Source organism: Ambystoma mexicanum, chromosome 5q (assembly GCF_040938575.1).
Source record: "Ambystoma mexicanum isolate Mex_15411 chromosome 5q, UKY_AmexF1_1, whole genome shotgun sequence".
Classification (NCBI taxonomy): domain Eukaryota; kingdom Metazoa; phylum Chordata; class Amphibia; order Caudata; family Ambystomatidae; genus Ambystoma; species Ambystoma mexicanum.
Genome location: NC_090933.1, coordinates 1384207898 through 1384279986, shown reverse-complemented (window position 1 = coordinate 1384279986; position 72089 = coordinate 1384207898). Strand labels below are relative to the sequence as shown.

General features: G+C 47.0%; 1 protein-coding gene and 1 long non-coding RNA gene across 2 annotated transcripts; both read right to left on the bottom strand.

The window, feature by feature from the left end:
- Positions 1–15374: 15374 nt before the first annotated feature.
- LOC138498194 (uncharacterized) lies at positions 15375–20601 on the bottom strand. The gene is made up of 2 exons (XR_011278714.1): positions 20513–20601; positions 15375–15794 (listed from the first exon to the last, which is right to left on the bottom strand). It is a non-coding gene; the product is annotated as an uncharacterized lncRNA (long non-coding RNA).
- An 8081-nt stretch (positions 20602–28682) lies between these two features.
- On the bottom strand, positions 28683–71310 carry LOC138498445 (zinc finger protein 268-like). Its single transcript, XM_069622198.1, has 2 exons — positions 70288–71310; positions 28683–31614 (listed from the first exon to the last, which is right to left on the bottom strand). Exon 2 carries the CDS (start codon positions 30972–30974, stop codon positions 28683–28685), a length of 2292 nt encoding a protein of 763 aa, XP_069478299.1. The 5' UTR covers positions 30975–31614; positions 70288–71310.
- Positions 71311–72089: the final 779 nt, after the last annotated feature.

Here is a 72089-nt window from a genome sequence, read left to right as displayed (position 1 = left end):
AGTCGGAGTGACTGACTACGTGATAGGTCTCCGGAGGAGAATGTCGTACCTGATGACAGAAGCAAGCGATAACTTGAAAGCTGGACAAGCATTGGTCAAGCACTGGCACAATCAAAAGGCTAACATGGTTGAGTTCGCTCAAGACCAGCTCGTTCTCGTTATGATCCCAACAAGGCAGAGGGCCTTGCAAGATAAATGGATGGGACCCTACCGAGAAGTGGGTAAACTCGGCGAGGTTAACTATCTGGTGGACTTGGGCAATCCCAAGGAGGCTCCGACATTCTTTCACACCAACCGACTTAAAGCGTATGTCTCACGACCTGATGTAGGAGCGTTGCTTCTAGCATCATCCGAGGAAGAAGAAGAGACTGAAGCTCTTCCGGATCTCCTCAGGGGCTTACCTTTAGATGAAAAAATTGAAGGAGTAAATCTCTCCTCCAATCTGACACCCGAGCAACAAGAGGAGTGCAAGTCTATGTTAAATCAGTTTGCCTCTCTGTTCTCGCTCTCACCAGGCTTGAGCCCTTGGGGCCAGCACGACATACTCACTGGTGACTGTCTGCCGGTCAAAAGCAGAGGATACCGCATGTCAGAAAACGTACAAACCCACATCAAAGGTGAGGTCAGCAAGATGCTTGATCTCGGGGTAATAGAGCCCTCTACTAGTCCATGGTCTAGCCCAGTTGTGTTAGTACCAAAGGCCGGATCTAAAGAACTTAGATTCTGCGTGGATTATAGAGCTCTTAACGCAGTCACCACGACTGATGCCCACCCTTTACCAAGAACAGATGAGTTGGTGGATAAACTTGGCGCCGCCAAGTTCCTCAGCACATTTGACTTGACGTCAGGCTATTGGCAAATAGCCTTGACCGACCATGCCAAGGAGAAAACTGCATTTTCTACCCCCGTCGGCTTATACCAGTTTAAGGTAATGCCGTTCGGACTGAAGAATGCACCTGCTACGTTTCAACGGATGGTAAACCAGGTTCTGAATGGGATGGAGGACTTCTGCATGGCATACTTGGATGACATCGCAGTGTTCAGCAATTCCTGGGAAGAACATGTAACCCACCTGAGAGATGTTTTTCAGGCTCTTGGACGAGCCAATCTGACCATAAAGGCGAGTAAATGCCAAATTGGACAGGGTAAGGTAGTCTATCTTGGGCATGAGGTAGGCGGTGGAGAAATAAGGCCTTTGCTCAGCAAGATTGAAGCTGTGCAAAATTGGACAACACCGACTACTCAAACCCAGGTGAGAGCCTTCCTAGGCCTCACCGGGTATTACAGGAATTTCATAGAGAACTATGGGACCATAGCTTCTCCACTGAATGTCATCTCCTCGCCCAAATTTCCTAAAAAGGTTAAATGGAACGAGGAGTGCAATCAGGCTTTTGAAAACCTGAAAAAGGCTCTTTCCCAAGCCCCAGTACTCAGAGCTCCTGATTACCGCCAACACTTCATTGTGCAGACAGACGCTTCCAATGTAGGGATAGGTGCCGTACTCAGTCAACTGGATGGGAAAGGTAGGGAGCACCCCGTTTGCTTCATCAGCCGCAAGCTGAAGGATCCTGAAACAAGGTGGGCAACAATCGAAAGAGACTGCTTTGCTATCGTGTGGGCTCTGAAGAAGTTTAGGCCGTACTTGTATGGGTCTACTTTTGTTATTCAGACTGACCACCAACCCTTGAGATGGTTAATGCAAATGAAAGGGGAAAACCCAAAACTATTGAGATGGTCGATCTGCCTGCAAGGGTTTGATTTCACCATTGAGCACAGGTCAGGGTGTCACCACCAAAATGCTGATGGTCTCTCTAGGATGTATGTCATCGACTAGAGGTATGAGATTCATCCAGGAGTGGATTAAATCCTCCTGTCCCTTAGTCTGGGGGGGGCGAGTGTTAGGGAGAATTCTCTGTTTAGGCTGAATTTCCTAACCTAGTGAGTCCCCCAGCAGCTTTGCTGGATTTCTGGAGTTTGTTTTTTCCATCCTGCCAAGAGTGAGACTCTTTTTCTCTCACTCTTGGACATGTATGTGCGTGATTCCTTTGAAATGTCAATGTGTTCGATGAGCTATGGGGTCTTTTACTCCATAGGGTCTCATATGTTTTTCTATGTGTGTCACACTGCACCCTACGTGTCGTGACACGGGGGCGCCCTAGCGGGTCCCCCCACCATAGACTCCATACCCGGGGACTGACTACTGTCTCCCCGGGCATGTAAAGTCACCATTGGCTTTACTAGACCTAAATTTGCTAACAGAACTAGTACCAACCATTTTATTATGGACCTGCTAGTAGGGGTAATTCGATTACTCCTGGATCTGTTACTCGAGGGGGCACTGTCCCGTCCCCCCTCGTCGAGTTTTGGCTGGTGGCAGTGGAAACTACTTGTTATGTTCGACCCCGAGCATAACCCTATGGGATTCGTCCCATTGTTGGAGGTTGATACTTTTTCTCATTAATCTCTTACGTACCACCGATCTACTTTTTGTAAATAAGTTTATCGAGTGGTATCTTCTGCCAGAACTCGGTTTGTAAAATGGCGTCTGTGTTCGTCTCTGTGACTCAGAAACCAAAGGTTGAGCCCTTTGTTCCACTTTTGGCGGGCCTCTGGACAGAGACCCTCCAGAGTGGTGCCATTCTGTCTGGGTTACCTCAGAGGTGTGGGAGGGGGTTTAGACACCCTGGACCGAGTTGCCTTGCCAACTCAGGTCGCACTCTGGAGTGATTGGCCCAGGAGGTGAGCCTTCCCGCTCACCACTTAGCATGTGTTGATTGACAGCTAGGCTGAATGAATGGGGGTCGTCTGCATAAAAGCAGGGCTTTTGGGACTGGATCTTCAGAAGTCGCCACAGGACCTAAAGAATCCGACGAGGGTAACACTGAGCCGACCTGCACGACGACACCTCCGGTGGAGCCCTGCAGAACCGTCTCACAATCTCCCGACGACAGAGGAGATCTCCCTGCCGGAGAGTCTCTTCCCCTGGCTGGTGGGAACAACCAGTCTCTCTTTGTGCTTTTTATTCGCCCCAGGACGCAGTGGTCGAATTGCCCGTGCAGAGCACCCGGCAACCGGATAGCCACTACCCCTGTACCGCGACCGAAAGGTGGTGCCTTGTGAAGGAGCACTCCGCGGCTGGTTTCTTCCCTGGTGGTGCACCGGACTACCTTTTCTTCGACGACGAGAGCATCTCTTCTCTTAGCCAAGACCCATCGTGCATCCACCACCAGGAACAACTGCCCCCGCCGGAGCTGCCTCCACAACAAGGTACCGTAACCGCCTGGCTTCCCTTTTCGACCGGTTCGAGTGAGGTATCTGAATCCTCTCCGTTCCGTTGGGTTGCCTCCGAGCTTTTCTCATTCTGTGTTCTGAACTGGTTCGATCTGTTGCTAAACAACTTGCTAACAAAGACTTGAATGCATCGTCAGTAGAGACTTTCTGGGACATCGTGCCTTGCCTCTCACCGAGTGGGCCTGGCCGCTGAACTTTATGACCTATCGTGATTATTGCCTTCCTGCCTTGCATTTTATCCGCTTCAGTGTGAACCGTGTTGACTTCATTATCTGCCTATCTTTTCTCTCCCAACCTCACTAATATTGAGTGTCATCTAGGTTGAGGTATACACCTCTGTCTGAAAATAAGTGGTACCGTTAGAACCTAGAGTTGTCAATAGTGTGTTCAGGGGGATTGAGCGTTTTTCATTCCGCAGAGTAATTGTGTTTTGATTTGTTTGCCGTGGTTTGCTTTAGTGTTTTTCATAGACGTTCTGTTATAAATAAATAACTTACTATCTTTACACTGAGCCTCGTTGCGTGTTTGCTTGTCTTGCTGTGAAGAATTGCCCTATCTTGTATACTCCCTATACTGACCAACTTTTCTTGAGAGAAGTCTGACTGCTCAGCCACAGCTACCAATTGAATCTGTGTGGTACAGACTGCTACCAAGTGGGTTCATCGCAACACCTGTAGTCCTAAATCTTTTGCAGTGGTCCCAGAGGGAACTGCACAGGTTTCCGCCTAACACCCGACTTAGAACCAACACACGATAATGCCTTGGCCCAACACTGGGGAACGCTGGGGTACCAAGCACTGTCCGACTTCTACCCAGATGGCAAGTTCATTGTCCCCCAAACATGGAAACAAGGCCACACCAGATCCGCCTTGGAGACCCTCCAATACTATAGGCTACGGGCAGCGTTCCGTGCTGCGTGGCCCTCATTTCCTGATGAACCCCCGGATAACCCAGCGATCGCATACATTGCCAACTCAGGCGGCGCCCGCGGTGTCGTCTCTTCACTATATAGGATCCTTCAGGAGTCCAGCACAGTCCCAGTGCTCAAGGCGCGCAGCGATTGGGCGAATGAGTTGGGCCTGGAGTTGTCTGATGGCGATTGGGGCGCAATGTGCTTGCACACCAAAAAAGTCTCCTTCAATTTCCGTTACCACGCCATGCAGTACAAACTCCTCAATAGGCTCTACTATACTCCTCACAGGACTTCGACATTCACACGCACCGCGGCGGCCCTGTGCCCACGCTGTGGAGCCGAGGAGGCTGATCACTTGCATATGTTTTTGTCCTGCAGGGAGCTATCTGGGTTCTGGGAATGCATCTTGAAGACACTCTCTGACATAACTGAAACTGTGGTTGACCCTGACCCCCTGTCGATTCTGTTCGGGGTCTGGAAAACCGATGAAACCAGATGCCTAGCTAAGTTCCTAAATATAAGCTGTATGATTGCCAAAAAGTGTATACTCCAGAGCTGGAAAAGCCCCGCTCCCCCGGTCTCTCAGAAATGGTTGCGCTTACTCACCTGGTCACACAATTGCGAAGAAGAATACTTGTCTATGCTCCCCGCCCAGTCTCGCCCCAGGAACATCTGGGCTGAATTTAATGCTTACCTTAGCACTCCCGAATCTGGTCTGTCCTCCGCCCCGTCGTGCCCTGATCCCACTGCGTGAGGCCCTAATTTGTTCCTTTGTTTTTCTGTTGGTGTACTCCTTCTCAGATGCCGCCCGGCTGACCATGTTGCGATTGCTGTACCCCTTTATGATGTGCTGCTTCATGATGCAACTGCAATGTATCTGTTGCCTTGTGTGTGCCTTGTGTACTTATGCCGTCCAAAAATAAAAGTTTTAATAAAAAAAATAAAAAATAAAAACTGCTATGGCAACAATTAGGTCTACACTCGAGCACAAAACATGGCTGCCGCAGTCGAGAGGGGCATAGGACAACGTTGCCAGGCAACCTAACTTGTTGATAGTAAGAACCCGGCAGAGACGCCGAGCGGACGAGCACATTTTCGCACAAGACCTAACATTGGAGGTAAGTGTGCAAGAGGGGCTCCCCAGGGGGGTCTTTTCTGTGAACTAAGCTACACGCAGCTTCACGTGGAGACCTGTCCGGTAACCAAGACTGACTTGTAAGAGTTACCTAAGCACGGTTGCAATTTTGCCACATTTTATACAAATCAAAGCTTGTCTGCATCTAACACAGACTCGTACAAGATATCTGAGCACGTTTGTAATTTTGCTATGTTTTATATGTAGACCGGTCCGTAATCCAACATCGACTCGAATGAGATATCCAAGCAAGTTTATAATTTTGTTACGGTTTACACAAAACAAAGGGAAAACTGCCGCGTTTAAGAGAGGCAAGCGCCTGGCAAGATTTATTTTGTCTGTCACCAAACAAAAGAGGGACTACATGCGGAATATCTGATTGTAGAATCAAAGTGGTCCTGACCCATTTCCATTCACATTTTAGATAAGTCTGGGATTTAACCCGTGAATTGAAAGCAAAGACCTAACGAGTACATTTTCAAACAAGCACCATTGGGTAAGCAGAATCAGATTGAACCAAATACCATACATACCGAGTCTTTTTGAAGAACTTGCGCAATGTGTAACTACTACTGTTTATTCATTTTGTGAAGTTTAACAGAAATTCAAACTATCTAACTTTCTGTTACCATTTTATTTCATTTATTATTTTCATGTAAGTGACTCCTCCCCTACGATTTTTGAAGCGATAAAAAATGGAAATTAGCTGCAATCTTAGTAGCGGTGCTGGGAATATTTATAACATGTTGTTGTTTTATACACTGTTTGCCAATAATTTGCACTGAAGTGAGGAATGCGTACACATAGTAACAAAAGAAAACTCCCAGAGTGGATGGAAAAATGAATCATGAGATGAAGACAGTGTATGGGAGGATTGGTCCCCTGCATCCTCTCCCCTGGCGAAGTCCATGGCTCGTCAGGGGTCCCCCCTGCCACCAAGGACCAGGTGGTGGGTGGGGCCGCTGGCTGAAAACATTGACCAAACCTGCTCAATTTAGCTAGGCCCTGAAAACCATTTTGTAAAATAAAGATGGTTTTGAGCCCTGTGCACCGCAGCGCGGCCTTCACCCTTGGAGAGTTTAAATTATCCCTGTGGCCGCAGCTCTCTGGCAGATCCGCTGAGAGCCCGTTCCCACGAACAGACGGACATGAGCTAGTGTTAGATACCAACACTAACATTTCACCTTCCTCAGTGTATCGCTGTTTCCAGCATGACCCGGCCAGCAGGGCCTGGGTGGAAAAGAACTGTAAAATGGTCCCCTGACAAAAGCAGAGTCCCCAAATACTAATGAGCAAACCACCTGTGATGAAACTTTCCTCTTCACGACCTCTCTGATTAAAAACCTGTAACCTCTATACAAATGGCAGAATGTGTGCTTATATGACATTAGGGATGAAGCACCCACATCCCTGTAGCTACACGCAAATAGTAAAAGTGTCCCGGGGGTTTTTGTGTTATGTGCTCCATCGCGAAGACTGCACCCCACGGTCCCGCGCCATAACTGAACTAATGCTGCTAGAGTGCAAAGGAAGACAAATGCAACCATATTGAGAGCTCATGTAAGGGGTGCAAGAAAAGGCACCATATGTAGGTCCAAGCTCACTATGTGTCACTGCCGTCAGCCTTGTTGACGGTTTTGTTCCTGCGTGCTCCACCAACCTTACTACTACCTCACTTACCGCACATGTACAGAAATGTAACAGAATGTTGTGGGTGCTAAATACTTAGTGTATAGACAACATGTGTTAAATGGCCATGTGAAAGGCACTAATAATGTCCAAACATAAGCTTTGAAAAGACTCAATGAGTATTGTTTATTATGTGAATGTTTATGTCTCTTCCACCTAAATCTGCAACACACGAGGAAAATACCTTTGTGAGCACATGCAAGGCCATTCCCCCTTCCTCCCAGTGAAGATTGGCAGACAAAAAAGCAGAGGCCTGTGCTGCTCTGCTCCACATCCCCCAATTCGGCTGGAGCCGCTTCAAACATTCACATTCCCCCGCAGCACCCGAGGCCACGGCCTGCCACCTGAATTATTTGCAACCCAGCAGTAAACCCCGGCCTAAAAACACAGATCCAAAGGCGCCCTTTCTTAGGCTCCACGACCCACCAGCTCACCTTAGGTTAATGGCCCCTGTAAAATTAGGACACCCAATATTATGGCAACACCACAGGAACACATCCATAATGACTTCTAACGAGACATGATAACGCGGATCGCCTGTCCCGCGCCCTGAGACCCAACCTCGCGACCTATGATGCCCGGTCAACAGGACGATGGTAACTATGTATTGATGCATCGCCAACAGACCCCACTCTAGGTGCATTCCTCCTGTGTTGCATTAACCTGTAGAATAACCTATTGGAAGATTTACCAGGGAAGATAATATTGCAATGTTGAATGACTGCGGTGTGCGTGGCCCTAGGGCAAAAAAGCCAGGAAAGACATTCATCACTGACACTGGCCACGGCTGGCACAACAACACCGTCCGGATGAGCCCAGCTGACCTGTCAGGCCCTGCCCAACCCACGAGGGTAACCAGTGACGTCCTCCAACCACGGCAAACCACATCGCAGCAGTACCTATAGCTAGTCGTCACCACCCAATCCCCACGAACTTGTGCCCCCTATAGCATGTAGGTTCTTATGACGCTTTTTGTAAATATATACGCCTGTCTTTGCTATTGTCAGACAGAGCGCTCTCGGAGTTTGCAGAGTTCTTTGCATGCCCTATTCTGATTGATAAACTCCCATTTAAGCTCACTCGCACTTTGTCCTGGCCTTATTCCCATCCTGGGAGAGTCCATTATCGTCTCTCATTGTGGGGAGGATTGTGCAATCTGGGGGACGCTCGCCTTCAGTGGTGACCCCGAAAGCGTTATTATTATTTTTCTGCTAACATATATATATCCCCACCGTCCCCTTTGGCACGAAAATCTCCGGTCGAAAAGGGATATGCACGGTGCGCCGGCTCCGGATGGCTGCCCGCCAACGGCGACCGGTACGCTCAGAAGTGCGCACTCAGAGAGAGGATATGGGATCCCGGTTGAAAAATGCCCTTTGAGTACCGCTCGCCAGAGCCGGGGCTGACCGTTGAGCGTACGGACCTGGACGGACCCAGTTTCGGAGACTCTCGGTTCAAGACGGGCACGTGAGTATTGAGTGCGAGCGACCATAAAGGGAGAAGGGGAGGAAATATAGGACAGGGAACGAGGCTGAAAGGGGACACTTTGGGTCTACTAAGGACCACTCTAAACTTTCTTTGCTTTTTCTTCGCATATGGCCATTAGGATCAAGAGGTGAACAGAGATAAAGAGACAGGAACCTAGCTCCGCGAGGGGGTGGAAGGCGGCGCCGCATAGTGCTATCTTGACTAGTACTGGGAATATATATGAAGAAGTGGAAAATGAGATAAAGGTGTCTGGCAAAGGAAGACACAGAGAATACATTAGTGACTGCTATTTTTTCTATTCTTCTCTCTGGGTTTACGGGAAAATAAACAGGGTTAGTACGAACAAAGATATAATCTAAGTAGAAAGACAAGTTTATATCAAAACTAGGAGACGAATACATATCAGAGTAAGACGGAAAGTGACAGTTGGCAAGAGAGGAAAGGGAGGACAAACTGGGCTATGAATAGAGTGTTGCCTATGGGTGTGTAAGCATTGTATGTGTCAGAACATATTTGTTATAATGAATGTGTAAAGGTGGTCAGAAATGCATAATTATGGTATGGTTATGGTAAGTGTGACCAGAAGAGATATCATAAAGAAGGGTGTAATGTGGTAAAGCAAGTGTTTATGTCTTTGATTTGTCGGGTAAAATTGTTGAAGTTATTGATGGTTTGCTCTTGTATGTGCCCCCTAAAGTGTATAGAATAGAGGCTGTGCGCAGCCATTCTCATACTGTACAGGTGGCGGGAAAACACGCAGGTCCCCACGCTCAGTAAGACACAAATACGTGGACTCATACGGTGATACATTTATATTAAGATATAGACATATATAGAGATACATCAGTATCGAGCCACTACGAAGTATGGGGGCAGAAACACCCGTATCACATATTTGTAAGAGTCTACCTGGGTACGCAGAATGTATTAAGAAATATCATGACCAGTGGATCACAGAGTTGAAGGGAGAAGGATTACCCCAGATATGGCCCGAGGGGGGATCGTTTGACAAGAGTGTCCTAGATATGGTAACCACATGCATTTGTTTGAAATACAAGGGGAAGCAGCTACATAATAGGAGAGAAATATTAGACCTATGGAGATTGTTTGAAGAAATACCCCCGCTGAAGAAAAGGGAATTAGATACTGATCTGCCATCTACCACTGACAATCCATTACTGATACCAAAAGATGACAAGGTGTTGCCAGAAGGGGAGCCACCGATAGAGTTAACTAGGTTGTACCCAATATTAAATAAGCCAGTGCCCGCAGAAGGATACAGTGACCCAACATATGTACCGCCCACGACAACCACTACCACTCAAGGGCCAACAGCACCCCCACCATATGAGAGTCATAGAGAGCGAGACCAGGTAAGTACATCAATGGTGAACATAGAGAAACTAACAGGAGACTTAGAGTACAGGCTCTCTATAGCCAAAGACGAGCTCTCGAGAATAAAAAGCATATGTGAACGGACTGCAGTCAATACTGCTAGGTCAGAGCCTGCATCAAGAGCGCAGAGTGAGAATAGAACAATTGAAGAAGGGTGGAAAAAAGGAGAGATACTGTTTAGGATACAAGAAGAACCGACCCGAATAGTTGAACTAGAGGGAAGAGAGGGGTGCACTGATGATGAGATACGGACTACAGGAGGTAGAGAAGAGCTACTGTGTGATATAGGAGAAGATTTAGAGGAAAGTGAAAGGCTAAGCATGGCAATGGGAGGGGGAAGCAAGGGGTTGGATGGCGCATGTTCAGGGAGAACCATGGACGAAGAGTGGACAGGATGACTAAGGAATAGGTTGGGGAAAATGGCACCATTAGGAAAAACGGGAACGAAGGTGAGTGCAGATACAACGACAAAGGGGAGTTTACAACTCCCACTAATACACAGGGGAGGAGGGAGGCCGATTTACATACGCTGGGCTCAGATGGATAAGGCCAATTTGTTAAAGTTATTGCCCCCGCTATCAGGAGGGGCAAGCAAGTGGATATATGCTTTCGAAAAACACACAGCCGGGGTACCTCTAGCAATAGGCGATGTGAAGAGTTTACTAGTATCAGCAGTAGGGGATCAAGCTGACAGAGTATGGGTAAAAGCTGGCTTCCCGGGAGTAACGTTAGACTGCGATTGCCATGATGGTGCCTCTTTTAACACAGTACGTGCCAGGGTGTGGGACGCCTTACGAGAGACGTTTCCAGACACCCCAGATTTGCAGTCAGTAATGCAGTGTACAATGAATGACGGGGAAGATGCTATGGATTACATCTTACGGATACAGGAGATGGGGAGAGCGGAAACGGGCACGCCCTGGTATCAGTCAACATCATTATTCTACTTCATAATAAAGAGGGGGCTCCCAAAAGAGGTGCAAAAAGCACTTGAAGCAAAAGGATGGCCCGAAATACAGAGCATAATAGTCCACCACTGTAAACGAATAAAAGAGAGGGAAAAGGAGATAGCGCAGAGAAGGTTGGCAGACGAGGCAAAACTAGTACAAACAAAGCTGGTGAGGGTCGCTGCAGCAGTAGCCGCGCTCCCACACAGCAGGGAGGGAGACAAAGAGGAGGAGGGGCTGGTAGCAATACAGGGGATGATGGCAGCGAGTTGGGCAGGAGCAGGGCAACGGCAGTGGAACGAGCAGGAGCAGAGTGGAGGTCCGCAGTGGCAAGAGTGGGTCCCTCGAGGGGGACGAGGTGGGTACAGGGTTCGAAGAAGGGGTGGACAAGGGTACGGGGGAATGGGAGGAAAGAGATGGCAAGGTCCCAGAGGTGCGCAAGGAAGCTGTTGGAACTGCGGGAGATGGTGGCACTTTTCCAGAGAGTGCAGGAGTAGAACAAACAACGGGTTTCCAGAGGTAGAACACTATGGCCATCCTCACCCGGGGAGCCCATATTGTCTCCCAATGGGACAACAACAAAGGGAACCAGGGCAGGGGTACCATGAGCAAAGGCAGGGACACCACTACAGAACACAGAATCACCCACAGAACAACGACACTATGCACTACACCCAAGGCAACCCTTTCGCAACGACAGCAAATGGAGCCCCAGCACCAGCCCCCTATAGTGGTGTATAAGTAGTTTCGGGAAGTGTGTTCAACCATGGGGGGGGGCAATGAGACACCCCGCATAGGACAGCCCACAGAGAACACTTGTGTGTCCTGTTCTATCTACAACCTACGATGCAGCAGAGGAACCATTGGTAGGGGCGCAGATAGGAGACAAGGAGTTCATATTCATGGTGGATTAGGGAGCGGAGAAATCATGTATTAGGGAGGGCCAGTTTCCGTTATCTAACCGGACGTTAGAGACGCAGGGGTTCTCTGGGGCTGTAATTGAAGTTCCTTACACAGAAGCTTTGGATGTGACAGTGGGGGGTAAAACGGTAAAAACACTGTTACTGTATTATGAACAATCGCCAATAAACTTGCTTGGAAGGGACCTTCTTAGCAAACTTAACATGACAATATAATTCACAGAAAGAGGAATAGTGTGTTCGACACCAGGAATATGCCCATTACGTGTAATGCTGGTAGTACAGGCTCAAACAACTGCTCAGGAAATACGTGGCCTGCCAGTGGACAAAAAAAAAATGTTCATTGAAGGTTTAAAAACACTGGCCCAAGTAGTTGCTGAGCTAAAAAAGCTAGAGTGGAGAATACCCGCAGAATGCGTCTTCCGCCCAATAGTGCGCCCAGACATAGCACCAGGGTCAGTGGTATCCCTAGACTTGCATGCTGTACAGGTATCAGCAAAAAGGATTGCAGTGATTGGGATGGACATAGATGGATGTGAATGGTGCACTGTACTGTGCATCAATGCCAATATTGCCCTACGGGACTTGTCTGATGAGGATCTCTTTTCTGATGCGGAAAATGATGGCGAAATAATAATGGAAATAGCAGTGCCCTGTGAAACTTTGATTCAGGCTAGACAAATTCCCGTCCAGTTGATGGCAGTGGTGGGAATGCCACAGTCCTTTTTTGACAATGACATGCAACTGGTGCCAAACTATTTGTGGACAACAGGCCCCCATGATGTGGGGTTGTTGCATGGAGTGACACCAGTGGTAATAAAGCTCAAACAAGGGGCAATTCTGCCCCGAGTGAAACAATATCCATTGTCCCGTGAAGCTGAGGAAGGGATAAAAGAGACAATAAATGCATTGCTAGCACAGGGGATAATAGCGCCTTCAAACTCCCCATGTAACACCTGTATCTACCCGATCAAAAAAGCAAAAGGAGGGGCATGGAGGATGATCCAGGATTTACGCCCCCTAAATGACGCCATACAGAAAGATTTCCCTTTGGTCCCGAACCCTGTTTCAATATTGTGCAGTATCCCAAAAACGGCATCACATTTCACAGTGGTCGATTTGAAAAACGCTTTCTTCTCCATCCCCTTGGCAGAAGAAAGCAGATACCTGACAGCATTCACATTAGGGGGAAAGAGATACAAACATTGCAGATTACCACAGGGATACTGTGAAAGCCCAAGCATATTCAACCGCATACTACACGAAGACCTGGTTAATTTATCAGTTGAAAGCACAATCATTCAGTACGTAGACGATTTGCTCGTCTGCGCGCAGAGTGAAGAAACATGCAGAAAAGACTCAGTAACACTCCTGACGCTGCTGGCAAATAAGGGGTACAAGGTGGACAAGGAAAAAGCTACAATACTGTCAGAAAGAGGTACTATACATGGGGCAGCTGATATCAAGAGACGGAAAAAGAATAATCCCTGACAGGGTAGAAGCAATAAGGTCAGTGAGAGAACCCACAACAGTGAAGGAAATGCAGAAATTCTTGGGAATGTGTAACTACTGTAGAGCATGGATATTAGACTATGCAGCCTACACCAGACCATTACTGTAAGCACTCAAAGAGGCCCAACAAGAGAACAGGAAAATAGAATGGTCAGAAGAGATGGCCGACTCATTTAAGTCACTAAAGGAGTTGATTTTGAGTGCTCCAGTACTCGCCAATCCTGATTATGAACGCAAATTTTACCTGTTCTCACACTGTAAGGGAACCCTTATGACAGCTGTACTGACACAAAAGACTTCCCTAGGACACAAACCATTGGCTTACTATAGTGGCACATTGGATGCAGTAATGCAAGGACATTTCGCGTGCAAGCAATCTCTCGCCGCTGCCGCGTTCACCATTGAGAAAAGTGCCACTCATTATTTGCGATACTTGAGAGATCACAAAGTACACTGACTACACAGCGAGCGACTGCCTATGAAATAATACTGTCAAGCGCCAATATCCATGTGGTACGATGCAGGACAGTAAATCCGGCAACATTCATCATAGAACCATGCACACCGGAGGACATGCAGGAACACAATTGTGCGACTTACACAGGGGAAACAGGGGAGGACACCGTGGTGTGCGAGAATGCTCTGAGTGAGGGGGAGGTGTACTTTGTGGATGGGTCAGCATCGATTGACATGGACACGGGAGAGAAACATGTGGGATTGGCAGTGGTGAGGTTAGAAGAAGGTGAGTATGAGACACTAGTGCAGTATCGCCTTCCATCACATTTCTCAGCACAAGCAGCAGAACGTATTGCCCTAATAGAAGCATTACATGCAGCTAAAGGTTGTGCAGTAACAATATATACAGATTCAGTTTACATGACGACAACAGTACATGGAGATCTAGCAAGATGGGGGTGGAGAGGGTTTCGAAGAGCAGATGGGACCCCAGTGCAACATGCAGAACTACTGAAGGAATTGATCGAGGCCCTGAAAGATCCAACAGTGGTAGCAATAGTGAAGTGCCAAGCACATACGTCCAACACAGACGTTGTGTCTTTGGGGAACGCAGCAGCGGACGCTGCTGCCAAGAAAGCCTCGTACTTTGAAAAACATGAAACAGATGAGTACATGTTACAGCACAAGACAAGTGAAGAGCTCCCAGAAGGATACAATGCCATGCCCATATCACAAATATTAGAGCTGCACGAAGGAGCAAGTGGTGATGAAAAGATGATGTGGGAAAAACGAGGGTGCAGCCAATCGGCAACAGACTTACTATGGCGACAAAATAACTCAGGGAAAGCAGTAATGCCGGTCAAACTATTAGAGATAGCATTTCAGCAATTACACTTTCCAGCACACAACACCAAACAACACATTGCAGCAGAGATACAAGAAGACTGGTTCGTGCCCTGTCTCCAGGAGCACATATCAAGATTGACAATGGAGTGCACCACGTGCCAGATATATAACTCTGGAATGACGTTACGTACACTCAGGGGAACAATTCCAAAACCAATAGGGCCCTTCAGAGAACTGCACATAGACTACGCGGATATGGGGGAGAGGTGTAATGGGGCACGCTACATGATTGTGGTTGTGTGTCCATTTTCGAGGTGGGTGGAAGCAGGCCCATGTGCACGACCTGACGCTAAAAGCGCTGCAAAGTTCCTAGTAAGGGAAGTGTTCCCGCGTTGGGGAATTTGCGACGTAATTCGCTCAGACAACGGCACTCACTTTGTGAACGAGCTCTTCAAAGAAGTGACAACATTATTGGGAATAAAACATAAATTGTGCTCGATTTATCATCCTCAAAGTAATGGCGTGGTAGAAAAGATGAACGGACTGTTAAAAGGGAGATTGTCCAAATTGTGTTTTTCCTTAAAGAAAAACTGGATCTACTGTCTGCCCCTTGCGCTGTTTGAGCTGAGGACTCAGCCAAGCAAGGACCACCATTTGTCCCTGCACGAAATCGTGACAGGGAGACGGATGCACACTGCACATTCCCCACTTCGCCAACAATGACTAATCCCCCACACTAACGTGAGATGGGGGTTTAGATTCTATTAAAGACAAGGAGGCGATTATTATGCATTACAATCTTTACTCTGAAACCACAGCAGCAAAGAAAAAACTTTTACAAACAAAAAAGTTTCAACAACAGAACTAGATAAAGTTCAATGTCAATGCATGGGGAACTCCCCAAACCATCATGGAGGATAGGTCATACCCTGCAGGGGACCAATGAGCAGGGACCCTCCTTTATATATGTCCATTACTCTAACGCCAACCCCTCTTTCTGCAGCTGACTTGCACCAGACGCCCAATGGAACGGTTGAACTGCGTAGCGCAGAGAAAAAGGATCCAGCGAAACCGGAGATCTCAACCTTTCCGCAGCCTGAAGCAATGAAGAAGTTCTTCTTGATAGGACTTCTCACCCGAAATCACGCACTCCAGAACTTGTAACTGCGATCCACACTCCTGAGCAGAACCTCAACTCGTACCTGTAAGAACAACAAGCAAGAAGGGTGGGTGGTTGGGAAGAACAACAAACCAAAGAATGTTCTCACTTGAACCACCTGTGTACATGCGTATCACAATTGTCATATCAGATCATATCATATCCAGGGTGGGTGGGAGGGATAATAATCGCCTCCTTGTCTTTAATAGAATCTAAACCCCCATCTCACGTTAGTGTGGGGGATTAGTCATTCTATGACAAGACAGGAGGCTCATATTATGCAAGTTCAAAGCCCTTGCATCTCATTAGTACGTACAAAATGATCCAATATAATAGATAATATAATAAAATAATAGGAAAGGAAACATTTTTTAAATGCTTTCATTAAATCAATCTGTTGACCAATCAGAGAATTGCCCAAGACTAGGTTGCCCGAAAAGCAGTCTTATAAGGCAAAGTCAAATCCACTGCAAGAAAAACAGGAATGTGCCAAATCCAGCGTTCCTTACAGGCCACCAAAACCAACTGGTTAAAAGAGGGGAAAATATTGAACAAAGTTTTCCTATACTAATAGGTTAGGACAAAACCATCTGAAATAAACACCTATGTTGTTCAATCAAATATTCAAAACACTTAAATTCGTACCATTTTTGGGGACCTAGAAAGCAAACCAATGAAAACCAACACCTAGCTCTCCTGGAGATAAAGAAAAGTACCCCATAGGGGTGAAAGTCTTATAGGTTCCATCCCATGCATTAAAGGAAGATATCGCATTAGAAACAGGGCATGTCACAGAACTACACTGGGGAACCAAGAGGGAAAGACAAATCTTCAAAAGGGTAAAATGGGAGTAAAAAATCATTTTTATAAATTTTGTAATAGGACAATCATCCTGAGCGGAGCTGAAAAGCAATAGAATTAATCTACAATTGTCTTCAGACATATGTGTATACTAAGGAGGGAAGTCTTCTGGAGGCAGAAGCAGAATGGAAGAGAGGGCCCCACCTGAGAAGCTAAACCCGTCAAACCGCCAACACGGAGACCCTCAGACCTCCCGAACTCTTGAAGAAGGACTCTGCTACCATGACAAAAGGCAGATATTATAAACCTGATCCTTAAGAGGCCAAACTTGGCAAGAAGAAAAAAATGTATCCGACATCCAATCACTACCATTATAGTGATATCTAAACTCCTTTGTAGGTATGCCCGGTGCTTGAACCTTGATCCCTCCTCCCTGGTGATAAATCCCCTAGCGGATCAAAAGTAACCGAAGGAGGACACCAAATTTCCAAAATCTTAGCAAGACTCTAAACTGCAAAGAACTGATCACTTAATGGTTAAACTGAAGGTGTACACCAGAAGAGGTCCAACCTATATTTCAGCCAATTTGCAGATCTTTGAAGCTCACAGCACCCTGAGCTGGCACCTTACTGCAAACAAACTCTTGTGAAAACCCCAAAGGTCCACCTGCCATGCAGGTGACTATGATAATCAAGTCATCAACCAAATATATATCCCAGCACTCTGGTAATAGTAGCGGCAGACACCGTCTGAAAGTTAATGTATAGACTCTGGAACGCATCGTGATAGAGGGTCATAACGTGGATGGGGGATAGTATCACTCCCAGACCCCTCTATCCCACCAAGGGATATTGAGCCTTCCCAAAAGAGGAGAAACCTCCCCCACTTATCCAAAGGAAAAACCTTGCAATCCAGAAAGAAAACTACCCTGAGGACCACATTAAAGCCCCGCTTTACACCGTTAAGAGAAATAAATACCCACTAGCGCCTCTAACCAATCCCCTGACTGGACAGACTCCAGTTAACTTATTGAAATACCAGAGATTAGCACAAAGGAAAGTAACAGACGGGAGGGAAATGCTCAGTGCGAGTCTGCACTGGTCACCCGCCAGAACTCCTGTAAAAAGGAAAAAACTGAAACCATTGGATACTCCCAGAGGTGTAATATTATGATGCAATCTCCCCCAAGGATGGCAGGAAGGGGAATGAGGGGGAAAGAACTCTGGATAATTACCAATGCCCTGTAAATGCAAGGTTGAGAAGAAATCTGGGACCACTGTTCCCTCCAACCCTGAGGTCTGAGTCACTGTATTCATGCGAGGCTGACTGGCCACTAAGGGAATCAGGGGAAGGAAAAACTAAGCACATAGTCCATAGCAAAATAGTACTTATACAGTACTACGAACCCTCAGGTATATGAGTGGTGCTTAACACTACTACGAGCGTTGTGTGGTGTGAGGTGTTCACTTATCGATCTCAGCAGGATAAAAGACTGATGTAGACCTTTCCAAAATTAGGAACCTGTATCAGAACGGTCAGCACGGATATGAAAACAGCACTCTAAAGAGGTTAAGCAACGCTCATGAGGGTACAGAAGCCTGCGTGTACTCCTCGAGCAGAGGAGAAGTTGCAACACACTGTTAGACGGTTAGCTGAACCATAGGCCAAGCTTTGGGAGGAAAAACATGAGGCAAGCGCCAGCAAGTTATTATTTGGCAACTCGTCTAACTGATACCATCAAGTGTTTCCAAACACTCCATCCAAGTAAAACATGGTTGCTCAACTTGTCATGTAAAAAACTGAATGGTTACCCTCGAGCTGACCCTGTCTCCACCAGAAACCAAAAGAATAAGGAATGTCCAATGGGACAAAAGTAGGGGAGAACAAACGTCCCCACTAAAGAGAGCCTTAAGCCCTACAGACCTCAATAGAGGCATAACGCATCATCTTTATTCTTCCTCATGTTGAGAGAAAATACTGTAGCTTAATCAGCACGGGTATTGGGTGGAGCAATTGAGGTCGGGAATCAAAACCTAAGGAAAGGACTGAGTTGTCCTGAAACTAACTAAGGTAAAGGGTGACAGAATTTTTAACTAAAAGATGAATGATAACACCAGAGAGATGGTTAGAGAGGAAAGTACAACCCCATATGGGTCTGTTTACAGCCACTTCCACACTCTTTTCTTTAAAGCACTTAATAAATAAAGAATATATAATATATGAAATATATATAAAATATCCAAAGAAGAGGGGTTACGCCCTCACAGGGGACCGAATCCCCGGCCCTTATATAAGCTGATACTCACTGAGCTTTCTGGGCCACTGACAATTCTGAAAAAAAACGCAAATGTGTTCCAGTCAACACTTAAACATATTGTTTATCAAAATCGTACACTGAGCAAGTGCACCTCAACTGCTCACCCCAGCAGGGTGAGGCAACCAATAGTACACGAGGGAGCACCTCGCAGTAGGAACAAGGCGAAGCCTGAAACCGAGCAGGTTACTGCACGCCTACAAGACCAAACAATGGCGTCAGCCATATGCAGCACCTAAACAAAGCTGCCGACCTTAAGGAAGGAATACACTGAGCAAGTGCACCTCCAACTGCTCGCCCGAGCAGGGCATGATAATCAGCAGTACACGAGGGGGTAACCTCGCATTAGAACTCAGGCAGAGCCTGAAACCGAGCAGGTTATGGTGCATGCCAGTTAAGGTAATTACCCAAGTTGCCGACTTTAAGGGAGGAAACACTGAGCAAGTGTACCTCAACTGCTCACCCTAGCAGGGTGTGGACACAGCCGTACACAAGGGGACCCCTCGCAGAAACCCCAGGCAACCTTGCCACCGAGCAGGTGACTGCACCTTTCCAGGGAAGATAACCCAAACAAAAGAAAACTGTCAAGTTGAAGGTAGGATACACTGAGCAAGTGCACCTCCAACTGCTCGCCCGAGCAGGGTGTGATAATCAGCAGTACACGAGGGGGTAACCTCGCAATAGAATCAGGCTGAACCTGAAACCGAACTTATGGCACCTACAGTGAAGGCAAAGCACATAACTTAAGAAATAAGTAAATGAATAAATAAAGAAAATAAAATAAAACTGCAGACTGGCAGTGCATCGGGCTCTTGCGCTGGATGGTCAGACTTTGACCTAACAAACCCACAGTCTATCAGTATACATTCTTTCTTTCCAGCACTAAAGGTAAGGAAATGTGTTGTGTCACCAGGGATACGAAATTACAAACATTTAACAAAACCACATTTTTACTATTAAAATGTTTGTGCTATAATCTTTCTGAAGAAGTCATGAACCAACCAAATGCCCATTAGGAAATCCCTGCTCAACTGAGCAAAAAAGGTGACAATCAAATACCTCCACTGTAAAATACAATTATTTAAAATATAACAATTAAAATATCTAATCTTAAAATCTACAAATAAACATGCGCTGGTCGGCTTCCTGCATGGGAGACCTGCAGCTCTATATTTGAGCTAACTTGGCTCAGTACTGAAACAGAGGCTTTTGTTACAAACATAAGCCACAGGGGAAGGCCGAACCCAAAGCCTGCAGCACCTGGAATCCCCAGGTGACCATAAATCTGTCAAGGGGCACGAATTCAAACAGGCGAAATGAAGAGGGAACAGTGTAAACAACACTGCTCTCGCGCACGCCGGGAGCGAGTTGATTAATGCACTAGAAACACCTGAGTTTACAAGCGCGAGAAATTTATAAAGAAGAAATAAATTAGAGAGCTCCCTCGAACTCACAACCTCATGGACTGTAGTCCGAAATTCAACCATTGCACCACTGCTTCAGCTGAAACAGGATGTATGAGCATAATACATATTTTCTTTTTGAAAGACACCAAAATGAAACCAACGGCCGCACGCGGCTATCCAGATACATTGTATCAAATACACAAATTCCTTTATAATAAAAGGTAATTAACACATGTTTACCATATATGCCATATTCAAACTAATAAAGCCTACTACTGACAAACAATGTAAGACACAACTGAAAGGGGTGACTTAGCTCTGTGGTGTCAGCAGCAAAGAAAGAGGGGTTGGCGTTAGAGTAATGGACATATATAAAGGAGGGTCCCTGCTCATTGGTCCCCTGCAGGGTATGACCTATCCTCCATGAAGGTTTGGGGAGTTCCCCATGCATTGACATTGAACTTTATCTAGTTCTGTTGTTGAAACTTTTTTGTTTGTAAAAGTTTTTTCTTTGCTGCTGTGGTTTCAGAGTAAAGATTGTAATGCATAATATGAGCCTCCTGTCTTGTCATAGAATCAGACGCACACAGAAGCGCCGCGATATTGGGAGAGGAGTTCACAGAATACCTGAAGAAGCTAACTAGGGCAGCACACGCAATCTCAAAGCAGCTCTCTCCACCATTCACAAGGGATGAAGGAAACACAACAGGATCCCATGTAGAACATGAAGTACAGGGACAATTAATGCCAGGAGATTTCATTTATGTCAGGAGCTTTGTGCGCCGGTGGAATGCCCCACGGTTCCACGGACCATATGAAGTGGTATTTTGTACCCCTACAGCTGTAAAAATTAAGGGGCTCAAATACTGGATACATTTAACAGATGTGCGAAAGGCATATAATAGTGTGCAGGGAGAGGTGGATGAGGAGGCACAGACAACAGCAAACAATACTAATGAAAATGATGAGTGAACATGTGAGTGGAAGAAGTGTACCTGACAGATAAAATTGTTAACGAGAAAGATTATATTACAGGTTATCGACAAATATAAAAGATTAAAAAAAAATAATAATGTGAAGAATATGTATATTGTCTGCTCCCTTCTCTGTACATCCCAGCCCCCCTCCCCTACCCAAACCCACCCCCCTGCCATGACCTCTTGGCACTGGTAGTGCCAACAAAAATGTTTACATGCATGCACTTAATGCACTTTTATATCTCAAACAGGAAATACCATGGCAACTAACGGGCAGCCTGCAACGGATAGATTTGTTAGATATAGAGATTTTTTAGCTGGGAGATGTAGATATTCATATGAGTGTGGATTGTCTGTATGCATTACATTATTTTTCACAATATTGTTTGGCCTGGTTACGTATTGGTTTATAGCGTTCATCTCTATCGAGATGAACGAGGGGGGAGGTTATAACGGGACTAATGTGACAAATGAAACAGCAATTGTAAACACTAAAGAAGGTGATTTTTTGGTATGGGATGGAACTAAACTGGTATGGGGTATTACACGACACCATCTAATGTTGCTATCTCGCGAAATGAAGGGGTGCAGGATAAAATGCAAAGCAGCACAACTTCCCTGCCAAAAGTATCTAATTACAATGCCCGTAGTCTAAATGATCGTAACCCCTCTGCTATATCCTGGTTATATAACACCCCCACCAGCCGGCCCGCTCCCGTAACAAAAAACACACTGCTAGATAGCATGAAGAAAGAGAATGAAAAAATGACAGCGAGATATGAAGTATTATATGATGATTGGGCAAAGGGGGGGCGAGAGGGAGAAAGGGGGGGCCCACACTGTCCATCGCCCATGAAGCTGGGAAATACCTTAGAAAAAGAAATAACAGACGGAAAAGGGAGGCGGGGAGGAGGAACTATGATGAATATTATGGGTTGGGATTAGACAAAATGGAAGACCCACGACACCCCCACCAGACAAATAAATGGTATGCAGACATGAGTGCAACGGCTAAGCAAACCACAAATGAGAGCTGTTATGTCTGCTCCCTCATTCTCCATGCTTCAGGTACACCCAAAGTATTGTTACCCAAAGAGTTGCCTATTGTCAATGCCCAATTTCTCCTTCATCTCACATTGTGCAGGATTAAGAACACCTTCCAGGCACACGATGTGACTTAAAATGCTGCAGAATGAGAAGACCTGTTATCCGAAGGCGATAGGAGTGGTATGCTTGGAGGAGCCATTTTTTATAATACAAGGGACACTTTTTTCAGAAAATAAGTGGAAAGACGAAGAGATAATGTGTAAGGCTGAAGCACTGCGAGGTGTGGCACCAGAGAAACTGCAATGGATCGAAGAGACGTGCACACCAGTATGGAAGGAACACATCTCAAAATTGACTTAGGTAACGGCCATTGAAAAACCCTTCAAGCTACAGAAAGAAATAAACTATGAACTGTGTTTCAAGGGAGACGGGAGAACAAGAACTGTAACAAGACCCTCACCATCCCAGATATGAGGAAGGGGACAGCGGCCCTCATGGACACTTATTGGGTATGTGGCAACAAGGCATACCTACACCTCCCAGAATCCTGGGGTGGCAGCTGCTCATTGGCCACCCTACACTCAGCACTAATGGTAATCCCGGAAAGCCACATTGATGGGAGCAAGAAAACGTGACAAAAACATCAGCAGAAAGAGGCCCAGCCAACTGCAGAGTCACAAGTATATGTCCTGTCTTCCGGGAACAAGGAGGAGGTGCTGTCCCGAAACAGACGATCATCGAACTACATATCAAAAGCATCATCAGAACTGCTGGCACAGATCCCGGATAGATATCGATTATTCAGCTCTGCGGAAACTTTCTTTGCCTCACTCATCCCAAGCATCCAGGCACGAGCAAATGCAAAGTGGCTCCAAATCACACGCTGGGAGCTGATCCAGCTGGCAAGTGACACTGAAGGAGGGTTTAATGTCATAAAAATGGAACTGCGAGCACTGCGGCTAATGACCATGCAAAATAGGTAGGTCTTGGACCTGTTGACAGCAATGGACGGAGGTGTTTGCCGAAAAATTGGAAGTGCCTGCTGCACTTTCGTACCTTCCGAAGACGCAGATAACGGTTCCCTGTCCCATGTGATCGAAGCAGTACATAACCTAGGAGAAAGAATGAAAATGGAAGGTGGAGCAGAAGAAAGCACATGGTTCGACAACATCTTCTCTTGGGTCCCATCGTGGCTGGGAATGACTTAAATTTTTGATGCCGGCTGTAGTGTTCCTCCTTTTTATTGTTTGCCTGTGCCAGGTGGGTCTTCGATGTTGCGCTAACGAAGTGCTGAATGGTGCAATGATGAAGGTGACAATGGGCAACGCCCGCAGTACAATACAAACCATGCAGGAAGTACAGGTACAAACAGGGTCAGATGAGACGTCAAGATACCAGATGGTGCCCAGGTACCACGACAAGGATATAGTAGATAGATTATGGCACACTACAATTAAAGAGCCCCGTATACTTGAATGGTACGAGGAGGTGTGGGTGGACTTGGAAGGGGAGAGCGGTTGTATATACCTGACATGCACCCCAGATGAATATGCTAGGAGAGGAGAGAGCTTGCAAGCGGTGTGCAGGGCATGGATGCCCATAAAAGGCACCCCTGCATGGGATGACGCTATAATTGACGAGGAAGAGTGCAGGAGATTGGAGGATTTAAAGTATTCGTTACTTAAGTAAGGAAAGGGGGGAAATGTATGGGAGGATTGGTCCAAGAGACCCCCCCCCCTGCATCCTCTCCCCCGGTGAAGTCCAAGGCTCGTCAGGGGTCCCCCCTGCCACCAGGGCCCAGGTGGTGGGTGGGGCCGCTGGCTGAAGACATTGACCAAACCTGCTCAATTTAGCTAGGCCCTGGAAACCATTTTGTGAAATAAAGATGGTTTTGAGCCCTGTGCACCGCAGAGCGACCCCCACCCTTGGAGAGTTTCAATTATCACTGTGGCCGCAGCTCTCTGGCAGATCCGCTGAGAGCCCGTTCCCAAGAAACGGACGGACATGAGCTAGTGTTAGATAACAACACTGTAACATTTCACCTTCCGCAGTGTATCGCTGTTTCCAGCATGACCCGGCCAGCAGGGCCTGGGTGGAAAAGAACTGTAAAACGGTCCCCTGACAAAAGCAGAGTCCCCAAATACTAATGCGCAAACCACCTGTGATGAAACTTACCTCTTCACGACATCTCTGATTAAAAACCTGTAACCTCTATACAAATGGCAGAATGTGTGCTTATATGACATTAGGGATGAAGCACCCACATCCCTGTAGCTACACGCAAATAGTAAAAGTGTCCCGGGGGTTTTTGTGTTATGTGCTCCATCGCGAAGACTGCACCCCACGGTCCCGCGCCATAACTGAACTAATGCTGCTAGAGTGCAAAGGAAGACAAATGCAACCATATTGAGAGCTCATGTAAGGGGTGCATGAAAAGGCACCATATGTAGGTCCAAGCTCACTATGTGTCACTGCCGTCAGCCTTGTTGACGGTTTTGTTCCTGCATGCTCCACCAACTTTACTACTACCTCACTTACCGCACATGTACAGAAATGTAACAGAATGTTGTGGGTGTTAAATACTTAGTGTATAGACAACATGTGTTAAATGGCCATGTGAAAGGCACTAATAATGTCCAAACATAAGCTTTGAAAAGACTCAATGAGTAATGTTTATTATGTAAATGCTTATGTCTCTTCCACCTATATCTGCAACACACGAGGAAAATACCTTTGTGAGCACATGCAAGGCCATTCCCCCTTCCTCCCAGTGAAGATTGCCAGTTGAAAAAGCAGAGGCCTGTGCTGCTCTGCTCCACCTCCCCCAATTCGGCTGGAGCCGCTTCAAACATTCACATTCCCCCGCAGCACCCAAGGCCACGGCCTGCCACCTGAATTATTTACAACCCAGCAGTAAACCACGGCCTAAAAACATAGATCCAAAGGCGCCCTTTCTTAGGCTCCACGACCCACCGGCTCACCTTAGGTTAATGGCCCCTATAAAATTAGAACACCCAATATTATGGCAACACCACAGGAACACATCCATAATGACTTCTAACGAGACATGATAACGCGGATCGCCTGTCCCATGCCCTGAGACCCAACCTCGCGACCAATGATGCCCGGTCAACAGGACGATGGTAACCATGTATTGATGTATCGCCAACAGACCCCACTCTAGGTGCATTCCTCCTGTGTTGCATTAACCTGTAGAATAACCTATTGGAAGATTTACCAGGGAAGATAATATTGCAATGTTGAATGACTGTGGTGTGCGTGGCCCTAGGGTAAAAAAGCCAGGAAAGACATTCATCACTGACACTGGCCACGGCTGGCACAACAACACCGTCCGGATGAGCCCAGCTGACCTGCCAGGCCCAGCCCAACCCACAAGGGTAACCAGTGACGTCCTCCAACCACGGCAAACCACATCGCAGCAGTACCTATAGCTACTCCCCCTCCCACATCTCTCATCCCAGCCACTGTCTATTTACTGCACTTCCTTGGCTCACCCTCCCCACGGGAGGTTGCTCTTACATTCTTCTATTCTTAGCACGTCTCCAAAAGCACCACATCACCTAGCCCCTCCCACCTGCACGTTCTGAACACTCACAAGGCATAGTAGGTTTATCTCCCCTCCCTGTTAGTCTCACTAGTTGTTTGTACTATTAATTCAATTATTTATCTTTGTTTTAATTCATTGTCTACCTCCCCTGCCCCCACCCTGTCGCCCTATGGGCGCTTTGAAACAGTTTTGCTAATTGTATAAGCGCCTAACAAATGACCAATAAATAAATAAGGATAGGTGGTAGAATAGCAGTCACAGTAGATGGGGGAGATGGAAAGTGCCATGAAGAAGAAGGAGGAGGAGGAGGAGGAAGGATAGACGGATAGATGGAGAAGGATAGATGGAGAAGCTGCACAGGCTCGACACAAACTCACCAGGTGGCCTAGTAGCTGAAGGTTGGTGGGTGGAAGTCCAGCAGGAGAGTCTTGGGCAGGAGCAAGGTAGTTCAAATGGGTGTCTTCAATGAGGCACAGACAAGGAGGGGAGTAGGGTGCACATTGGATGTCTGAGAGATTACAATACATACCATGGGACAACACAATAAGGCTTGTTGGTGTGCTATGCTGACATACGAGTTAGAAATTAATTTGTAATGTATTAGCAGTATTTTCTTTTGGACTGATGTTAGAAAAAGGATTGTACAAAGTGTTGTTCACTATTTTTTTAATTCTGAAATCTCATGAGAGGGTGACCCACTGAAAATATAGTCAAAGGATGACTCTATACCTTCAAAGACGTATCACATTCAGAACATGTCTATGGTTTCTCCCAAGTATCCTTTATCTGATGTATCACACGTCAATTATTTTTGCTTGAAAGTCATTTCTCATTAAGGACATGATTATGGCTTCCCACGGTGCGATTTCTCTTATGTATGAATAGCTCAGTTTTGCTTGACAGCCTTAACACATTAAGAACATGCCTATGACTTCCCCCACAGTGTGATTCTTCTGATCAATAGACTTCACATCGAAAAATGTATTACATTCATAATATATATAGTCTCAAACGTGTGATTTCTCTGAGGTAACATTAAACTATGCTTTTCCTTGAAAGACTTATATCGAGGACATGCATATGGGTTCCCACCAGTGTGTTTTCTCTGATGTCACATTTGATCTCTCTTTTGCTTGAAAGCCTTCATGCATGCGTGTACATAGTTCCCTCAGTGTGATTCCTCTTCTGTATCAATAGAGAACTGATCAGCATAAAAGGCTTATCACATTCAGAACATGCATATGGTATCACCCGGTGTGATTCATAGGATGTTTCACAAGTTGATCAATTCACTTGAAAGTCTTATCACATTGAGGACATGCACATGGTTTCCCCCCAGTGTTACTCCTCTGATCTATCAATAGATGACCCTTCTCCGTGAAAGACTTAGCACATTCAGAACATGAATATGGTTTCCCCCCAGTATGACTTCACTGACATAGCAATAAATATGTCTTCTCCTTGAAAGACACATCACATCAATAACATGAATATGGTTTCCTCCCAGTGTGATTCCTCTGGTGTATCACTAGGTGACCCTTTGGCTTGAAAGCCTTATCACATTGAGGACATGCATATGGTTTCTCACCAGCGTGACTGGGCTGATGCATCAATAGATGACTCTTCACATTGAAAGCCATATCAAATTGAGGACATGTATATGGTCTTCCCCAATAAAATTTCTCTGATTTTTGACTAGTTCAAACTTATGCTTGAAAGACTTATCGCATTCAGAGCATCCATATGGTTTCACCCCAGTGTGACTCATCCTATGTAGCAATAGATGCCTCTTCTCCTTAAAATACCTATCCCCCAGAGATGGGGAGCAGGTGCAAGTGGATCTAGGTCACATGACTAAGCACCACCACCTTCTTAGCCCTGCCTCTTCCTTCCTGCTCTTCGCTCTTAGATCAAGGGCGTCTCTCGCCCAGGCATCCAAAGCGAAGGGCATTCTAAGAAAAGGGCAATATCAGTTTGGACCTGTTTGGACCAGGAGGTCCCAGGGCCCGACCCCCTGCTCAGAGAGCAGGTAAGCATGCACCAACATGTGTTTACACCCTCTGTCCCAACAGGCCATCCCCACCACCTCTGGTCCACCGTGATGTTCCGTTGTGCCCCCCTCCCTTCTCGCACACAGGTGTTGCCTGTTTTGCTTGATTCTTCTACCCTGCTCCCGCTCCCCACCCTACAGCCTACTTCTGCAGGAGTCTGCCCTGAAACATTCTGGTTTCACCATCACCGTCTTGTGGCCAATGCTGGATTTGACTTTTATGGACTTTGTTGATTCACGGTGCGTCACCCTTTCTCCACGGTCATGCTGGACTTCCTTTGCATCTTGTAGTCATGGTGGCCCTGAATCATGCTGATGCGATCTTCTTGTATCCTGGCTTGCAACATTATGTGTTACTACTGACTTCTGCAATTGTATTTGTTTTCCCCTCTTGCTTCTCCACCCTTTCTGACTGCTCACCCTCTGTTCTCTCCTCCCCTCCTTTTCTTCCTTTTCTTATCTCCTCCCCTCCTGCCCTTACTTTCTTCTATGGACTTACTCTATCAGAATTGTCCCTGGACCTAGTATGATAGCAACCTCGTCAGTCTCCTCCCCCCACCCCTTACTTGTCCCCCCCTCCAGCATCTGAAATGTCATCAGGCCTAGTACGATAGCCGCTTGTTTTGTTCCTCCCCTCCCTTTCTGCACCCTTCTCCCTCACCCGAGTTCGATAGTTAATTTCTATGTCATTGTATATTCCCTTGTTCCCTCCCTTGTCGTGAAGCACTTTAAAAACACATTGTGCATAAGCGCTATATAAATAAACTATCATATCATATCTTCAGAGCATGCATATGGTTTCACCCCAGTGTGACTCCTCTGATGCATCAATAACTGACGCTTCATCTTGAACGGCTTATCACATTCAGAACATGCATATGGTTTCAACCCAGTGTGATTTCTCTGGTGTACCAATAGCTCACCCTTTGTCTTGAAAGCCTTATCACATTCAGAACATGCATATGGTCTCTCCCCGGTGTGATTCATATGATGTTTCACAAGTTGATCATGTCGCTTGAAAGCCTTATCACATTCAGAACATGCATATGGTTTCTCCCCAGTGTGACTCATCCTATGTAGCAATAGATGCCTCTTCTCCTTGAAAGCCTTATCACATTCAGAGCATGCATATGGTTTCACCCCAGTATGATTTCTCTGGTGTACCAATAGCCCATCCTTTCTCTTGAAAGACTTAGCACACTCAGAACATGAATATGGTTTCTCTCCAGAGTGACTTATCTGATGTTGCAATAGTTGACCCTTTGTCTTGAAAGCCTTATCACATTCAGAACATGCATATGGTCTCTCCCCGGTGTGATTCATATGATGTTTCACAAGTTGATCATGTTGCTTGAAAGTCTTATCACATTCAGAACATGAATATGGTTTCACCCCAGTGTGATTTCTCTGATGTACGACTAGTTCACACTTTTGCTTGAAAGCCTTATCACATTCAGAACATGCATATGGTTTCACCCCAGTGTGATTTCTCTGATGTCCCATTAGCTCATCCTTTGTCTTGAAAGCCTTATCACATTCAGAACATGCATATGGTCTCTCCCCGGTGTGATTCATATGATGTTTCACAAGTTGATCATGTCGCTTGAAAGCCTTATCACATTCAGAACATGCATATGGTTTCACCCCAGTGTGATTTTTCTGGTGTACCAATAGCTCAGCCTTTGTCTTGAAAGCCTTATCACATTCAGAACATGAATATGGTTTCATCCCAGTGTGATTTCTCTGGTGTACCAATAGCGTGCCCTTTTGAATGAAAGCCTTATCACATTCAGAACATGAATATGGTTTCATCCCAGTGTGATTTCTCTGGTGTACCAATAGCGCGCCCTTTTGAATGAAAGCCTTATCACATTCAGAACATGAATATGTTTTTTCTCCAGAGTGACTCATCTGATGTTGCAATAGTTGGTCCTTTCTCTTGAAAGACTTATCACATTCCGACCATGCATATGGTTTCACTCCAGTGTGATTTCTCTGGTGTACCAATAGCTCACCCTTTGTCTTGAAAGCCTTATCACATTCAGGACATGCATATGGTATCACCCCAGTGTGACTCATCCTATGTAGCAATCGCTGCCTCGTCTCCTTGAAAGCCTTATCACATTCAGAACATGCATATGGTTTCACCCCAGTGTGATTTCTCTGGTGTACCAATAGCTCACCCTTTCTCTTGAAAGCCTTATCACATTCAGTACATGCATATGGTTTCTCCCCAGTGTGATTCATATGATGTTTCACAAGTTGATCATGTCGCTTGAAAGCCTTATCACATTCAGAACATGCATATGGTTTCTCCCCAGTGTGACTCATCCTATGTAGCAATAGATGCCTCTTCTCCTTGAAAGCCTTATCACATTCAGAACATGCATATGGTTTCACCCCAGTGTGATTTCTCTGGTGTACCAATAGCCCACCCTTTCTCTTGAAAGACTTAGCACACTCAGAACATGAATATGGTTTCTCTCCAGAGTGACTTATCTGATGTTGCAATAGTTGACCCTTTGCCTTGAAAGCCTTATCACAATCAGAACATGCATATGGTCTCTCCCCGGTGTGATTCATATGATGTTTCACAAGTTGATCATGTCGCTTGAAAGCCTTATCACATTCAGAACATGAATATGGTTTCACCCCAGTGTGAATTTTCTGGTGTATCAATAGCGTGCCCTTTTGATTGAAAGCCTTATCACATTCAGAGCATGCATATGGTTTCACACCAGTGTGATTTCTCTGATGTACGACTAGTTCATACTTTTGCTTGAAAGCCTTATCACATTCAGAACATGAATATGGTTTCTCCCCAGTGTGACTCATCCTATGTAGCAATAGCTGCCTCTTCTCCTTGAAAGCCTTATCACATTCAGAACATGCATATGGTTTCACTCCAGTGTGATTTCTCTGATGAATTATTAGATCACTTGTTTCTTTAAAAGTCTTGTCACACTCTTTCTCTTCAGTGTGTAATCTCTGATGGTGCAATATACGGCATGTTTCACTAAAAGTAGCTTCACATTCAGAAAATTCAAAATGTACCTCCATTCTGAGGACGCTATTTTGAGATAGTGATTTCTTTGTAAAGAGCTCCTTGTCAAATTCAACCTGAATCCCTCAGTTGCTCTCACCAGGTCAGGTGCAATTTTACAGACTTGAGTGTCAAGAATGAGCCACTATCCTCGGCCAGAGCAGGCAGGTCTGCGATTAGAACTGTTCTACGTCCAGAGCATGGTTTCTTGCCTTGTGTTCATGCTTTTTAGTCTTTAATAAATGTCAGCTGCCACTGGAACATCAACAACTATTGACCAGCACCACAGCAGCGGTGCTATTGATTCTGAAGCATAAAGTCCAAAGTTGGTGTTCAGCATCTTTTTCATACTGAATGTGGCACACCAGTGCATTTACACAATATTTGGTAAGGAGGTTCTACACAATGCCTGAAAATGCTCTGCCTCTACTTTAAAGTGGCAGCCATTGTCCTCTCCTCTGTTCAGTATAGATTCAGTGGTCTACCATTAGATTATGTCCTGAACAACTTGTCGCAGCCAGTGAACCATTTCTTCCACGGTCAGAGGCTCCAGGTTGGGAGTGACTGTCATGAGAAAGAAGCAGATGAGGTTGCTATCATACTAGACCCAGCTATCAGAGGAAAGCTTTCTTTAAACATTTCACAGTTTTCCAATCCCTGCTTGAAGGAAAAGGAAAAACAGGATTAGTGTTCCATAAGCAACAAATACATATTTCTTATTTTAAAAATCATATGTGAAAAGCAAAAAGGCATGTTTCAACTTTATAATACTGGTTTCATGAAATCCTGGAATTTATATGCAGCACACTGAGTTAAATGAATAGTGTAACGTGTCCCCAATTCCATGAACAGGATTAACACATAAATCTCTAAACATGTGGCCCATTGACCATTCATCCTTTGTCACAGAAATGAATAAAGGTGTGATCAAACTAGTCAACAGCCAGGATGAACACAATGCAGTGACGTGCAGCCCCTGAAGTCTGAGAAATGGCCAACCCGTCAGTCGAGTCATTGCTGGTTGTGGTCAATTAACCAGCTCCACAGTGCACAGAAAAGATGGTGGAACAGGAACAAAGAGGAAAGGAAAGGTTGACTGCATTGAGATAAAAATAATGGGAGGCATGGGAGACAGTAGTCTCAGTGTATAGAGTCTATGTTTGGGGGTCGCTACCACACCCCTGTGTCACTGCACTGAGGGTGCTGTGTAACACATGCGAATAAAGATGGTTACTATGAGGGTGAGAAAAACCCCATAGACATTAAACACAAAAATAGCCTAGAACACACATAGCAAAAATGCCTAAGAGTGGGAAAAAGAGTCTCACTCTTAGCAGGTAAAAAGAAACAAACCCTTCAAATCCAGCAAAGCTGCTGGGGGACTCTATAGGTAAGGGAAATTAGCCATAGAATGAGAATTCTCCCTAACAGCCAGGTCCGCACTTAGAAACCTCTGTGTATTAAGCGCGTTATAAATAACTTATCACATCATATCATATCTCCTCCCCTGGAGAGCCTCTCAAGGTCCTCTCCCTTGCAGGCCTAGTGAGCTCCTGTTCCTTTTACTGAGAGGCCTGGGGGTACTAGACACAACTCCAAGTGTTTTCAGGTCATTACCCAACAGGACTCTCCCAGGCACTTCACTCTGCACACTAACAGGTATCTTGACAGTCATATCATTACACTGGATGAGAGCTGGTTAACTGGGAAAGCATTTACACAGGGCCTCCAGCTAACTTGGTTAGGCGTTTGGGTGCCTTAGCAACATCCTCCACCTTGAAAAATGTTTCATCAACCACAGTTATGCTGGCTCCAGTGTCTCTGATGGGAAGAGTCTCCTGGCCATTCACAAGAACACCAGCTTTATAATACTCTTTAGTATTATCTGGGATGGAATTATAGACATCTAAATTCTGTTATTCCCACAAGCCCAGGGACACTAAAGAAACACTAGCTGAGACTGTCATGGGTTCATCAGCCAGAAGGTGAAAGTTTCCACTTGCCATAGATACTTCTTCCTCTGGGGAGAAGGCTAAGGAGACAGTGTGGACCCCTGAAGGTTTACCCTTACATCGGGGATCCCCTTTCACATGGTCAGTTGACCCACAAACATAACATTTCCCAAATGTCTTGATGAATGGAGGTTTGTTCTGACCTCCATCTGTTTTGGGTCCAGATGGTACACTAGCCTGATTCGGTTTCCCTTGTGGTTTACCCTTATGTTGTTGTTTGTGGCCCTCTTTTGGATTGGAGGTATTTGAATTCTCCTTGTTATATTTCTTTGGCTGCTTTCCCTGACCCTTCTTCTAAGTTGCCCCAGAATCCTTGTGAGTAGCCCTGTTGGCAACCCACAAGTCAGCAGCCTTAGCTAACTTCTTTGGATCTATCTCCTTAGAATCAGCCAAGTACTGTCTGAGCTCAGGAGAGCAGGAATCATAAATTGACTCCAACATTACAAGATTTCTTATACCTTCATAAGTGTTTACTCTGTAACCCTTAACCCAACCATCTAAGTTTATCAAACATTCACATACCCAGGTAGCCCAAGGGGTACCATCATGCTTTATGAGGGTCCTAAACCTCTTAAGGTACTGGGAAGGGGTCTTCCCAAATCTAGCAATTAAAGCTAGCTTCACACACTCATAATCCAGCCTATCCACCTCCCCCAACTCCAACACAACACCAGATGCAACAGTGGGCAGCCTAGAGAAGAGCCAAGGAAGCAACTGATTCCCTGTAATGTCTTGAATCCCATGGTTATATTCAAACATTGCCAACCAATCCAAAATATCAAGCTTAGCCTCTTACATACCCACAATTTCTTTAGGCATACAGGGTCTCTTAGGACTGGAAGACCTAGAAGACTCTGGGAGAGAAGCATTTTCCAAAGACAACTTTTCATTTCTAAGGCATGATTCATTTCTATTTCTCTGAGCTTAAGTTCTTGATGCTTTTGTTCAGTTTGAGCATTTAAACGTTTAAATTCCAATTCAAGCCTCATCTTTTCTAGAGCAATGAATTCAGGACTGGGTGTAGGGCCTGGTGGGTCCCAGTGGACAAAGGTTGAGGTTGCTGAGCAGGCGAGGGAGCAGTGAGACCTACATTAGGAGACTCATCTACTTCCTCTTCAATAATAGACACATTATCATCCTCATTATTTTCCACATTTGCTGAGGGGTCAGGCATTTCAGAGCCACCCTCCAGACTTTGTTTCTTTCAATCTACTCTGACTTTCTTCCTTTAACAGAGAGATTCCTTTCTCTACACAGATTTTTCAGATAATCCACAGTGTAACTAAGGAGGGTCTCCTGGCTGTAGCTTTCCATATCAGACATGATTAATATTGCTTTTTAGTGATGTTTAGCCTTGTGGTTAGTTGATCCAAGGTAATAGCAGCACTCCAAGTGTAATCACTATACTTCACCGCTGTACACCAGTGTTAGGCAGAATCATATGCAGTACCCTTGGGGAACACCACACACAATTAAGACTACAAGTGACAGTACAATTTCACCTTTGGTACAAGCCTGTACTACACAGTAAAGTGGTAGCGATGGCTGAGCAGCCAGACTTATCTCAAGAGGAAAGTGAGCAGTATCAATAGTTACACAAAGGACAGCAAATTACTATGATTCAAACAAACACTGACTCAAGGTTTCCGAGTAAAAGAATATACATTTATTTACACATCAGTTATAAAACATTTCACGATTGTCAAGCAGTAGAAAAATCACACTCTTAATACACTACACCACACCCAATAGATACCGGACAAGTTAAGCTCAAAATGAAGTGTGAGCAAAATGGCACTCCAATGATTTAAAAAGGGAGAAAAAGACAAAGTGAGACAAAAGTTAAGCAGCACCAACAAGTAAGGGCAGGGCAATCTAGAAAAAGTAACTACAGTGAGGAAATCAAATCAAGAGGCCGGGGCCAAAGTCAATGGACCAGAGTCTTATGCAGAGGATCACACAGTTCAGAGTAGTTTGCGGTTAAGTCTTTGCCAAGAGTTCAGAACGAAGTTGGTCGGACGAAGAGTTACTTTAAAGAAGAGAGAAGGACAAGCCCTCGGATTGGCAAAAGCTTTCAAGCACTTTTACAGCGGTCGGATGAAACGGGCGACCGGATTTGAACAGTACCTTAAATGAAGAAGAAGCTGTAGCTGAGGCAGACGTTCTTGGCAGGTCCTGCAGGCTCACGGTTCCTGAAGCGCCTGTCGGACTGACACAAAGTAGGAAGACTGGAGGGTCCTGCACTGCCCAGGGAAGAAACCAGCAGCAGAGCAAAGCAACAAATAATAGGTGCGCTCCTTAAAACCCAAGCAGGGTCCGTTCACTGTAGCTGTGCACAGCAAATTCGACCAGAGGAGGGAGGCCTGGCTTGCAGTGTGGGTGAACTGGTTGGTCCCACCAGCTCAAGGGGAGAAGATTCCTTGCAGATCTTCCCTGTCGTCGAAGTTTGAAGATTCGGACCCACAGCAGGGCTTCACCTTGAGGGTACGTCGTGGTAGAGATCCTCTTTTGTCGGCTTCTCTTTGGTTCTCTCGATCCAGTGGCGACTCTGCCTTCTCAGTCCCAGAGACCTGCTTTTTATGCAGTTTTCCCCCATTCACACAGCCTGGCTGTCAATCACACAGCAGGGTGGCTGTCCCAGCGGGACATTCACCTTTAGCCAATCATACCAGAGTGTGACATGGGTATCCAAGGAGACCCTGTGCAGTCTCAAACCCCACCCTCACATCCTGTCCCCCTCAGACATTTAGGCGCCTAAGGAGGGCTTCTGTGAAGAAGCCCGCCAAAGGATGGCGAACAAAGGAACCAAACCTGGTTTGGCGCATAGAGTAAAACACGAGAAAGACCTTCACAAAAAGAAATGTTGAATAAACCCAGCAGAGCCATATAAAAGTATATTTGGTCCAGCGGGTTTAAATTCAAGGCTACTAAGCTAGCTTAAAACAATACCAAGGCTATTTAGAATAACCGCGGTAGAGATAATATGGTAGTTCACACTGCCACCAGCCAAATCTTAATGAAAAGGGAATGAAACAATGTTCTATGAGAGACAGACAAAAAGGGATCCTATTAACCCTTTCCAGTACTCTATGTAAGATAGTTTGTACTGGGTCTGTGATTTAAAAAGACGAATAAAGTCAATGGTAACTTTACATGTTTCTGGGAGACAGTAGTCAGTCCCAGAAAAATGGAGTTTCGATGGGAAGTCTGAAAAAGACAACCCTGTGTCACTGCACTGAAGGTGCTGTGTAACACACAATAAAAAGATGATGCCTATGGAGTAGGTGAGGCTCCACAGTCCATGAACACATAAAAATGTACAACACATAGCCAAAAACAGATGTAAGAGAGGTGAAAAAAGGCTCACACTCTTACCAGGTGAAAAAAAAACAATCAGAAATCCAGCAAAGCTGCTGAGGGACTCAGTAGGTAAGGGAAATTAGCCATTCTGGATAATTCTCCCTAACATTTGCCCCCTCACCCCCCAGACTAAGGGACAGGAGGATTTAATCCACTCCTGGATGAATCTCTTCACTCTAGTCGGTTATAGACATCCTAGAGAGACCATCAGCATTTTGGTGGTGACATCCTGACCTGTGCTCAATGGTGAAATCAAACCCTTGCAGGCAGATTGACCATCTTAGAAGTTTTGGGTTCTCCCCTTTCATTTGCATCAACCTTCTCAAGGGTTGGTGGTCTGTTTGAATCACAAAAGTAGATCCATACAAATATGGTCTAAACTTCTTCAAAGACCACACAATGGCAAAACATTCTGGCTCTATGGTTGCCCACCTTGTTTCTGGTTCCTTCAGTTTCCTACTGATGAAGCAAATGGGGTGCTCCCTACCTTTCTCATCCAGTTGACTACGGAGTGCACCTACACCTGTATTTGAGGCATCTGTCTGCACAATGAAGGGTTGGTGATAATCAGGAGCTCTTAGCACTGGAGCTTGATAAAGGTCTTTCTTCAGGTTTTCAAAGGCTTGAGTGCACTCCTCATTCCATCTAACCTTTTTAGGGAATTTTGAGGAGAAGACTACATGCAAAGGAGAAGCTATGGTCCCATAGTTCTCAATGAAATTCCTGTAGTACCCAGTGAGACCTAGGAAGGTTCTCACTTGGGTTTGAGTAGTAGGGGTGGCCCAGTTTTGTACAGCTTGTACTTTGCTAGGCAATGGCCTTATTTCACCTCCTCCTACCTCATGACCAAGGTAGGCCACTCCACTCTGACCAATTTGACATTTGCTTGCCTTTATGGTCAGATGGGCCTGCTCAAGCGCCTGCAAAACACATCCTAAGTGATCAATATGTTCTTTCCATGTAGGGCTGGACACTGCAATGCCATCCAAGTATGCCATGCAGAAGTCCTCCATCCCATTCAGAACTTGATTGACCATCCTTTGGAATGTATCAGGTGCATTCTTTAATCCAAAAGGCATAACCTTAAACTGGTAGAGGCCTGCTGGGGTTGAGAATGCAGTTTTCTCCTTGGCACGGTCTGTCAGGGCTATTTGCCAATAGCCTGACATCAGATCAAATGTACTGAGGTACTTGGCTGCACCAGGTTTATCCACCAGTTCATCTGCCCTTGGTAAAGGGTGGGCATCAGTCCTAGTGAATGCATTTAGAGCTCTATAGTCCACACAGAATCTCAACTCCTTGGATCCTGCCTTTGGCACTAGAACAACTGGACTAGACCATGGACATGTATAACCCGTGATCAAGCATCTTGTTGACCTCTCCTTTGATGTGGGATCTCACATGTTCTGACATTCTGTAACCTCTGCTTTTCACGGGTAAACAGTCACCAGTGAGAATATCATGCTGGCCCCAAGGGGTCAGGCCTGGTGAAAGTGAAAATAGGGAGGCAAATGGATTTAACAGAACTTTGCACTCTTCCTGTTGTTCAGATGTCAGTTGAGAAGAGAGATTAGCTCCTATGTTCTCATCTAAAGGTTGGCCTCTGAGTAGGTCAGGTAGAGGTTCACTCTCCTCCTCTTGAGCTGAAGCTAGAAGTAAAGCTCCCACTTCTTGTCTCAAAACATATGCCTTCAAACGGTTGGTGTGAAAGACTCTGGGAGCCTCCTTAGGTCTGCCTAGGTCCACCAAATAGTTCACCTCTCCAAGTTTTCCCACAACCTTGAAGGGTCCTATCCATTTGTCCTGCAAGGCCCTCTGCCTTGTTGGCACCATAACTAATACAAGTTGGTCTTGAGTAAACTCAACCATGCTGGCCTTCTGGTCATGCCAATGTTTGACCAGAGCCTGACCTGCTTTTAAGTTATCACTAGCTTCTGCCATCATGTGTGACATTCTCCTCCGGAGACCTATCACATAGTCAGTCACTCTGACTGGCTTGGGGGGAGGAGCACTCTCCAATCCCTCCTTAATCAGGGCCAATGTACCTCAGACTGGATTGCCATCGAGAAGTTCAAAGGGACTGTGTCCAACTCCCTCCTGAGGGACTTCTCTATAAGAAAAGAGAAGGCATGGCAGTAGAAGGTCCCACTTCCTTTTAAGGGGTTCCTCTAAAGCACCTATCAAGCTCTTCATGGTACGATTAAACCTCTCTACCAGTCCATTTGTCTGTGGAAAGTAGGCTGTAGAGAACTTGTAAGTGACACCATAGTTTTTGCACATGGCTTGCATGTAGTGGGGCATAAAATTGGAACCCCTGTTGGATATCACTTCATTAGGAAACCTTACTCTGGTAAAAATACCAAGTAGAGCCTTAGCCGCATCCTGAGTCGTAACAGTCCTCATAGGTATGGCTTCAGGATACCTAGTAGCATGGTCTACTACAACCAGGACAAACCTGTTTCCCGAAGATGTGGGAGGGTCAAGAGGACCAACAATGTCGATGCTCACCCTTTCAAAAGGAACTCCCACCACTGGGAGAGGAACCAAGGGTGCCACATTCTTGGCTCCACTCTTGCCAGAGGTTTGTCAAGTGTGACAGCTCCTACAGAATTTGTCAACTGCTGAACCTATCTTAGGCCAGTAGAAGTATAGTGAGAGCCTTTCCTTGGTCTTTTTGAAACTCAAATAACCAGCCAAAGTTATCTCATGGGCCAACTGGAGGAACTGGAGTCTGTTTTCTAGAGGCACTACAATTCTTTTGCAGTCCCCAGTGATAGACTCCATTGTTTCACTGTAGAAGAGGCCATCTTCCCAGTTCAACCTATGCTTTCCAACTTCTTGCCCATCAAGTTGAGAAGCAGCTTGTTGTCCAAGGCCTTCCAGAGTAGGAGACTCTCTTTGTCCTTTGCTGAAGTCTGCCCTGTTGGGTCCGCCTTCTGCCAGTAAAGACTGCAGCTCAGGATGGTCAACAAGATCCAGATCTCCAACTGAAACAATGGGCCTCATTACGACTTTGGAGGTAGCCATGCCCTTAATTAGGGCATTGCTGCCTCCAAAATCGTGTCCGGGTCCGGGTCTGGGTTCCCTGAATGGGGAAATACCGGGCCATTCCGAGTATGGAGGGCCCAGTATTTCCTCGTACAGGGAACCCGGGCCCGGTCCTTTCCCATTTCCATTCGAGCCCTCATAGGGCTCAATGGGAATGGGGAGGAAGCTAACAACAGGCCCATTACGAACGTGCTCGTGGTTTGCTCCCTGGTCCCCTCACTGGAACCGCTCTGGACGTCTGAAAAAACCAGATGCCCAGAGCGGGTCCCGCGAGGGGACCTCGTAATAGTGCAGAGTGGGTTTAACGGCGCCGGTACCATTACTGGCGCCGTTAAACCCATTCCGCACATGTTGTAATGACGACCCATGTCTTTTTCCAGATCTGATTCTTCAGAAACTGGATCAGCCACACAAGGTTGTACCTCACACTCTGCCTCAGCAGGTGTAGGAGTCACAGGTGTGAATTTGGACAATCTTGGGGATGTCCTTGTTGGTAGCACAGGGGTGCCATCTGTCGTTTTCTTTGAGGTCTTGGGTTTCCCCTTTGCCTTTCTGTCCAGAAATAGCAGTGAGCAGCTCCTGTGGAGTGGGGGTGATAGCTTTCGCTATCTGAGTCTCGGGACGATAGCTCAGGGGCAACGTGCTCGCCTTGGAAGCAAGACGCCACAGAGCACCACAGGTTCGATCCCCGGGTCCACACTTAGAAACCTCTGGGTATTAAGCGCGTTATAAATAACCTATTGTTAGGGAGAATTCTCATTCTATGGCTAATTTCCCTCACCTATTGAGTCCCCCAGCAGCTTTGTTGGATTTCTGGAGTTTATTTTTCCACTTGTTAAGAGTGCGAGACTTTTTTCTCACTCTCACATGTGTTTTGCCATGTGTATTTTTACTGTGTGTGTCATTGTGGACTCTGGAGTATACCACTTCATGAGCCCCACTTTTTATGGGTGTTACACAGGACCTTCAGTGCAGTGACACAGGTTTGTTTTTTGAGACTTCCCACCGACTCCATTTTCTGGGGCTGACTACTGTCCCCCAGAAAAGGTAAAGTTGCCATTAACTTTACATAGTCCCTTTAACCACAGATCCAGTACACCCCATCTTATATGGAGTATTGGAAAGAGTTCATTACTAGCCCTTTTTATCTGTGTCTCCTGGACCTTTGTTTCGCTCCCTTAACATTGAGACTTGGCTGGTGGCAGTGGTATCAACCCTAACTTTTCTACCACAATTATATTATATAACGTGGTAATGTTTTAGGCTATTTTAGTAGCCTCAAATTCTAAACCCGCTTGCCCAAATAGTTTTTATTTCGGCTCTGGTTGGGTTTAATCATCATTTCTTTTTGTTAAAGTCTTTCTTGTGTTTTCCTTTGTGCGGCAAACCAGGTTTGCCTTCTTTGTTCACCGTCTTTTGGCGGGTTTCTCTCAAGAAGCCCTCATTTTGGCGCCTGGGTGTCTAGGTGGGCTGAATGTGAGGGAGGGGTGTAGTCACCCCCTGCACAGGGTATCCTTGGAAACCCAAGTTGCACTTTGTCATGATTGGCTAAGGTGGTTGCCCGGGCCGGACAACCCCCCTACTGGGTGATTGACAGCCAGGCTGTGTGAATGGGGGATTTTCGCATAAAAGGCAGGACTCTTGGGCTGGAAGTGAGAGTTGCCACTGGAACTGCAAGGAACCGATGAGAAGCGGAGAAGAAGACGGCTGCTGCAACTACCAAGTTCTGGTGAAGCCATGCTGCAGTCCTGAGCTATCTACCCCCTTCAACGACAAGAGAAGATCCAGTCTGGAGTCTTCTTCCTTTGAGTTTGGTGGGATTAACCAGCTCGTCTTCCACTTGCAGAGGATCCTCTTCTTGTTCGAAATCGCTGCACACAGCTGTAGTTGTCCGGATAGCCATCCAAAGAGCCTCTCCTGTTTCAAAGGAGCACACCTTTTATTCACTGTTGCTTTTGCTGCTGCTGGCCTCATCCCTGGGTAGTGCAGATCGCTCCAGACGTCGTCCTTCTTGTCCCCACGACTGAAGCTCCAGGAACTGCGAGTCTGCAGGAACTACCAGGAACAACTGTGGTGGCACCAGCTCTTCACTTGAATAAGGTACTGTTTCCGGCCTCGATGAACTAGGGTGAATACCTTTTTTCATCACCAAAGGTTTGTCCTTATCTTCCTTCCCTCTTGTAACTTTTGCTTCCTCTTGTGACAATATCCAAGTACTCTTGGCAACCATGAATCTTGAACTATCTGACTGTGTGAATCTCGACAACAGGAACCCGGTTCCAATTGACAATGGCGCAGGCCTATTGACTTTTATCTTCTTGTCAGAAAGCGTTCTCTGATTCTGTCTGCCTTGACAAAAGTACTGCCTATGATTTTTGCCCCCAACTCTCCTTTGTTAACTCAGGTGCTAAGTGTGTTTTAACTCCGGTAACATTTCTTCCGCGGGTACGCGTATCTTTAGTAAGACCGAACTGTCATGACTGTCAAAAAGTGATCGCATATGTATTCCCGGTAACGTTGTTTGTTTCAGAACACCGGACCGTCAAAGCAAAAGGTACTTACCTTGAGTTGTTTTGCACAAAGAGAATTGGTCGTGTGTAGTGTATTTTACGTGTGGTTTTACATTAATAGAAGTGAAGTGTTTGGTGAACAGATGGTTTAAAATAAATGTACTTTTACTTTTTAACCAGAAAACCTTAAGTCAGTGTTTGCTTGAGTCACAGGAATTGAAGCCCTTTGTGTAATCTCTGCTACTGCTCATATACTCCTGAGATATGCCTGGCTGCTCCGCTACTGCTACCACTTTAACATAGTAGTACAGGCTTCTACCAAAGGTGAACTTGTATTACCACTTGTAGTCTTAATTGAGTGTAGTGGTCCCTAAGGGCACTGCACAGGATTCTGCCTAACACCTATCATATCATATCTCCTCCCCTGGAGAGCCTCTCAAGGTCCTCTCCCTTGCAGGCCTAGTGAGCTCCTGTTTCCTTTTACTGGGAGGCCTGAGGGTACTAGACACAACTCCAAGAGTTTTCCGGTCATTACCCAACAGGACTCTCCCAGGCACTTCACTCTGCACACTAACAGGTATCTTGACAGTCATATCATTACACTGGATGAGAGCTGGTTAACTGGGAAAGCATTTACACAGGGCCTCCAGCTAACTTGGTTAGGCGTTTGGGTGCCTTAGCAACATCCTCCACCTTGAAAAATGTTTCATCAACCACAGTTATGCTGGCTCCAGTGTCTCTGATGGGAAGAGTCTCCTGGCCATTCACAAGAACACTATCTTTATAATACTCTTTAGTATTATCTGGGATGGAATTATAGACATCTAAATTCTGTTATTCCCACAAGCCCAGGGACACGAAAGAAACACTAGCTGAGACTGTCATGGGTTCATCAGCCAGAAGGTGAAAGTTTCCACTTGCCATAGGTACTTCTTCCTCTGGGGAGAAGGCTAAGGAGACAGTGTGGACCCCTGAAGGTTTACCCTTACATCGGGGATCCCCTTTCACATGGTCAGTTGACCCACAAACATAACATTTCCCAAATGTCTTGATGAATGGAGGTTTGTTCTGACCTCCATCTGTTTTGGGTCCAGATGGTACACTAGCCTGATTCGGTTTCCCTTGTGGTTTACCCTTATGTTGTTGTTTGTGGCCCTCTTTTGGATTGGAGGTATTTGAATTCTCCTTGTTATATTTCTTTGGCTGCTTTCCCTGATCCTTCTTCTAAGTTGCCCCAGAATCCTTGTGAGTAGCCCTGTTGGCAACCCACAAGTCAGCAGCCTTAGCTAACTTCTTTGGATCTATCTCCTTAGAATCAGCCAAGTACTGTCTGAGCTCAGGAGAGCAGGCATCATAAATTGACTCCACCATAACAAGATTTCTTATACCTTCATAAGTGTTTACTCTGTAACCCTTAACCCAACCATCTAAGTTTATCAAACATTCACATACCCAGGTAGCCCAAGGGGTACCATCATGCTTTATGAGGGTCCTAAACCTCTTAAGGTACTGGGAAGGGGTCTTCCCAAATCTAGCAATTAAAGCTAGCTTCACACACTCATAATCCATCCTATCCACCTCCCCCAACTCCAACACAACACCAGATGCAACAGTGGGCAGCCTAGAGAAGAGCCAAAGAAGCAACTGATTCCCTGTAATGTCTTGAATCCCATGGTTATATTCAAACATTGCCAACCAATCCAAAATATCAAGCTTAGCCTCATACATACCCACAATTTCTTTAGGCATACAGGGTCTCTTAGGACTGGAAGACCTAGAAGACTCTGGGAGAGAAGCATTTTCCAAAGACAACTTTTCATTTCTAAGGCATGATTCATTTCCATTTCTCTGAGCTTAAGTTCTTGATGCTTTTGTTCAGTTTGAGCATTTAAACGTTTAAATTCCAATTCAAGCCTCATCTTTTCTAGAGCAATGAATTCAGGACTGGGTGCAGGGCCTGGTGGGTCCCAGTGGACAAAGGTTGAGGTTGCTGAGCAGGCGAGGGAGCAGTGAGGCCTACGTTAGGAGACTCATCTACTTCCTCTAACTCATCAATAATAGACACATTATCATCCTCATTATTTTCCACATTTGCTGAGGGGTCAGGCATTTCAGAGCCACCCTCCAGACTTTGTTTCTTTCAATCTACTCTGACTTTCTTCCTTTAACAGAGAGATTCCTTTCTCTACACAGATTTTCAGATAATCCACAGTGTAACTAAGGAGGGTCTCCTGACTGTAGCTTTCCATATCAGACATGAGTAATATTGCTTTTTAGTGATGTTTAGCCTTGTGGTTAGTTGATCCAAGGTAATAGCAGCACTCCAAGTGTAATCACTATACTTCACCGCTGTACACCAGTGTTAGGCAGAATCATATGCAGTACCCTTGGGGAACACCACACACAATTAAGACTACAAGTGACAGTACAATTTCACCTTTGGTACAAGCCTGTACTACACAGTAAAGTGGTAGCGATGGCTGAGCAGCCAGACTTATCTCAAGAGGAAAGTGAGCAGTATCAATAGTTACACAAAGTACTACCCCTCGAAGGAGCAGGAGGGTCCCGCACTGCTGGATCAGTGCCCCTCTCTCCTCCACCGAATCCGGAGCCCCCCTGCTACAAGGTAGTCGCTGTGGAAATTGTGGCAATTTTGCCTAGAAGGGCGGCGCCTTCCCGTCGAGTGAGTCGAGATTTTACCTGACCAGCCGACTCTTGTGCAGTAAATGCACCGCTTTTATTGTGCTGGGCCAAATTAGCTTATGTTGCCTTGAATGCAGGCATCTGCCCACTGCTACCATACCTTGCACACGAGGAAGCCGACTCTAAGAAGGCCGACTGCTTCCACAGTGCCTTTGCCTGATCCCCCTTGCCTGGCCTAACCTCCCCTCGCCTGGCCTAACCGCCCCTCGAGCCCGATTGGCCCACAGCGGCTCTTATTGGCCAATCTATCGCCGGTAGGTGATCGCCGGTCCCACCCACGAAGGACCACACACCAAGGACTGCTTCCTGTCCTGAACCTGTCCATGCCTATCCCTGCCTTCTGCAAGCCACTCTGCTCGACGCTGACCACGCCAGCCTAGGGTACTGTTATCCCTGCCCGATTACATCCGGTGCAAACCCATTAGGTATAAGATTACCTAACAAAGACTGATCCACAAGCCGCACGGTAACACCGCAACCTGCCTGCATCCAATTGCCTAGTGCTCCCTGCGCACTCAATCAACGTACGTTGTTCCGCACTCCCCGATCCTAAACGATTACAAAGACGCAACTATAACATAACGTGCTTGCTTGATTGTGCCGTCCTGCATGATATCCCAAGACCGCCTCCTCAACGCTGTATGTTGCACTGTCCATATTGAGCTGTTTGTGGGCACTAACGTTGTCCAACCCACACGTGCCCTCTAAAAGCCAAATCTTGCACTGTCTTAACCGCTGTTAACATTGCTAAGCCTAGCCCTTGTGTGTTTGCATTTGCTCTTTGCTTTTTGACCTGACCAGTGACATTATTGCCACCTTGCCTCTTTGCGCCTCTATAATGCTCTATTACGTATAGCTCTGCTTGTTGCCCTTGTATTGCATTGTATACTATACATTGTACTGCATATTGTATAGATTGTATTGCTTCAGTCCACATGGGCCCTAACGTTGCATTATGCATTGACCCAACTGTTCCTACTACTGTTACCTGCTAGCACCATTACTGCCCTTTACCTAACGCATACCCTATCCCTGCGCGCTGCCACTGCACCCATGCCTATCCTGTCCAATGCCACCCTGGCAATGGTGCCGCAGCCCATAGGCTCTTCCCAACACGGCACTCTGCAACGTTCTGCCCTCGGCCACTACTGCGACTGCCTAGGTGCATTCCATCAATACGCACCTCTCACAAGCCCTCCTGCAACCACCCTGTGTTCTAAAGCCTTCTGCCATCTCGCTGCATCAACCCTCATGCACCCACCGTACTAGCAGTAACTCGCGCCCCTGAGGCTTCAGCCCGCTCACATGACACCCACAGCCAACCCTAAACCCGCATCAGTTATGCCAACTTGGATTATCCTTATCATGTTTCCCTTCTGCTTGGTACAGTTCAACCTACCCTGCACAGGCTTGCACTTCATCACCCACCCCAACAGGCTTAGTAGATCACCCTGTCCCAGCCACCATCCTATCCCCTGTCCCACCCCTTTCCTACCAAACTCAAGCCCATTCCAGCCACTTCTCACTCTGCCCCACCATAAATTAGACATTTGCTCTACACAGAAAGCCTTGCCTGCTACTACCCTCTGCAAACCACCTCCACAGCACAGCATCACCAGCAAGTCCTACCCTAGTACTGGCACCACAAGATATGACCGCCTTAGGTCCAGGACACTAATCACCGCTAGCCCAGCTAACATAAGTGAGAGTAAAAGCCAACCAGAACCAGACACCCCATACACCAGTGATTCATCCCACTGTACACTAATTAGAAAACCACACCAATCCACCACCGAAACCATCAAAGGCGCACTTATCAATGCTAGATCACAAGTCGCCCACGCACTAGACATAGCCGATATGATCACACGCAACAACCTAGACCTCATAGCTATCACTGAGACATGCCTACACGCTGCATCTGGCCCCACCCTAGCAGTAGCCATCCCTAATGACTACACCATCTACCGCACAGACAGACAAACAACCAAAGGCGGCGGAGTGGCTATCATAGCCAGAAGCTCCCTCAACATAAGACATCTACAAAATCAATCACTCCTTCCGCTGAATTACTCACATTAAAATCATCCACTTCCAGCACAAGCACCATCACCACCTCTACAGACCACCAGGCCCCATTTCATCATTCAATAACGTTATAGCTCTACTCCTTTCCAACAACACCAAACCTAACTCACAGATTCTCATCCTGGGCGATTTTAACCTGGGGTACAACGATGAGAAAGACGACAATGCTCGCACAATAGCCAACACGATCTCAGAATTAGGACTTACACATCACATCTCTCAACCTACACATAATAAAGGCTGCATCCTTGACTGGATCGCAGACCTCAACTGTAACACCATCCTCTCCAACACACCTTGTGCCTGGACTGACCATCACCTCATCACCTTCGCCATTAACAAAGACAAACACACACCAGTGCCCCCGCCCAACGCTCCACCTACACTCACAAGAAACAGTAAAAATATTACTGTGGAGAAGCTTATCCCATTACTCCAACCCATCATCGATTTCCCGCCCACCATTACCAACCCTACAGAACTAGTAGACCTCTACAATACGACCATCCTCAGAGCTTTGAACACGGTAGCTCCTCTGAAATTACGGAAAGCCAAACCTTGTGCGCATCTCAATTCCTGGTTCACCCCTGAACTCAAATCACTCAGCAAAATCAAAAGACAAGCCGAATTAGCTTGGAAACAGTTGTTAGGGAGAATTCTCTGTTAAGGCTAATTTCCCAAACCTAGTGATCCCCCAGCAGCTTTGCTGGATTTTTGGGGTTTATTTTTTTCTCCTGCTAAGAGCGAGACTCTTTCTCTCCCACTCTTAGGCATGATTTGAGTATGTCCTTTGACTATGTATGTGTTTTATGGGCTATGGGGTCTTTTACTCCATAGGGCTTCATGTGTTTTGGGTATGTGTGTTACACAGCACCCTCAGTGCAGTAACACAGGGGTGTCATAGTGACTCCCAAACATAGACTCCATACCCTGGGACTGACTACTGTCTCCCAGGGCATGTAAAGTCACCATTGGCGTTACTAGTCCAGAATTGTGAACAGAACCAGTACAAACCATCATATTGTGGAAGTACTGGTAAGGGGTAATTCGATTGCCCCAGGGTCCATTTTCGAGGAGGCACTGTCCAGTCCCCCCTCGTCGAGTTTCTGGCTGGTGGCAGTGGTTACCACGCGGGGATTTTCCCATTGATTTTAAATGCACCACTTTTTGGTGCAATGTTAAAGATACCGCCGGTTTATTTATTTAATATTAATTCACCGGTCGAGTCTTTTTGCCAGAACTCGGTTTTAAATTGGCGTTTGTGTTTGCCTCTGAAACTCTAACCCAAGTCGAGCCCTTTGTTTCACTTTTTGGCGGGCTTCTGCACAGAAGCCCTCCAAAGTGGTGCCACTCTGTCTGGGTCTACGGGATGTGTGGGAGGGGGGAATAGGCACCCAGGACTGAGTTGCCTTGGCAACTCAAGTCACCACTTAGCATGTTTGATTGACAGCTATGCTGATGAATGGGGGTTTTCTGCATAAAAGCAGGGCTTTGGGGACTGGAACTTCCGACGAGGAAGAAGCTGAGCCACCTGCAACCCGACGACACCACCGGTGAAGCCCTGCTGCAACAAACTCACCACTTTCCAACGACAGGGAAGATCTTCAGCTGTAGAGTCTCTCCTCCTTCGAGCTGGTAGGAACAACCAGTTCGCCTTCTTTCGCTCACAGAAGCGTGCCTTGGTCGAATCGCCCGTGCCAAGCACCCCGGCGGCCGGATAGCCAAGCTCACCACTTTTGACCGCGAATGAAAGGACTGCAACTTTTCATCGGGAACTCCGCAGCTGGTTTCATCCCTGGGCAGTGCAACGACTCCAAACTTCCTCTACGACGAGATCCTCTCTTCCTCTGACTGGAACACTGAGATGCAACCACTGCCAGGAACAACTGCCTCCGCTGGAGCTTCCTTCCCATTTAAGGTACTGTGTCCTGCCTGGCCTCCCTTTCTACAGAGTGCTCAAAGTGCCCCCTAAATCCTTGTCCTCTATACTGGGTTGGCTGCAGACCTGCTTACTGTGCTTTTCTGAACTATTCCAACTCCTTTTTGACTTTTCTACAAAGACTTTAAAGTGCATTTCAGCTGTGTGATCTTGGGCACATTCCGCCTTGCTCTCTCCAAGAGTGGGCCTGGCCTATGAACTTTTTGCTCTACAGTAGACCCTGCCTTTCTTGACTTGCTGTGGTTTCTTAAAAGTGTTGGTATTGCGTTGTTTCCATACTCTGCCTTTTCTCTCCCATTTTAAACTGAATTATTGGAGTGCCATCTAACGTTACACGCTCACCTCTGTTTTGCAAATAAGTGGTGTCTTAACTTAGACTTGTCGAATAATTTAATTAGGGAGGTGTATATACTTATAGTGACTGTGTTTGAACTTGCTTGACATATAAGTGCCAGTGTATTTTGCAAGTGTGTCTTTAAATAAATAATTATATACTTTTATACCAAAGCTCTGGTCAGTGTTTGCTTGTGCTACTGTATTTTTGTACCTAATGTGTATACTCTATATACTGCCTAACTCTTCTTGAGAGAAGTCTGACTGCTCAGCCACAGCTACCAGGTAAATCTGTGTGGTACAGACTGATACCAAGTGGGTTTACTGCCAACACCTGTAGTCTTAATCTTTTTGCAGTGCTCCCTAAGGGAACTGCACAGGATTCTGCCTAACAACAGTCGCCATCAACGAACAATAAAACCTCCTATTCCCTAGCATCCTCTACATATAAGTCAGCTATCATCCAAATTAAAAGGAAATATGTTCAACGAGAGAATCTGTAATGCCAAATCTAATACCAAAGAGCTCTTTAACATCCTGAGAGACCTTGAGTCCCCATCCCCCATCCCCGACACATGCACTAAAGACAAATCTTGGTGTACCAACGTACAGGAAGCACTTCTTGGCAAAATTGCCATGCTACAAACTAAAATTGAATCTAAAAAAGACAGTCTTACCTTCAAAGACAATCCCACTTTCCCTACCCACATCTTACAAACGGATGATATCAACCCATTCGAATTCTCCCCCATCTCAACCAAAGAGGTCGAAGACATAATCAATTCCCTGAAACCCTCCAAATGCCAAGGCGACATCTATCCGGCTTCAGTCATCAAAGATGCGGACAAACATCTTGCCCCTTTCATCACATCTCTCATAAATTCATCCTTCTCATCCAGCATAGTACCCGACAATCTAAAGGACTCTTGGGTACCACCTCTTCTCAAGAAACCCACACTAGACCCCAGCGTGCCCACCAACTACAGACCCATTACCACTGTGCCCTTCCTTCTAAAAATCCTCGACAGAGCTGCCTAACTGCAGATACAAAATCATCTAGAGAATAGCAACCTCCTAGGACTAAGACAATCAGGCTTCCCCCCAAAACATGGCGCTGAGACAGCCCTGATTGATCTTAAGAAAGAAATGGGCAACCTCAAAGACAATGGCAAACTAGCCCTTCTTCTCCTTCTCGACCTGTCTGCCGCCTTTGACCTGGTCAATCACGACATTCTCTGCAAACACTTAACCGTGGCAGCTAAATTTTCCAACAAGGCTAACGCCTGGATCAAGTCCTGCTTGAACAATAGATCCATGAGGGTCTTTGCCCCCACAGCATCTGCTGAACCAGCCCCTGTTACATGCGACGTCCCCCAGGGGTCTTGTGTCTCCCCGACACTCTACAAAGTTTTCACAAAACCCCTCTTTGACATACTAGACCATTTGGGTTTCATCTACACGAATTGGGCAGATGACACTCAAATACTCATCCCACTAACAGGCAACTACACTACTGACAGCACAGTCCTCAACAATATCTTCTCCATTATCCAAGAACAGATGGCCAAACACGGCCTTTGCCTTAACAATGACAAGACTGAGCTTCTCCTCCCAGGCTCTCAATCCAGACTTGACAAACTAGACAAACTCTACCAGACATTCACCATTGACGGTAACAACATCCCTGTCTCCAATAACGTCAAAACTCTCGGAATCTACCTTGACTCCTCCCTCACACTGACAAGACAAATAAACGCTATTTTGTCAGCCACTGCTTACACTTGTAAGCTTATCAATGCCAGCAGACCGTACCTCTCACCCCCAACTGCATCACCTTAGCTAGAGCACTAGTACTCTCCAAAGTAGACTACTGCAACGCCCTCTACTAGGGCACTAGCCAAAAGAACATCAATAAGCTTAAGTTATTCAAAATAACGCCCTAAGAGCAGCTATAAATATACCTAAACACAAGCACATCTCAGACGCAAGACGCACCTGTCAATGGCTATCCATACCCCAGAGAATAGATTACAAAATACTCTCTCTCACACGCAAATGCTTATCCAACCAAGCACCCAGATACCTTTCTGACAACTTCACGAAACACATCCTATCTCGCCCAACCAGATCAGCCCAAACACATTGTCTAAATATCCCCAGATTCAAGCTCCAAAAAGCAGGCGGCTCAAGCTTCCCTGTGCTTGCTTCCAAACTCTGGAACTCACTACCAGCTGACCTTAGACAAGAACCCTCCTTTCAACGATTTAGACTCAGTGCCAAATCATGGCTACTGGCCAAAGTCACATAATACGCCTACCCAATCACACATAATTGTAAATATAGTCTTACAAACTGCCCTACCTCAAACCTTTGTACATTTGCTGTAATGCATATACTAATTGTAAATGCTTATAATGTCACTATTATCTGTAACACATTTTTTTGACCTTTGCGTGACTTGTTGGCCACTATGTAACCGGCCAAGCGCCTGGATGCCCCAGGGCCAGGCGGCGCTATACAAGTAATAAACTAAACTAAACTAAAGGACAGCAACTATGGTTCAAACAAACACTGACTCAAATATTTCACTATTATTAAGCAGTAGAAAAATTCACACTCTTAATACACTACACCACACCCAATAGATTCTGGACAAGTTAAGCTCAAAATGAAGTGTGAGCAAAATGGCACTCCAGTATTTTAAAAGGGAGGGAAAGAAAGTTAGACAAAAGTTAAGCAGCACCAACAAGTAAGTAAGCAGAGCAATCTAGAAAAAGTAACTACAGTGAGGAAATCAAATCAAGAGGCCGGGGCCAAAGTCAATGGACCAGAGTCTTATGCAGAGGATCACACAGTTCAGAGTAGTTTGCGGTTAAGCCTTTGCCAAGAGTTCAGAACGAAGTTGGTCGGACGAAGAGTTACTTTAAAGAAGAGAGAAGGACAAGCCCTCGGATTGGCAAAAGCTTTCAAGCATCTTTACCACGGTCGGACAAAACGGGTGACCGGATTTGAACAGTACCTTAAATGAAGAAGTAGGCTCTAGCTGAGGCAGACGTTCTTGGCAGGTCATGCAGGCTCACGGTTCCTGAAGCGCCTGCCGGACTGACAAAAAGTAGGAAGACTGGAGGATCCTGCACTGCCCAGAGAAGGAACCAGCAGCAGAGCAAAGCAACAAATAAAAGGTGCGCTCCTTAAAACCCAAGCAGGGTCCGTTCCTCCTGGTTATCCGGTTCACTATAGCTGTGCACAGCAAATTCGACCAGACGAGGGAGGCCTGGCTTGCAGTTTGGGTGAACTGGTTGGTCCCACCAGCTCAAGGGGAGAAGATTCCTTGCAGATCTTCCCTGTCGTCGAAGTTTGAAGATTCGGACCCGCAGCAGGGCTTCACCGGGAGGTTCAGTCGTGGTAGAGGTCCTCGTCTGTCAGCTTCTCTTCAGTTCTCTCGATCTAGTGGCGACTCTCCCTTCTCAGTCCCAGAGACCTGCTTTTTATGCAGTTTTCCCCCATTCACACAGTCTGGTTGTCAATCACACAGCAGGATGGCTGTCCCGGCGGGACATTCACCTTTAGCCAATCATACCAGAGTGCGACATGGGTCTCCAAGGAGACCCTGTGCAGGGAGTCTCAAACCCCTCCCTCACATCCTGTCCCCCTCAGACCTTCAGGGGCCTAAGGAGGGCTTCTGTGCAGAAGCCCGCCGAAGGACGGCGAACAAAGGAACCAAACCTTTACAAAAAGAAATGGTGAATTAACCCATCCAGAACCATATAAAAGTATATATGGTCCAGCGGTTTTAAGTTCGAGGCTACTAAGATAGCCTAAAACAATACCAAGGCTATTTAGAATAACCGCGGTAGAAAGTAATAGGGTAGTTACCACTGCCACCAGCCAAATCTTAATGAAAAGGGAACGAAACAATGTTCCATGAGAGACAGACAAAAAGGGATAACTATTAACCCTTTCCAGTACTCTATGTAAGATAGTTTGTACTGAGTCTGTGATTTAAAAAGACTAATAAAGTCAATGGCAACTTTACATGTTTCTGGGAGTCAGTAGTCAGTCCCAGAAAAACAGTTTCAGTGGGAAGTCTGAAAAAGACAACCCTGTGTCACTGCACTGAAGGTGCTGTGTAACACACAATAAAAAGTTGATGCCTATGGAGTAGGTGCGGCTCCACAGTCCATGAACACATAAAAATGTACAACACATAGCCAAAAACACATCTAAGAGTGGGAAGAAAAGGCTCACACTCTTACCAGGTGAAAAAATAAATCCTAGAAATCCAGCAAAGCTGCTGAGGGACTCAGTAGGTAAGGGAAATGAGCCATTCTGGAGAATTCTCGCTAACAGTGGGAACGTCGGATGCACTGGCACATGCAGAGTTGTGCCGGTGCAGCTGACTTGCTGTGCTCGTGGGTGCTGGTCAGCCCGCCACGAAAAACCTGGCAGGCTGTCAGGCACCCGCGAGCACAGCCCATAGTATGGCGGGCAGGTAACTACGGTACCGGCATGCTTACCGGCACCGTAGTTCCCAGACCACCGTGCTCGGAATGAGGCCCAGTAACACAAGAAAAACCTAAGAAAAAACAAAGAAAAACACGTTGATATGATCAATAATAGCTGTCTACACACAAATGTATAAAGGTGATCGCTACTCAGTTCCATGCTTTGTGCACCCCATGCAAGTATGTCATAGTTTCATTACTTCATGAGCCCTTGGTTGTGATCAATTCAGCTTGTTGTGAATAAGTGCGCTCAATGTGTTATATTCTGCCATTTTTAAGCATGTGCTTCTCATGCAGTGCCAGTAAATGTTTGTTTATGTTCATATGTTTGTATACGTTTGCTCACCATTCTGAGAGTTCATATATATTTATAAGATTGCCCATTTTAACCTATACACCGTGTCAGCTTCACTGACCTGTGTGCAGGGAAATGTCCTGCTCAGAAGTACGTGGTTCGCGGCGCTAGTAAACGTCCTTCTGAAAGGAAACGATATCAATATGTTTACGTTATCCATCAATGTCAAGATTGCGTTTGTGTATTTCCGATAAGTTCTGTTCTTACCTTATCTGAGGTATCGCTATGCATACAGCTGCTCCCGCCGCGTACAGTGCAGCCGCGGCAATCGTGTTCCTGTTAATGTTTTTCCGTTGGCATGGCAACATTGTGTTACAAGATGGTCGATCGCAACTAGTTGCGTCGGCCATCTTGGGAGGGGCAACTCATTAGGAATTATGTGTGTGACATATAATCAGTGTTGTGCTTCGATGGAATTGTCAATGTTGGGTTTTCTACCTGAGATGGGACAATCCTGCATTAAACGTCTCTTCCGCATTGGTAGAGTTTTTACCTCAAATGCGCACTATGTTGATATTCCACATCTAATAACTCGATGCCGTCTAAATCACTTCAATACATTCTACTCTTGAATAAATATCAATAGTTATATATGGGAACTACATATAATTTTGTAGAACCACAAGCTTTAGTGGTAATATATGTTCTGATGAACTGATAGTTGAACAATTGAAAGTACAATACAAATAGTGCAAACATTGGCTGAAAATATTACATGTGCATTCATCTTCATGTGTATGCAAGTTTGTACCCATACCTCCTTTTAGCATTGAATCGAGTTAGTATAAACTCACCACAAGGGCAAAATCAGATTATGCAAATATCTATAGTTGAGAATACTCCAACACATTCAAGCCATAAGAAGTATTGATTCTAACTATCCGATGGCTCTGCATTTTCAGTCCCAACATGGCAGCAGATTGGAGGGTTGCTCCTTTTTTGGTATTCGGAATGTGCCTAAATCACCCAGAGGCGGCAATAGGGAGTTACTGTTGAGACAACTGGAGACCAAGTCCATTTTGGACCTCGAGACCAAGAAACCTAGGGGTCATAATCTTGATGAAGAGCTATACACGTTTTTAGGCACCGAATAGTATATATTTGTTTTTTTATCTTTGATGAACTACTTTTATATTTCAGGTACCTTAAATGTTTTTGTATGACCTCTTGAATGTCTATTAATGTCCAACAGTGCCTTCTTTAGATTTAAGCCACCATGTACATTCCCTTTAGTTCTGACGTATCTTTCAGGTTGTTTCTTTCATGATATTGTGCAGTTTAACTTGCACAATTTTGTTTTTAACAAGATCAGTAGTAGGGTTTGTTTTTAATATTGATCACTGTGATGCATACTTTTACACAGAATGTCTTTTGGATTCCTTATGCTTTCTTACTCTCCCCCTTATCTTGTCTCGACCCCTTTTGTCTTTTCCTTGGCGGATATTTCACATCCTTTTAGATGTAGATACTTACATCGCAGGGGTTACCCAGTCATTGTATATCCCTTTGTGGGTCCACTATGTCTAAATATTCTTTTGGGACGCTCAAGTATATGTGTATCATCTTTTTGCAGTAGAAGGTTTACTAGGAAGCTAGTTTGCCTTAATAAATGGGCATTTTTATGGTTAAATGCACTTTGCACTTTACGGTGGATGAATTTGTTGATTATGCTCCAGATGTCCATGCATGCACGGTTTTTTGTCATGTATCCTTTTACAGAGAGAAGAGTATTTTTTTATATTTTAGATACTATGTCATTTTAAACATTCAGCGATTTTTAAATTCTTCTCTGATAATTGATTGCATGGTTTATGATTTACATTTCCAGCACATTTAGGAATACATCAGTGCATTCATGGACGTAGAGCACTGTGCATATTATTATTACTGTAGAGACTTCAACTCTCACCCCCCCTTCCCTTTTTCCTTTCCTTTGCTGCTAGCACTTTGCACTTTCTTTGCTGCTAAAGCACTATGCACTTTATACTGCATTTTTGAGCTTGATATGTCCCATCTGCATTTTTGTATTCATACGATGATGACCATGCGTTTATGTATTCTTTAGACTTAAGATAATTACGGGGCATATTTACACGTTAGTCAGTAAATGGTATGTACGATATTCAGACTGTGGGACAGAGTTGAGGAGATGGCTGAACAACGGTGTGTGTGCAGATTATTTGCACAGATGCAATGTTTACTTACATGGAAGGCATTTACTGACTAGGCTTCTACCTTATTAATATTTTATAATTTGTACTGTTTAGAGGCATGATGTAGTCCGTATGGCCCCCGTGCATTGCACTAACAGTGGGAGTGTTTCATTAAAAACATTTATTTTGATGACACTCACAGATATCAGTCGTGATTAACACCATTTTCCATCTTGTTACATTATTGGTGTTTTGAGATATTTGACATATTTTGTCTTTTTCTCCGAGCAGTGTATTCACCGTATTTTTTCCTCCCATTGCTATTTCCGCGCGTTGCTCGCCGTCTCCTCCTCAGTCCCTGCATTCATGATTTCTAGGACACTGGTTGAAGCATTTTTAATTACATAGTAGTTATCTGGTGTTTTGATGACTATGGGGTGTACTTTATTCATATAGTACAGACCGCAATGTGGTGCTTTTAAATGCTATGACATGGCCGCCAAGTGTTTACTACATTGTACTGACTTGTGCATAGGGACATTCTATGCACTGCTACCATAGAGTTTGCCTAGCTCTTTTAAGGAGTCCTTTTTCTGTGTCATTCCCTACCTACGTGAACAAGCGGTCGGAGTACCGTGAAACGTGTCGTTTGTTATTCAGGTTTTCTCCCTTTTTTCATGCACTTTTATTAATAAAGAATACTTTGTGCTGCCTGGATTTGCTGTCAAGCCTTTTTTCTTGCTGAGATTGGACTTCTTTCTCTCAGCTGCTCTCATGAGTGCAACCTGTTGGTTTTGCCATGTCACGGGGCACAATTTTCGTTTGAAAATAAAAACTTTGTTAAAGGGACGGTATGGTTCCAAGTAAAACCGAAAAACCCCTGAAATTCGCCAGTTATGGTAAGCTAAGCAACCATAACTCGCGCCACCACCGTGCACTGCTAAGACTAACACCCAGGACATCAAATATGACATCACAAATGTCATTGATAGACGTCTACCAACATCTGACTTCATAGCGGACCTTCCAGGCAGTGCCACATGACCATACGCTGGCGCACGGCATGATGACGTGTCCGGGAACCCGTCCGCACTTCACAATAAGATCTCTGCTTGACGGACAGTTCGGAACTGCATTTTCTACTGATCTAGGAACTTTCAAATTTCCCTTGCACAGCTCCAACACCTATTCCTACTCATTATCCATTAACAATCTAGTACACAGTACATACTTTTGGCAAAACTGCTATTTATCTTAAAATGGCATCAGCTAATGCCATCCCTCCTCCCCAAGAGCTCCTTGATTACTGCTGTAATCAAGGAGCATGAGAAACAGTGCCCCCTAACTTAGAAATAACACACACGCAACATTTTTCCTTGTCCACCTACCCCTCCATATTAGTGTTTGGTTCCTCTTCCCTCATTTCCCTCCCCACCTTACGTTCTCAGCTCTCCTGCCAAAAAAAAAAATACATCCAAAAACAACAAAAAACATATTCCTTTAGGAACCACCTTTCACAGTTAAAAAATAGAACTAAAAAACAAATTTATAGACTCCATCTACTTTATATTTCTCAGTAAAGTACATAGACTAAATAAGATTTTCCAACATTTCCATTTGCATTTTGTGTTATGCTAATGGGAATATTGTGGCGTTCATCCTCCGTTCCAGGGACTGGAACGGTGGATACCGGCCCAGCAGCCCAAGTTATCAGCCCAAGCGAAGCGAGGGTGGATAACGAGGTCTCTGGACCATTATCCCCCCCATTCCAGGCCCTGAAATGGGGGATGAAGGCCATTAGCACCCTAGGTTCTTAAAGCGGGAACACGGGCTGCTAAAAAATTGGATTTTTCTTCCAACACCGGGACGAGATGGCCACCATGGAAAGGGAAGGCGAGGGTTCCATAAAGGGCTCCTCTTCGCTTTCCATAGCAGCCTGCAGAAGGCAAAAAGAGAACCCTATGACCATATCACCACGAGCACATATTCTTCCCTTTCAAATCTATCCTAATTTCGAACAACTTTACCACAAAGCCAGTCCCGGGTGGACATGGCCACTTTAATCCTATGTTTTGTCCCTTGTGGTCATGGCCAGTAGCCAGATTGTCCGGATCATGACCTTATTCCATGACCCGGACAATCTGGCCACTGCCAATGGCCGCAGACTACCCTTCAGTCAATAAATGTATACCGCTATTTTTTGTAGCTACATTATGACACTTGTCAAATAATAAAACACTGGCACCATGCTTGTAGGTCCTTGCCAATGCTCCTTACGCAAGTTTGCTGGAAATCCACCCATGTTTTATTTCTTCAAAAGTGTCAAATGTTTGCACATACAATCGTCATATAACCTAGCCCCCACTTGACAAAATCCAGTCAGACTTTACGAAAACATCTATATTTAGATCTATAATCTTTTTGCCAACCTTTGTGTAGATTTGTTAAATGGCACCATATTTATAAGCCTTTACAATATTTTGGGACCCCCCCTCTAATTTTGCTCCCTCTTGACACAATCCCACCAAACTTCGCAAACACATGTATATCTAGATCTATTATCAGTTTGCCAAATGAAGTGTAGATTCGTCAAATGGCACCTCATTCATAGCAGCAGCAGGGCCATCATGCCTTACATTGGGAGAGCCACAACCATGGCTTTCCCCCTGCCCCCATCAAGGGGAAGATTTGTGCTATGGAGGGAGTTGTTTCCAGTCACCAGCCAGCAAAATCAAGTGCGAAAAATACAAGTACCAGAATCCTCAGAGCTAATTAACTTGCCACACCTGAAAAAGAAATGCAGACCTGCCTGAAATAACTAAGAAACTCAGCCTCCCTGAAGATTGATGCAGTCATGAAAACGTGCGTTAGGAGGAGAAGCTAAAGACTGGTAACAGAGCGCCTGCCTTTACATCTTTAAACATTGTTCCAGGAGTCCCGGGCTCAAAAGGCAGCAGCAGCAGGGCCATCATGCCTTACATTGGAGAGCCACAACCATGGCTTTCCCCCTCCCCCCATCAAGGGAAAGATTTGGGGTAGGGGGGGGGTTGTTTCCAGTCACCTTCCAGCAAAATCAAGTGCAAAAAATACAAGTACCAGAATCCTCAGAGCTAATTAACTTGCCACACCTGAAAAAGAAATGCAGACCTGTCTGAAATAACTAAGAAACTCAGCCTCCCTGAAGTCATGAAAACGTGCGTTAGGAAGAGAAGCTAAAGACTGGTAACAGAGCGCCTGCCTTTACATCTTTAAACACCTCATTTATAAACCTTTACATTATTTTGGGACCCCCTTCTAATTTTGCCCCCTCATGTCAGAATCCCACCAAACTGTGCATACTCACTCATAATCAGGTCAGAAATATACATGCAAAATTTCATGCAGTTCCATTAAGTGGCGCCAAAGTTATAAGCCATCCAAAAACTGCATTTCACCAACCCTGTAATGCTAAGGTGTTCGCGAACTTTACAGGACTGTTCACGGACATCCGAGCTGTTCGTGGACTTTCGCGGCAAAAAACACCCGTTTGTTTTGCTTCTTGCAGCCATATCCCATCCTCATCACCCCTCACCTCCCCAGAGATTATTTGATAAGTTTGACAAGTGGAATGTTGTGTTTTTTAATATGTTTTTGCCGTGATGTCCGTGGACATCGGCCACTGTCCGCGAATCTCTCTTCGGCTCTTGTTAGAAGTGTTTCAAGATTATTACAGATTTCTTCTGTAGGATCATGATCAATTTTGGCATAAACAGTGTGGTCATCAAGTTGTCTTTTGCATTCCTTTACATAATCATGTGTGTTCTGTAGTACTAACGCTCCACCTTTGTCAGCTGGTCTTATTGTGATCTTGTCATCAGAATACAGATTTTGAATAATTGACATTTCACCTCTGCTGAGGTTTTTGTTTTTCGGTGCACCGAACCGGATTTTTTAAAAATCTGATAATACATTTTTTCAAAAATATCAATTGCTGGTACGTTGATAGGTGGTAAAAATTTACTTTTCGGTTTAAATTCAACTAACTCAGGTTGTTGACGTACTACTGTGTTCTCATTGTCCATTTCTGCAAAGAAAACTTTAAGTTTTAGTTTCCTGGTTAATTTGTGTAATGTCACTTTTGTGTTGAATAAACTAGTTACAAAGGGTAGGTACAAATTTGAGGCCCTTTTGTAGCACAGCATTCTCCCGTTTGCTTAACACCTGATCTGAAATATTCACTGCTAAGTTCCTCGTGCTTGAAATCTCGTTGTCATCCAGGGGCATTTTCCTCTTCCCCCTCCTCGTTCTCTTTCTCTTTGATTGCTGTCTAAAAAAGGTTGTGGTGTGGTTCTACTTGTTCCAGCTAATGTACTGCTTGCTCCACTTTCACCTTCTGCCCCTTGTGGTTGTGGCTGGGGATTGCGATCATCTCTGTTAGAGTCTGTATCTGAACTACTATTGTCTGAGTTAGGGTTTCTAGGATGTGGTGGTTGATTCTGATACTATCAGCCCACCTATATACTTCGTCTCGCAGGTAATCTAAAGTATCTCGTCTGAATTTCCTTATTTTCCTGGCCTCCAGGTCTGTTTTATATCCTTCTAGTTGTTTGTTGATATCCGTCAAAACATCTTTAAATGTTTCTGCACTAGTGAGTGCTGTGATTTCTGTCAGATCTTGAATTTCTTGTTCCAGATTCAACAAGTTGGCAGAGTTCTTTTATAGTCAGCAATATCAAATCTTGGATACACATGAAGATGAATGCACATGTAATTTTTTCAGCCAATATTTGCACTATTTGTATTGTATTTTCAATTGTTCAACTATTAGTTCATCGGAACATATATTACCACTGAAGCTCGTGGTTCTACAAAATTATATGCAGTTCCTAAATTATATGTAGTTCCCATATATAACTATTGATATTTATTCAAGAGTAGAATGTATTGAAGTGATTTAGACGGCATCGAGTTATTAGAAGTGGAATATCAACATAGTGAGCATTTGAGGTAACAACTCTACCAATGCGGAAGAGAGGTTTAATGCAGGATTGTCCCATTTCAGGTAGAAAACCCAACATTGACAATTCCATCGAAGCACAACACTGATTAGATGTTACACACTTAGGTCCTAATGAGTTGCCCCTCCCAAGATGGCCAACGTAACTAGTTGCGATCGGCCATCTTGTAACACAACGTTGCCATGCCAACGGTAAAACATTAACAGGAACACGATTGCCACAGCTGCACTGTATGTGGCTGGAGCGGCTGTATGCATAGCGACACCTCAGATAAGGTAAGAACAGAACTTATTGGAAATACACAAACGCAATCTTGACATTGATGGATAACGTAAACATATTGATATCGTTTCCTTTCAGAAGGACGTTTACTAATGTCGCGAACCGCGTACTTCTGAGCAGGACATTTCACTGCACAAAGGTCAGTGAAGCTGACACGGTGTATAGGTTAAAATGGGCAATCTTATAAATATATATGAAGTCTCACAATGGTGCGTAAACGTATACAAACATGAACATAAACAAACATTCACGGGCACTGCATGAGAAGCACACGCTTAAAAATGGCAGAATATAACACATTGAGCGCACTTATTCACAAGAAGCTGAATTGATCACAACCAAGGGCTCATGAAGTAATGAAACTATGACATACTTGCATGGGGTGCACAAAGCATGGAACTGAGTAGCGATCACCTTTATACATTTGTGTGTAGACAGCTAATATTGATCATATCAACATGTTTTTCTTTGTTTTTTCTTTTGTTTTTCTTATGTGTTACTGTGTCTTTTAATTGTGGGTATCCTGTCTTTTGATGTTATATGATATTGTATGATGCTATGGAAATTGCAATTATGGTATAATATGTACAGTACGTTATTGAGAGAAGACTGGGCTCTGATGAAGGATTTAATCCGAAATGCATTGGCCATACAGTCATTGTTTGCAGCAAATTGGTGATTAATAACCAATAATTTAAAGAATAAAAATATGTTTGTTTAAAACATTATACATAACTTTTCAAGGTATTCTTTGGAAAATTATTTGAAGAAACAATTAACCCCTAGTGGGAAACACGGTTGTGCAGCCCACACCAAAGGCTATTGAGCCTAGGTCTCATTCATTTTTCAGTCATATTTCTGTGCCCTGCACGGTGGCACTACATAGTGGGCTGCACCCTACTAAAATATATTCAAGCTTCAAATTCAACAAAACAGAACGCTATAGCAGATCAACCTAAAACAAGCGGTGCCCTCTCTACAACCATTGGTCTATCTTCCATGTTGTGCCATATCCAGCATGGAGGACTTCCAGGGAGCTGGTTTTGATTGCTGTGAGTTTAGCCTATCAAGCTATGGGTAATGTCGGAAGTGAACAGGCAACGGGAAGAGATCTTTGGTTTGGGTGGAAAGGCAATTTTGTCTGCACAGGGCCACAAAAAAAAAAAAACTTTAAATATGACTTTGTAATCATTGCATATGGATAATGCTGCCTGCCAATATGAACGGTTCCTGCCTGCCGTCCAAGAATAACAATCTGTATGTCAAAGTACACTCCAACCTAGACCGCGCTACCCCCCCACCTAATTGGTTCCTACCCTCCTCCCAGCCCAACAATGTAACCTCCATCACTGTCCTGCTCCCCGTCCTCCTACCTACTCCCCTTCAATTCCATGTCATTTCATCGTGGAATGTTTTTTTTGTGGGCGGTTTTACCGCAGATTTTTTAATGAAAAAAACTCATGGACATTTTTTTTGCCCCATCCCATTACATTTTCTACCTATTTTGATGATGTGATGAAAGGACATTGTACCCTCACCAGCCTCCACACACGATCAGCCCTACGACTCAGGAGCCACAAGAACCCTGAAACACCATCCCGAAAAGCAACAATCCTCCTATCCGCCCACTCAACCTCTCGCCCTCACGGCCAGCCCCTCGTAACACACACTGCACCCTTGTGCCCTCAAAACACACTAAGCTTGATACCTCCACAGCTACCAACTACCTCCTTTCTCCCTCTCCCATCACACCCTTAGATACCCACCCAGCCATCAATGCATCCCCCTTCCCTACACAGACACCGTGCAACCGCAGACTAACAATGTTGCATGCTCGCACACTACCAACTTACTGCCACTCTTTCCCAAGAGGCACATCCTCAAGAAATCGCCTACTCGCGCTGCGCACCCAAACCTCAGCAGCCCCCCTGCCACCACCACCCCTGGTGTAATCAGCAGCCTCCCTATGCAGCTCACCAAACCACTTGCCTCATTCCAATGTGCCCTCATTAATTCCTGCTCCCTCCCAGCACATGCTCTGGAAATCTGTGACCTGCTCCCCGCACACAAACCTGAACCTCAGTCATCTCTGAAACTTGACTACATGAAGCCTCTGGCACGGCCTTATCCTTAGCCCTACCCCAAGGCTACAACATCTACCATCTGGACCACCTACACACCAAAGGCGGTGGAGTGGCCATCATTGCCAAGGAATCCCTCTTCCTACGACAGGTCACCAACTCATTTGAAGGTAACAGTGACGTTTTGTCCCTCAAACTTACCACCTCCCCTAACTGCACCATCACTATACATATCGTTTCCCGCCCCCCGCTCATCCCCATGGCTGACTTCCATGAGAAACACATACACCTCCTATCTGACAACCTAAAAATCTCCTCTAAGTCCATTCTATTAGGAGACCTGAACCTCGGATTCAATGACCCTGAGGATTCACATGCCAAATCTCTTGCCAAAGCTCTAGACACCCTGGGGTTCAATCAATCAATCAATCACTAACCCCACCCACTCTAAAGGCTGCATCCTGGACTGGATAGCCAACCACAATTACTCTCTATCCATCTGCTCCAATGCCCCCTGCCCCTGGACAGGCCACCATATCATCCACTTTTACATCCACATGCCTACGATAAAAAACCTCTCACCACACAACTACCGCATTACCCAGTTCAAGGAAAGTAACCAAATCGAGGCTACTGCTCTATGTAGCAACCCCCACTTTCAAACCTCCTTTCTCCAACGATCCCATCCTTCTAGCTTATCTATACAACTCTGCACTAAAGAATGTACTCAATGCCATAGCTCCAGTGTCAGCAGGAAAATCAAAACTGCCAGACACGCAAATGCTTGGTTCACCCCAGAGCTACTGGAACTCTTCTCCTTGAAATGCACCGCCCTCTCCACTTGGTAAACTAACCCACTTGAATCCACACAACTAGAATTCAACAAGATAGCCACCCAATACAAAAAGGCAATCATCTCGCCCAAATCCGCCTCCTTCAACACTAGGATTACCAATGCAAAATCTGGAACTAAGAAAATCTTTGCCATCTTCAGAGAACTAGAATCACCAGCTCCTACCACGCAGGTCATAACTAAAGACGAATCATGGTGTTCTAACATCAAAACCGCCATGCTAAACAAACGTAACCTTCTGCAGAGCACAATCCCAACCAGAACACATTGCCCTCACCCTCAGCCACACCCACCACTAACCCCTCTGCCCAGGAGGATATCCCCCTCTTCTCCTTCAATGATGTCACAGAACTTAGTCCTCACCCTCCTAAAACACCTCAAACCTTCGAACTGCAAAGGTGATGACTGTCTAGCCACGATCATTAAAGACTGCTATCACACTAGCCCTGTTTCTCACAGCAGTTATCAATGCCTCCTTTCCCTCTGGACTGGTCCCTCCTAGCATTAAGGAAGCCTGGGTACGACCACTTCTAAACAAGCTGTCACTTTACCCGGCCTCCTCTAAACAACTACAGACCCATAACTACTGTCCCTTTCCTTTTAGAAATCGTTGACAAATCACTGGTCCAACACTTCCTCGAAAACAAACCATATCCTGGGCCTACGTCAATCCGGCTTTCGCCCTGGTCACGGCACAGAATCTGCTCTGCTTGACCTTAAAAAGCAACTTGATATAAAGGATGCAGGCAAGCCTGCCCTACTCCTCTTCTTGGACTTATCAGCCGCATTTTACCTAGTGGACCACAACATTCTTTGTCACCACCTCACTTCCTCAGCACACTTCTCACCTAATGCCACAGCCTGGATCAGCTCATTCCTGCAAGGAAGAGCCATGAGAGTGTTCTCAGATCAGGCTTGTGGTGCTCCCATCACCATTCACTGCTGAGTCCCTCCGGGATCCTATATCTCTCCCAGTCTCTACAACATTTCCACTAAGCCTCTATTTGACATCCTAGATTCCATTGGTATAGCTTAGACTAAGTATGCTGATGACACCCAAATCCTACTCCCACTCTCCGGTAACTACGAAACTGACGCCAAGGCCCTCAACACTGCCTACTCCACTATTGAGGCCTGGATGTCAGCCAACCGTCTCTGCCTCAACAGTGATAAGACTGAAATACTCCTAGTAGGCTCACAGGAAACCCTAAACGTACTTACCAACCAATACAGCACTTTCACAATTGATAACATACAGATCCTGGTCTCCCCATCAGTAAAACCTTAGGAGTCTACCTCGATGCCACCCTCTCCATGTCACGTCAAGTCAGCGCCATCGCCTCCTCAGCTGCCTACTACACCAAATTGATTAACGCAGCCAAACCCCTCTTATCCACTGAGAACTGCCTCTCCATCACCAGAGCCATAATAGGCTCAAGACTGGATTACTGCAACATCCTCTTTGCTGACACTACAGCAAAAAACCTAATGAAACTCCAAATAATCCAAAACAATGCAGTAAGAGCAGCTCTCAAAATTCCCAAAAGAGAACACATATCTGCCGTTAGTGTACGGCAAAGCGGATGCCCCGGAGGACGTATCTATTAAAGTTTCCTGGCAATAAACTGTGGGATGTACATCTTTGCTTTAAGCTAAATTTGATGTACACCCATGAAAGGACATTGAAATGGGGAAATAAATCTGCAGCAGATGCTCCTGTACGGAGCCGCTTTTGTAATGAATCAGAACAAAAACAAACCCTAAAACATCTTGTAATCTACTGAAAACACTTTGATAACTGGGACCTGGCATGATCGGTACGACGTTGCTAGCCAGGGAATGGTTGTGGATGGCATGTATGTGGGGATATACAACAAAGACCATATTGGCTCTTTCAAAATGTCTTGTGCTGTTAAATGTAGAACTGGAAAAAATGATATCACAAGTATGAAGAATGCCAGTATTTCTGCTTTGAATAAACTTAAAAACACTTACAGGGTAATTCATAGAATTTCGCAGAAAAGTGTCGCAAGCGTCTGGCGCAGAGTGTCCGCGTGCGATTGTCTGCGTCAGGCACGTGCGCTAAAACCGATTTCCGCGCACAGCGTATTCATGGATTCTAGGCTCCCAAACCAGCCGTGGCGCAGAGTATCGCAGCGACCCTGCAGCAGCGCCAGTAATGCCCCCAAGAACGCCCTCGCGCAAGGAAAAGCCATCAAAATCGCAAAATCATCGCAAAGGGCTGCGCTAACCTTGGACCAGTTTACAGGGCTGCCAAACAAGGAACGAAAAGCGGGTAACGTTCATATCAGGGGTACGCGGGAAGTTTTACACGCGATTAGCCAGGGTACGTGTATTACAGGGGTACGCGGGAAGTTCAACACGCGATTGGCCAGGGTACGTGTATTACAGGGGTACGCGGGAAGTTCAACACGCGATTGGCCAGGGTACGTGTATTAAAGGGGTACGCGTGAAGTTTTACATGCGATTAGCCAGGGCACGTGTATTACAGGGGTACGCGGCAATTATCACACGCGATTTGGCTGGGTACGTGTATTACAGGGGTATACGGGAAGTTTTACACGCGATTTGGCTGGGTACGTGTATTACAGGGGTGCACGGAAATAATCACACGCGATTTGGCCAGGTACGTGTATTACAGGGGTGCGCGGGAATTATCACACGCAATTTGGCTTGGTACGTGTATTACAGGGGTGCGTGGGAAGTTAAACACGCGATTAGGCTGGGTGAGTCCTCACAGGTGTACCCTGTACACCCTCCACGGCCCCTGCAGGCCGCCCACACCACAGGAGACTACCCTGCACACCTGCTCATGTCCCCCTGAACCACCCCCCAGCAGTGCAGGGGAACCCTCCACCAGGCCCCCACCCATGTCCCCTATCACCCCCACCCCCCAGCCACCAGGGGCACCCACCACCAGGCCCCCACTCATGTCTCCCACCACCCCCACCCCCCAGCCACCAGGGGCACCCACCACCAGGCCCGCACCCATGTCTCCCACCACCCCACCCCCCAGCAGTGCAGGGGCAGCCTCCACCAGGCCCCCACCCATGTCTCCCACCACCCCCACCCCCCAGCAGTGCAGGGGCACCCACCACCAGGCCCCCACTCATGTCTCCTACCACCCCCACCCCCCAGCAGTGCAGGGGCAGCCTCCACCAGGCCCCCACTCATGTCCCCTATCACCCCCACCCCCCAGGGGCACCCTCCACCAGGCCCCCACCCATGTCCAACCCATGTCTCCCACCACCCCCACCCCCCAGCCACCAGGGGCACCCTCCACCAGGCCCCCACTCATGTCTCCCACCACCCCCACCCTCCAGCCACCAGGGGCACCCACCACCAGGCCCCCACTCATGTCTCCCACCACCCCCACCCCCCAGCCACCAGGGGCACCCACCACCAGGCCCCCACTCATGTCTCCCACCACCCCCACCCCCCAGCAGTGCAGGGGCAGCCTCCACCAGGCCCGCACCCATGTCTCCCCCCACCCCCCAGCAGTGCAGGGGCAGCCTCCACCAGGCCTCCACCCATGTCTCCCACCACCCCCACCCCCCAGCAGTGCAGGGGCAGCCTCCACCAGGCCCCCACCCATGTCTCCCACCACCCCCACCCCCCAGCAGTGCAGGGGCACCCACCACCAGGCCCCCACTCATGTCTCCCACCACCCCCACCCCCCAGCCACCAGGGGCACCCACCACCAGGCCCCCACTCATGTCTCCCACCACCCCCACCCCCCAGCCACCAGAGGCACCCACCAGCAGGCCCCCACTCATGTCTCCCACCACCCCCACCCCCCAGGGGCACCCACCACCAGGCCCCCACTCATGTCTCCCACCACCCCCACCCCCCAGCAGTGCAGGGGCAGCCTCCACCAGGCCCCCACCCATGTCTCCCACCACCCCACCCCCCAGCAGTGCAGGGGCAGCCTCCGCCAGGCCCGCACCCATGTCTCCCACCACCCCACCCCCCAGCAGTGCAGGGGCAGCCTCCACCAGGCCCCCACCCATGTCTCCCACCACCCCACCCCCCAGCAGTGCAGGGGCAGCCTCCACCAGGCTCGCACCCATGTCTCCCACCACCCCACCCCCCAGCAGTGCAGGGGCAGCCTCCACCAGGCCCCCACCCATGTCTCCCACCACCCCCACCCCCCAGCAGTGCAGGGGCACCCACCACCAGGCCCCCACTCATGTCTCCCACCACCCCACCCCCCAGCCACCAGGGGCACCCACCACCAGGCCCCCACTCATGTCTCCCACCACCCCCACCCCCCAGCAGTGCAGGGGCAGCCTCCACCAGGCCCCCACTCATGTCCCCTATCACCCCACCCCCCAGCCACCAGGGGCACCCTCCACCAGGCCCCCACCCATGTCCAACCCATGTCTCCCACCACCCCCACCCCCCAGCAGTGCAGGGGCACCCACCACCAGGCCCCCACTCATGTCTCCCACCACCCCCACACCCCAGCCACCAGGGGCACCCACCACCAGGCCCCCACTCATGTCTCCCACCACCCCCACCCCCCAGCAGTGCAGGGGCAGCCTCCACCAGGCCCCCACTCATGTCCCCTATCACCCCCACCCCCCAGCCACCAGGGGCACCCTCCAGCAGGCCCCCACCCATGTCCAACCCATGTCTCCCACGACCCCCACCCCCCAGCAGTGCAGGGGCACCCACCACCAGGCCCCCACTCATGTCTCCCACCACCCCCACCCCCCAGCCACCAGGGGCAGCCTCCACCAGGCCCCCACCCATGTCTCCCACCACCCCACCCCCCAGCAGTGCAGGGGCAGCCTCCACCAGGCCCCCACTCATGTCCCCCATCACCCCCACCCCCCAGCCACCAGGGGCACCCTCCACCAGGCCCCCACCCATGTCCAACCCATGTCTCCCACCACCCCCACCCCCCAGCAGTGCAGGGGCACCCACCACCAGGCCCCCACTCATGTCTCCCCCCACCCCCACCCCCCAGCCACCAGGGGCAGCCTCCACCAGGCCCCCACCCATGTCTCCCACCACCCCACCCCCCAGCAGTGCAGGGGCAGCCTCCGCCAGGCCCGCACCCATGTCTCCCACCACCCCACCCCCCAGCAGTGCAGGGGCAGCCTCCACCAGGCCCCCACCCATGTCTCCCACCACCCTCACCCCCCAGCAGTGCAGGGGCACCCACCACCAGGCCCCCACTCATGTCTCCCACCACCCCCACCCCCCAGCCACCAGGGGCAGCCTCCACCAGGCCCCCACCACCCCACCCCCCAGCAGTGCAGGGGCAGCCTCCACCAGGCCCGCACCCATGTCTCCCACCACCCCACCCCCCAGCAGTGCAGGGGCAGCCTCCACCAGGCCCCCACCCATGTCTCCCACCACCCCCACCGCCAGCAGTGCAGGGGCACCCACCACCAGGCCCCCACTCATGTCTCCCACCACCCCCACCCCCCAGCCACCAGGGGCACCCACCACCAGGCCCCCACTCATGTCTCCCACCACCCCCACCCCCCAGCAGTGCAGGGGCAGCCTCCACCAGGCCCCCACTCATGTCCCCTATCACCCCCACCCCCCAGCCACCAGGGGCACCCTCCACCAGGCCCCCACCCATGTCCAACCCATGTCTCCCACCACCCCCACCCCCCAGCAGTGCAGGGGCACCCACCACCAGGCCCCCACTCATGTCTCCCACCACCCCCACCCCCCAGCCACCAGGGGCAGCCTCCACCAGGCCCCCACCCATGTCTCCCACCACCCCACCCCCCAGCAGTGCAGGGGCAGCCTCCACCAGGCCCGCACCCATGTCTCCCACCACCCCACCCCCCAGCAGTGCAGGGGCAGCCTCCACCAGGCCCCCACTCATGTCCCCTATCACCCCCACCCCCCAGCCACCAGGGGCACCCTCCACCAGGCCCCCACTCATGTCTCCCACCACCCCACCCCCCAGCAGTGCAGGGGCAGCCTCCACCAGGCCCGCACCCATGTCTCCCACCACCCCACCCCCCAGCAGTGCAGGGGCACCCACCACCAGGCCCCCACTCATGTCTCCCACCACCCCCACCCCCCAGCAGTGCAGGGGCACCCACCACCATACACCCCACCAACCTGGATGACTCCGTGCCATCTTCCCTCGTTGGGCCCTGTGGGGTCCCAGCTGCCTCTTCTGCTGCTGAGGAGTCCAACTCCGACCTCCGCCTCTTGGACCTCCCCTTGCCAGCTGCGGCCTGGGACGCGGCACCAGACTCCTCACTCCCCGACGAGATCACAACTTGGGAGGGGATCTGGCCCTTGCGTCTCCGGCTGGTGGTGCGACCCCTGCCGCTGTGCTCCACAGCACCTGCTCCGTCCTCTTCATCAGTTGACGGTGCAGACAGGGAGAAAGAAAACACAGGCATCAGGGCACTGTAAAATTGACTCATACACACTTGACAGTTATACATTAGTGGCATAGGTAAACCTCAGACATGGCATCACAATCCCCAACACACATGTCATTTCAACTTGCACACATGAGCCATACCACAGCCATGATGCAACAGCCAGCACCATCCATTCACATACAACAGCATGTGCAGCCAAAGGTCATCCACACATCACATGCAACATAGGGAGTACACTACACATGCACACACAACACCAAACCTGCATGCATGTGTACACCTCCGCCAACTGTCGCAGTGTCTCCATCGACATCCATGTCACACCTGACAATCATTCCTCCACATCCTGTGCCATGCAAGCCCACACACACAAGCACCATCCATGTGTCACACATGAGACCCCTCGCATGTGTCACCCTCACAGCCCTGTACACCCCCCCTACTTGGCCACATAAAAATACATGTTCAACCTGCACACTCCTGGCACACCACCACACGCACAACTTACTATCAGTATGCATGTACACTTACCGCTCGACTCCAGACGGGTCTGCTTCTCAAGGACATGGATGTGGAGCGCAGGGGATATGCGTTCCAGGACCTCATCTGATCTTCCGACAAGTGGCCCCGCCCGCCCCTTAGCATCTGCTGCCATCATGAGGCGCCGGGCCTTGTTGAGGGTGCTGGACCTGAAGTCCTCCCAGCGCTTCCTTACACATTAGTAGTCGCGGACTGCCACCTCCTCCGCGTTGATGGCAGTCACGACGTCCATCGGCGCGCAACCTTCCGAAGAGGGCATCATACTCCCCACGACATGCTCCACCAGGACAACAACTTCACTGGCACTGAAGCTGGTGCCCCTCTGCCTCCTTGGCCGGGGGTTGCCACTGGTGCCAGATGTCGTAGTGCCCGACATGGCAACCCCAGAGGCAGGAGTGGGTGGGCAACTGGGTCCTGGTGCTGGGCTGTGGGGTGACAGTCGGGAGCCTTTGGTTCCAGCAGGGGTGGTCACAGCAACAGCACCCCTGGCTGATGTGCAGGCAGCAAATGGCAGGGCAAGTGGCCAGCAGGCAGTCAGGCAGCAGCAGATGGCAGGTGGGAGCGTGCTCAGGGCTCTGGGGGGCAGTAATTTGGCCTCCTGGGCAGGAGCGTGGTCTTTCGTGTGTGAACGCGTGGACAGCCTGATAGGGAGTGATTTTGCACTTGAAAATCCCACACGTCTGCATGTGAATCGAAGAAAGGCCCTTAGCGCGTAAACCCATCAACAGCATATGCGCGTGCAGGAAAATGTTGCGTGACACGTCCGAGTGTCAAAGCGTGTGATTGGAGAAAATAGACCTACACGCAGAAGTCACAAAGCGTGTAAATGGTTAAAATGGACCTACACGCAGAAGTGACAAAGCGTGTGATTGGTGAATATGGATCTACACGCAGAAGTGACAAAGCGTGTGATTGGTGAAAATGGATCTACACGCAGAAGTGACAAAGCGTGTGATTGGTGAAAATGGGCCTAGCACATACACGCCG

Excerpts from the sequence above, each read along its gene's own strand:
- LOC138498445 (XM_069622198.1), bottom strand. The coding sequence starts at position 30,974 with ATGGAGGTACATTTTGAATTTTCTGAATGTGAAGCTACTTTTAGTGAA.